Here is a 72089-nt window from a genome sequence, read left to right as displayed (position 1 = left end):
ACTTTGAAACACAACAGGATTCCGATCGTCTGAGTCCGATGGAATGCCAAACGAGGACCTGAGTTTACCTGGAAACGAGAGGATCAAATGATGCAGAAGTATCCTCACCTTTTCCCAACTCCTCCATCTACCTTAGCTTAAAATTTCGGGACGAAATTTTCTTTAACAGGTGGGTAATGTAACGACCCTGGATTTTCCAACTTATTATTATTAATATTTATTATTAATACTTGCGCTTTAATAAATGTATTTTTATACATTTACTTGTTATCGTAATTGACTTTACATGTCCTGACTTGTCTTTGTGACAGACGTACTTTACACGAATAACATTTTCGAATATTATTTACATTCATGATTAATTATTATTAATCATTTTTAATTAACTAATGTTACTAGCTAATTACTTGGGCTTTTATTTGATTTGTTGCTTACTTGGACTTGGGCTTATATTCATGGACTTGGAAGCCCACCCTACTTTCTTAATGGACTAAGTAAGCCCACTTTTAAGCTAGTGTTTAATTAATGATAAGCAAGGATTAATTAGCTTAGTTAGAAGACAAAATGTGCAAGCATGCTAGAACTCTTCCCCATACATCTAACTTTAATACCATTCTAAGCTTACACCCTTCCCCCATGCATGAAAGTTGAAGCTTGACTTGCCTCTTTTGCCCTTGAAACCGTCGGCCATAGGTGGTCTTGGAGGGAGTTCAAATTTCATTTTTTGGTTACTTATTTGCAAGCATCCTTTCATTTTACACACACTCCATATTTACACTTTCATTTCTCTCACTTTTTCTCTCAAACCTTGTAAGTAACAAGACTTTATTTCCTTTCTTTTTCTTCCTTAAAACCGAAATCTTCATCATCATTCTTACTAGTTTCATTAGTTTGTTGTTTGTTGTTATTAAAGATCAAGTTTTCTAACTTGTATCTTCATGTAATCTTGGTTACTTCCATCTTTTGTTTGATGAAGAACCAAGAACAAGAATCTAAACTTGCTAGTCTATGGTTTTACACTTAAATGTTATAAGATTTAAACTTCATAAACTTTATAATCATACTTGTGTTCATGATTTGTAGACTTAAATTCTTAAGATCCAAGCTTGACTTGAATCTTCTTAAGTATGAAACAAACATGAACATAATACTTGTAACTTTAGTTTATTTCTTTCTTTTGTAAGTACTTTAAAGTTGTGATGTTGTTAATTTGGTCAAGTATTACTAGTTAAACTTGATCTCATATTTCTTGACACTAAAGTTAACTTTATAAGTTCAAGAACATGGAAGTATAACTTTCTAGTTATAACTTCACACACTTATGTTGGATCTAAGTTTCTATAGCTTATGGTCTTCTAATTTTTTTGTAAATAAGAGCTTATAAGCTTACATACATTTTACAAGTTGAAAATCTAAGTTTCATAACTTATGGTTTCATTAAAGTGAAGATCCAAGTTCTATAACTTAGGATCTAACTTAAGAACACTAGATCTAGACTTTCTAGTCTAGGATCTTTAAGATCTAGCTAATATCTAAGTTCTACAACTTAAGATCTTGTTTATTTAGTTTACTTTCAAGTTTGTAGCTTAATGTTACTATTAGAACTCATGTATGTGTCGGATCTAAGATCTTGATGTAACTTTGGTTCATCAAACTACTTACAACCCTTAATTGAGTTGTGCTACATATCTTAGACTTACACTAGTGTTATGATGGTCAAAACTTGGTTAAGATGATGCAAACACATCAACGAGTTGTACACTTGAAGCTATACGCATCAAGGATGAGAACCGTGATCAGCATCAAGCACCAAGAACCCTCCAGAACACCTTAGTTACTATTTTTTGGAACTGATCAATAACCTGAGCTACTGGAAAAGCTTATTTCCAGCAAGTTCGGTTTGAGTAGATGATTTTCTGTTTAGACCTCATCTTAATCTGAGCTACGGTTTAGGATTTATGGCCATCCGAAAGTCACTACACCCTTTTAACGTTGTGCTAAAATTTCTGACCTATTCGCACTTAAACCATCACCATGGTTAAACGAAGATGAGCTTGGTTCTGGAAATTGGTCAGCCTCTAGGGGACTCATATACGGAGCCATGGCCACTAGTCTCACGTCATTTCAATTTGTATAGAGGTCGTAGCGACTGAACGAAGTCAGCCTTTATTTCAAACTCTATTCTTGATTGAAACTTACTTTACACTTTTTGATTAATGATGAATGATGATGATACTTAAGACCTAATTTACATACTTTTAAACCTTTGGGAACGATTTACTGACTTAATAACTTTTGACTTAGGTTGAGGACCTTTCGGACCAACCACTTGCTTACTATTCCCGAGTATCGACTTTTACTACTTTCCACTGTGAGTTATAGCATCCCTTTTTACTTTAACTATTCTGGGAACTGAGAATACATGCGCATTTTAAATTTTACATACTAGGTACGAGTACTTAAACTTTATATATGTTTGGGTTATACAACGGCATAAACTTTCCCCTTAGCTCGGTAACGTTTAGTCATTGGTCTTTGAACCGGTGAACGCGAATCTTAGATATGGATCCATAGGGTTTGACATCCCCACTCGGGCTAGTAGCGCTAGCATTTAATGGGTGTTTAATACTTCGTAAACTTACGCACTCACCAAGTGTACTTTTAGGGGGTGTTATTTACGTTAAGTTAGTTACCAAGTGCCCACGGTTATACATATACTTTTCATACTGTTTTGAAATATCGAAATCTCGTGGCCTACCTTACATTACTATTATACTTAAACTATAGCTCACCAACCTTTGTGTTGACGTTTTTAAGCATGTTTTTCTTAGGTGCTTAAGGTTTGGTTGCTTCCTCTGTAGTTGTCATGCTTTGTAGACTCTCGTTGCGCTTATTAGAGATGTCTTCGCATGAAACATTTAATTTACATTCAAACTATGTTACTTTTGAACAATGAATTTTTAACGACATATGGGTCACGTACTATTATTATCGCCTTCTATTCGTAGAGGTACATTATCGTATGTTAAACATTTGACGTTGGTTATGACGTCACCTTTTCTTATGAATGCAAACTTATTTTAAAACAACATATAGTGTTTGACCTTGTAATGATCCTGTTGTTGATGATCCGTATACGATGGTTTTGTACGGGGCGTCACACAAGAAATCCCGATTAGCATAATCGGGGAGTGAATTAAGGTGAATTAGTTAACATCCACCCGAACCACTATAAATCATTGTGTCTATGTTCTTTACATTACTCTACTTATCATTTTGAACATAAACACCACACACATCAAGTTTGAGTTGAATTGGTTGATCATAAATCAAATTTAGTGATCAATCGAAAAAGTGTTAAAACGTATTAAGTAACTATTCACCCCTCTAGTTACTTACAATTAGTATTAGAGCGGTTGCTCAAATCATTGCTCTATAAACGTTTTTGGTAGTGTCAAAATTCGTTTTGTACAAAACTTGAGTCAGCGTTTCTCTCGGATCAACTTAAACTATGGGATACTTAGAATAATTGGTGAAAGAAGCTCCAATATTTGATAAAGAGAATATTGATGTGTGGAAATTAAGATTTGAAGAATATCTCAAATCTAAGGATTACTACTTGTGGAGGAAAATTAAAGTAGGAGACTTTGTTCCACAAGCTAGTCAAGACTAGTGAAGTCAACATTTCAAAACAATGAAGTTCTGAAACAATTTGATGCTATTTCACTACTTCATGAAGTTCTTCCTAATGAAGAAAGAATGAAGATAATTTAATGTGAAAATGCAAAGGAATGTTGGGATTCACTATGCACTCAAGGAGAAGAAGAAAACTCTAGGAGTTTAAAGGGTAAAAGGGTAAGAGAGGAATTGAAGAAGCTTGGGGGACTTGATAGAGATTGGGAAGATGCTCAAGAAAAGGGTTTGGATGGAGATAAAGAGTTTTGCCCCATGGGTTCTTGGAATCATTGCAATCAAGATGATCAAAGTGAAGAAGATGTTGAATCTCCCTACAAAGAAAATGATGTCTCAAGCATGAAATGCAATGAGGTACATGTATTTTATCCATCTAAATATGCAGAATTGCTAGATGATTACAAAACTATTAAATTTGTATATGATAGTAGTCGTGACAAAGTAAAACTTTTAGAAAAAGAATTACACAAAGTTAAGCAACTTAACAAAGTTTTAATTGATGAAAACAACTCTTTGAAAAGAAAACTTGAAGAGCTATTTATAATTCATCAAAAGACAAATTTGAAATGAATTTGTGTCACAACTCTAGCAAATACAAATCGTGTAATCAAAGTCCATTGTCTATTATTAGGAGAATAGAGAACATGGGGAAAATGGGCCAAACTAGCAAATCAATGGAAGGGATAAGTTAAGGATTGGGTAACCTTAAAATCAATCAAAACCAATGATCAAAATGCTAATTAAAATAACCTTTTCAAAAGACGTTAAAATAATAAAAGGTTTTCCATACAAATGCAAAATTGTTTTTGAAAATGGTTTTAAAAGGAATGTTGAAGGAAGTCTACTTGTATTAGGATTGTATGCTTAAATGAAACTATATATTGCATGCTAAATACAAGTTAATGTGTTTTGTGTATACTATATGTGTAATTGAATATATATATATATATATATATATATATATATATATATATATATATATATATATATATATATATATACGCGTCATTGATGATGAAACATCGGGAGGATGTGATCATTCAATGTTAGGAAAAGAAAACTTATCCTCAAGTATTCTATAGAATCTAAGAATCGTCAAAACACGCTCAATAGAAGAAGAAGTGAAGAAATTCTTCATCAGGAGATCCACGGCTGAAGCACGGCTGATCGCAGACTTGACCGTAGAGTCCTGTTCCAATCGTCTGGAAGTTTTTCATGCACCGCCAATGCCACGGTCGACCGTGCGCTACCTGACACTGTTTTAAATTGAATAAAGCCTTCACTTTTAATTTCATTCAAACTCAATTCAAAACAAATACTCTCTGCACGGATGAGGAGATCTGAAATGTCCCGTTCATATCGATTATAAACGTTCCATATTAATTGATTTCTTTGTGAGGTTTTGACCTCTATATGAGACGTTTTTCAAAGACTGCATTCATTTTTAAAACAAACCATAACCTTTATTTTATCGACAAGGTTAAAAAGACACCACCTAGATTATCCAGAAATGATAATCTAAAAATATCACACTTACACACTACCAATACATATTGATTTACAATATTAATATGTTACAACAAAATAAATCTTGAATGCAGTTTTAAACAATATTATACAAGCATGCTGACACCAAATCTTGTCCATATATTAGCATGCAACAGCGGAAGCTCTTAATAATCACCTGAGAATAACCATGCTTTAAACGTCAACAAAAATTTTGGTGAGTTATAGGTTTAACCTATATATTTATCAAATTGTAATAATAGACCACAAGATTTCATATTTCAATATACATCCCATACATAGAGATAAAAATCATTCATATGGTGAACACCTGGTAACCGACATTAACAAGATGCATATAAGAATATCCCCTATCATTCCGGGAAATCCATTGGACATGATAAAACAACATCGAAGTACTAAAGCATCTGAAACCATGGATGGGGTTCGTTAGGCCCAATAGATCTATCTTTAGGATTCGCGTCAATTAGTAGATCGGTTTACTAATTCTTAGGTTACCAAGCAAAAAGGGGCATATTCGGCTTCGATCATTCACCCATATAATGTAGTTTCATTTACTTGTGTCTATTTCATAAAACATTTATAAAACTACATGTATTCTCATCCCAAAATATTAGATTTTAAAAGTGGGACTATAACTCACTTTCACAGATTTTTACTTCGTCGGAAAGTAAGACTTGGCCACTGGTCGATTCACGAACCTATAACAAATATGTACATATATATCAAAGTATGTTCAAAATATATTTACAACATTTTTAATATGTTTTACTGTTTTAAGTTTATTAAGTCAGCTGTCCTCGTTAGTAACCTACAACTAGTTATCCACAGTTAGATGTACAGAAATAAATCGATATATATTATCTTGAATCAATCCACGACCCAGTGTATACATGTCTCAGGCTAGATCACAACTCAAAGTATATATATTTTTAGAATCAACCTCAACCTTGTATAGCTAACTCCAACATTACTGCATATAGAGTGTCTATGGTTGTTCCAAATAATATATATACATGGGTCGATATGATATGTCAAAACATTCGCATACGTGTCTATGGTATCCCAAGATTACATAATATATTAGAATACATGTATAATACAATATGAGTTAGCTAGGATATGATTAATATAGATTTGTTACCAATTTTCACGTAGTTACAACAAACAAAAATATCCAATCTTTTTTTACCCATAACTTCTTCGTTTTAAATGCATTTTGAGTGATTAAAGTTGCTATGGTTTCATATTGAACTTAAGTTTATGAATCTAAATAGAAAAAGTATAAGTTTATAGTCGAAAATACAGGTTACAAGTCGTTTTTGTAAAGGTAGTCATTTCAGTCGAAAGAACGACGTCTAGATGACAATTTTGGCAAACATACTTCCACTTTGAGTTTAACCATGATTTTTGGATATAGTTTTATGTTCATAAGAAAAATAATTTTCCAAGAAGAATAACTTTTAAATCAAAGTTTATCATATTTTTTAATTAACTAACCCAAAACAGCCCGCAGTGTTACTACGACGGCGTATATCCGGTTTTACGTTGTTTTTCGTGTTTTCAGGTTTTAAATCATCAACTTAGCATATAATATAGATATAGAACATGTGTTTAGTTGATTTTAAAAGTCAAGTTAGAAGGATTAACTTTTGTTTGCGAACAAGTTTAGAATTAACTAAACTATGTTCTAGTGATTACAAGTTTAAACCTTCGAATAAGGTAGTTTTTTATATATGAATCGAATGATGTTATGAACATCAGTACTACCTCAAGTTTAGTAGGTAAACCTACTGGAAATGATAAAATAAATAACTTGAACTTCAAAGGATCTTTGATGGCTTTGAAGTTCTTGAAATAGAATCATGACACAAAAACAAGTTCAAGTAAGATTATTACTTGAATTCAGATAGTTATAGTTATAGAAATTGAATCAAAGCTTGAATATGAATATTACCTCGATTTAGAAAGATAACCTACTGTAAATAACAAAGCTTTCTTGATCTTAGATGATTGCTTGGAATGGATTAGGAAACTTGGAAGTGTTCTTGATGTGTTCTTGAGTAATTGTTTTTATGATGATTATAGGTAATAACCAAAGCTTGTATTTGATGATTTTTGCTGGAAAAATAGTAACTTAGACGTTCATGGAAGAGTGTGTGTGTTTTAAGAGAGAATTGGGAAGAAAATTGGAAGTGAAATGGAGTAGGTGGTGAGTGGTGAAAGTGAGTGGGGTTAAAAGGAGTTCTTGTTTTTGTTTCCTTGCTCATAAGTCATGCTAGTTGTCTAATTGTTGGTTCCACATGTTTGTTGACTATCTAGGGCTGCTAAGAGCTGAATTATTATGTATATATACCAATAGTATATACGTCTAGGAGCTGGGTATTGTACGAGTACGAATACGGTTGCATACGAGTAGAATTGTTGATGAAAATGAATGAGAATGCAATTGTAAGTATTTTTGTTAAGTAGAAGTACTTTGATATGTGTCTTGAAGTCTTTAAAAAGTGTACTAATACATCTAAATACACTACATGTATATACATTTTAACTGAGTCGTTAAGTCATCGTTAGTCGATACATGTAAGTGTTGTTTTGAAACCTTTAAGTTAACGATCTCATTTAATGTTGTTAACCCATTGTTTATTATATCTAATGAGATTTTAAATTATTACATTATCAAGATATTATGATGTATGAATATATCTTAATATGATCTATACATTAAAATGTCGTTACAACGATAATCGTTACATATATGCCTCGTTTCAAAATTCTTAAGTTAGTAGTCTTGTTTTACATATGTAGTTCATTGTTAACATACTTAATGATATATATAATTATCATTTTATCATGTTAAATAATAGTGTAACAATATCTTAATATGATACATATGTATTAAGTAAGACGTTTTAATAACGATAATCGTTATATATATCGTTTCGAGTTTCTTAACTTAGTAGTCTCACTTTTATGTATATAACTCATTGTTAATATACTTATGGAGATACTTACTTATCATAATCCCATGTTAACTATATGTATATCCATATATATCGTCATGTCTTTTTTACAAGTTTTAACGTTCGTGAATCGCCGGTCAACTTGGGTGGTCAATTGTCTACATGAAACTCATTTCAAATAATCAAGTCTTAACAAATTTGATTGCTTAACATGTTGGAAACATTTAATCATGCAAATATAGTTTTCAATTAATATATAATCATGGAAAAGTTTGAGTCACTACAGTACCTACCCGTTAAATACATTTCGTCCCGAAATTTTAAGCTGTTGAAGGTGTTGACGCATTTTCTGGAAATAGGTGAGGGTATTTCAGCTTCATCTAATCTTCAAACTCCCAGGTGAATTCGGGTCCTCTACGAGCATTCCATCGAACCTTAACAATTGGTATCTTGTTTTGCTTAAGTCTTTTAACCTCACTATCCATTATTTCGATGGGTTCTTCAATGAATTGTAGTTTTTCGTTAATTGTAATCTCGTCTAATGGAATGGTGAGATCTTCTTTAGCAAAACATTTCTTCAAATTCGAGACATGAAAATTATTATGTACCCCGGCGAGTTGTTGCGGTAAGTCAAGTCGGTAAGCTACTGGTCCGACACGATCTATAATCTTGAATGGTCCAATGTACCTTGGATTTAGTTTCTCCCATTTACCAAATTGAACAACGCCTTTCCAAGGTGAAACCTTAAGCATGACCATCTCTCCAATCTCAAATTCTATATCTTTTCTTTTAATGTCCGCATAGCTCTTTTGTCGACTTTGGGCAGTTTTCAATCGTTGTTGAATTTGGATGATCTTCTTGGTAGTTTCTTGAATTATCTCCGGACCCGTAATCTGTCTATCCCCCACTTCACTCCAACAAATTGGAGACCTGCACTTTCTACCATAAAGTGCTTCAAACGGCGCCATCTCAATACTCGAATGATAACTGTTGTTGTAGGAAAATTCTGCTAACGGTAGGTGTCGATCCCAACTGTTTCCGAAATTGATAACACATTCTTGTAGCATGTCTTCAAGGGTCTGTATCATCCTTTCACTTTGCCCATCAGTTTGTGGATGATAAGCAGTACTCATGTCTAGACGAGTCCTCAATGCTTGTTGCAATGTCTGCCAAAATCTTGAAACAAATCTGCCATCCCTATCTGAGATAATAGAGACTGGTATTCCATGTCTGGAGACAACTTCCTTCAAGTATAATCGCACCAACTTCTCCATTTTATCATCTTCTCTCATTGGCAGAAAGTGTGCTGACTTGGTAAGACGATCGACTATTACCCAAATTGTATCATAACCACTTGCAGTCCTTGGCAATTTAGTAATGAAATCCATGGTAATGTTTTCCCATTTCCATTCTGGAATTTCAGGTTGTTGAAGTAGACCTGATGGTTTCTGATGTTCAGCTTTGACCTTAGAACACGTCAAACATTCTCCTACGTATTTAGCAATATCGGCTTTCATACCCGGCCACCAAAAGTGTTTCTTAAGATCTTTGTACATTATGTATTGAATATCTGGTTTTATGTGCTTCTTTAAGTACCTTTTCTCTCACATCTCCAAACATTGGTACCCAAATTCTTTCAGCCCTATACCGGGTTCCGTCTTCCCTAATATTAAGATGTTTCTCCGATCCTTTGGGTATTTCATTCTTCAACTTTCCTTCTTTTACAACTCCCTGCTGCGCCTCCTTTATTTGAGTAGTAAGGTTAGTATGAATAATTATATTCATAGCTTTTACCCGTATAGGTTCTCTGTCCTTTCTACTCAAAGCGTCGGTTACCACATTCGCCTTCCCCGGGTGGTAATGAATCTCAAAGTCGTAATCATTCAACAATTCAATCCACCTACGCTGCCTCATGTTCAGTTGTTTCTGATTAAATATGTGTTGGAGACTTTTGTGGTCGGTCTGTATAATACTTTTGACCCCATATAAGTAGTGTAGTGACCCGAACTTTTCCTTGTTTATATATATTAATTGAGATTGATATTTACATGATTAAATGTTTCCAACATATTAAGCAATCAAACTTGTTAAGACTTGATTAATTGAAATAGGTTTCATATAGACAATTGACTACCCAAGTTGACCGGTGATTCACGAACGTTAAAACTTGTAAAAACTATATGATGACATATATATGGTTATATATATAGTTAACATGATATTATGATAAGTAAACATATCATTAAGTATATTAACAATGAACTACATATGTAAAAACAAGACTACTAACTTAATGATTTTGAAACGAGACATATATGTAACGATTATCGTTGTAACGACATTTAATATATATATATATCATATTAAGAGATATTTGTACATCATAATATCATGATAATATAATAATTTAAAATCTCTTTTGATATTATAAACATTGGGTTAACAACATTTAACAAGATCGTTAACCTAAAGGTTTCAAAACAACATTTACATGTAACGACTAACGATGACTTAACGACTCAGTTAAAATGTATATACATGTAGTATTTTAATATGTATTCATACACTTTTGAAAGACTTCAAGACACTTATCAAAATACTTCTACTTAACAAAAATGCTTACAATTACATCCTCGTTCAGTTTCATCAACAATTCTACTCGTATGCACCCGTATTCGTACTCGTACAATACACAGCTTTTAGATGTATGTACTATTGGTATATACACTCCAATGATCAGCTCTTAGCAGCCCATGTGAGTCACCTAACACATGTGGGAACCATCATTTGGCAACTAGCATGAAATATCTCATATAATTACAAAAATATGAGTAATCATTCATGACTTATTTACATGAAAACAAAATTACATATCCTTTATATCTAATCCATACACCAACGACCAAAAACACCTACAAACACTTTCATTCTTCAATTTTCTTCATCTAATTGATCTCTCTCAAGTTCTATCTTCAAGTTCTAAGTGTTCTTCATAAATTCCAAAAGTTCTAGTTTCATAAAATCAAGAATACTTTCAAGTTTGCTAGCTCACTTCCAATCTTGTAAGGTGATCATCCAACCTCAAGAAATCTTTGTTTCTTACAGTAGGTTATCATTCTAATACAAGGTAATAATCATATTCAAACTTTGGTTCAATTTCTATAACTATAACAATCTTATTTCAAGTGATGATCTTACTTGAACTTGTTTTCGTGTCATGATTCTGCTTCAAGAACTTCGAGCCATCCAAGGATCCGTTGAAGCTAGATCCATTTTTCTCTTTTCCAGTAGGTTTATCCAAGGAACTTAAGGTAGTAATGATGTTCATAACATCATTCGATTCATACATATAAAGCTATCTTATTCGAAAGTTTAAACTTGTAATCACTAGAACATAGTTTAGTTAATTCTAAACTTGTTCGCAAACAAAAGTTAATCCTTCTAACTTGACTTTTAAAATCAACTAAACACATGTTCTATATCTATATGATATGCTAACTTAATGATTTAAAACCCGAAAACACGAAAAACACCGTAAAACCGGATTTACGCCGTCGTAGTAACACCGCGGGCTGTTTTGGGTTAATTAATTAAAAACTATGATAAACTTTGATTTAAAAGTTGTTATTCTGAGAAAATTATTTTTATTATGAACATGAAACTATATCCAAAAATTATGGTTAAACTCAAAGTGGAAGTATGTTTTCTAAAATGGTCATCTAGACGTCGTTCTTTCGACTGAAATGACTACCTTTACAAAAAAGACTTGTAACTTATTTCTCCGACTATAAACCTATACTTTTCTGTCTAGATTCATAAAATAGAGTTCAATATGAAACCATAGCAATTTGATTCACTCAAAACGGATTTAAAATGAAGAAGTTATGGGTAAAACAAGATTGGATAATTTTTCTCATTTTAGCCACGTGAAAATTGGTAACAAATCTATTCCAACCATAACTTAATCAACTTGTATTGTATATTATGTAATCTTGAGATACCATAGACACGTATACAATGTTTCGACCTATCATGTCGACACATCTATATATATTTCGGAACAACCATAGACACTCTATATGTGAATGTTGGAGTTAGCTATACAGGGTTGAGGTTGATTCCAAAATATATATAGTTTGAGTTGTGATCAATACTGAGATACGTATACACTGGGTCGTGGATTGATTCAAGATAATATTTATCGATTTATTTCTGTACATCTAACTGTGGACAACTAGTTGTAGGTTACTAACGAGGACAGCTGACTTAATAAACTTAAAACATCAAAATATATTAAAAGTGTTGTAAATATATTTTAAACATACTTTGATATATATGTATATATTGTTATAGGTTCGTGAATCAACCGGTGGTCAAGTCTTACTTCCCGATAAAAATCTGTGAAAGTGAGTTATAGTCCCACTTTTAAAATCTAATATTTTTGGGATGAGAATACATGCAGGTTTTATAAATGATTTACAAAGTAGACACAAGTACGTGAAACTACATTCTATGGTTGAATTATCGAAATCGAATATGCCCCTTTTTATTAAGTCTGGTAATCTAAGAATTAGGGAACAGACACCCTAATTGACGCGAATCCTAAAGATAGATCTATTGGGCCTAACAAACCCCATCCAAAGAACCGGATGCTTTAGTACTTCGAAATTTATATCATATCCGAAGGGTGTCCCGGAATGATGGGGATATTCTTATATATGCATCTTGTTAATGTCGGTTACCAGGTGTTCACCATATGAATGATTTTTATCTCTATGTATGGGATGTGTATTGAAATATGAAATCTTGTGGTCTATTATTATGATTTGATATATATAGGTTAAACCTATAACTCACCAACATTTTTGTTGACGTTTTAAGCATGTTTATTCTCAGGTGATTATTAAGAGCTTCCGCTGTCGCATACTTAAATAAGGACGAGATTTGGAGTCCATGCTTGTATGATATTGTGTAAAAACTGCATTCAAGAAACTTATTTTGTTGTAACATATTTGTATTGTAAACCATTATGTAATGGTCGTGTGTAAACAGGATATTTTAGATTATCATTATTTGATAATCTACGTAAAGCTTTTTAAACCTTTATTGATGAAATAAAGGTTATGGTTTGTTTTAAAATGAATGCAGTCTTTGAAAAACGTCTCATATAGAGGTCAAAACCTCGCAACGAAATCAATTAATATGGAACGTTTTTAATCAATAAGAACGGGACATTTCAGTTGGTATCCGAGCGTTGGTCTTAGAGAACCAGAAAATTTGCATTAGTGTGTCTTATCGAGTTTGTTAGGATGCATTAGTGATTCTAGACTTCGACCGTGTTTTTTTTAAAAATGATTGCTTAACATTTTTGTTGGAAACTATATATTTTTAACATATGAATATTATGTGATATATTAATCTCTTAACGTGTTTGATATTATGTGATAGATGTCTACCTCTAGAACAAGTCCCATTGACTCACCTAATAATAATGAAGAGTCAAATGTAAATTGGAATGATTCGTGGACTGATTCACAAGTTCCCGAAGAGGAACCGGAAGAAGAGTCGGAACCGGAAGAAGAATCGGAACCGGAAGAAGAATCGGAACCGGTGGGGGAAATAATAAAACGGTTAAGTAAAAGAGAATCCTCAACCAACCGACCAAGGTTAATTATGGTCAATGGTGTTTCCGCCAAGGAAGCAAAATATTGGGAGGATTACCAATTCTCCGATGAATCGGATTCCGACGAGAATTCCAATGATGTTATAGAAATTACCCCAACTGAATTTAAAAAGGCAAAAGAAAATAATAAGGGAAAGGGCATAAAAATAGAGAAATCTAATTCCAACCCTGATGAACTTTATATGTATCGTCAACCCCCGAAGTCCTTAAGTTGTAACAATGACCCGGGAACCTCTAAACCACCAGGTTTTTCTAAACCAATGTGGACAACGACGGCTCGTATTAGGGGAACATCATATATCCCTAGAAACTTGGCAAAACGAACCAAAACCGAAGAAGAAGAAACGAGCGAGTCGGAATAAGATAGTTGTATTCGTGTGGTGTAATATATGTAATATAGTGTTCTTATGCTTTATGATATATGTAAAAATTGCTTGTATTAATAAGTATTTTTTTATGAATCTAACTCTTGTCTATTTTACAGTTTAAAAACACAAAATGGATAGACAACCCAATATTTTAAGAGACCTACCCGGAGACATGATTGATGAAATCTTGTCTAGAGTCGGCCAGAATTCCTCGGCACAACTATTTAAGGCGAGATCAGTTTGTAAGACATTCGAAGAACGTTCCAAGAATGTCTTGGTTTATAAGAGACTTTCGTTTGAAAGATGGGGGATAGCACATTGGGAAACCCATAAGTTACGATGTGTTTACTTTGACGCATATATTGCGGGGAACCCAAATGCTATTTTACGCAACGGGTTAAGAAATTATTTTGACTCAATATATCCGAATATTGGACTTCGTGATTTAGAAAAAGCGGCTAACATGCAACATAAAGAAGCATGTTATGCTTACGGATTAGTAATGTTTGCTTCTCACCAAAGTGAGAACAAGAACATCCGGCTACAACTATTAAACAAAACGTTTCCACAAGTGACGGAGTCAGTAATTGGGGTAAGAAATGAGGTTTTTAGATTGTTACGGGACTGTTGGACATTACGTAACCCTCGTCCTTTTGACGATGTTACAACACACTGTCTTATCAACGGCCATAACGGTTATGTTCCACAAGACCAAGGATGGGAAGTAATCCTAGTAAAACCAGAATGCATGACTTGTTTCTGGACGTATGAATTACGTGTCTTTATTGTCTTTGCTGAACGACTTGTGTACTAGCTAGAATTATCTTCACAACTATCTTGTATCAAAGTTATTGTGTGCTATATTTCATGCTTTATGTAAAATAAGCGGTATTGTAAGTTTGTAAAATATTGTATAAAAGTTTGAACGCGAAATATTATTATAATCAGTTTTTCATATAGAATTATAGTAGTTGAATTGTATATTAGCTACTAAGTATGAACTTAACGGGTAGGTACTACCCGAATTTAAACTTATAAAACGCTAATATGAAGAAAAAGCTTTTATAAATGAGTTCATATTATGCTACGAAATACTATTAACTACTCTTAATATTCTGTATGATTAACTTGTTCCATTTGACTATTTTGAAGGAAATGGCACCGACTACTAGACACACCGTGAATATGAATGAAGAGGAATTCCGTACTTTTCTAGCTTCAAACATAGCCGCAGTACAGGCTGCGCTACATACCAACAATAACCTTGGATCTAGCAGTACAGGAAATCGTGTAGGATGCACCTACAAAGAATTCACTGCCTGCAAACCTTTGGAATTTGATGGAACCGAAGGACCGATCGGATTGAAACGGTGGACCAAGAAGGTCGAATCGGTGTTGCCATAAGTAAGTGTACTGAAGAGGACAAAGTGAAGTACGCTACGCATACCTTCACAGGTTCTGCGTTAACATGGTGGAATACCTATCTAGAGCAAGTGGGACAAGATTATGCGTACGCACTACCGTGGTCAGCATTCAAGCACTTGATGAACGAGAAGTACCGTCCCAGAACCGAGGTCAATAAGCTCAAGACAGAACTTAGAGGGTTACGAACCCAAGGATTTGATATTACCACGTACGAAAGACGATTCACAGAATTGTGCCTATTGTGTCCGGGAGCATTCGAAGATGAGGAAGAGAAGATCGACGCATTTGTGAAAGGATTACCGGAAAGAATCCAAGAAGATATAAGTTCACACGAGCCCGCCTCCATACAACAGGCATGTAGAATGGCTCACAAATTAGTGAACCAGATTGAAGAAAGAATTAAAGAACAGACTGCTGAAGAGGCCAATGTGAAGCAAGTCAAAAGAAAGTGGGAGGAAAACGGTGATAAGAATCACCAATACAACAACAACAGCAATTACAACAATAATCGCAACAATTATCCCAACAATCGCAACATCAATCGCAACTACAACAAACGGCCCAACAACAACAACAACAACAACAACAACAACAACAACAACAACAACAACAACAACAACAACAACAACAACAACAACAACAACAACAACAACTACAACAATCATCCCAACAACAATAATAACCGCAACAACAACAACAATCAGAAGCAGCTATGCCAAAGGTGTGAAAAGTATCACTCGGGGTTCTGCACCAAATTTTGCAACAAGTGTAAAAGAAATGGTCATAGCGCGGCGAAGTGTGAGGTCTACGAACCAGGGGTTAATAGAACGAAAGGAACAAATGGTGTCGGAACGAGTAATGGCGGAGCAAGTAGTGTCGGAGCAAGTTATGCCAATGTAGTTTGTTATAAATGTGGAAAACCGGGCCACATTATTAGAAATTGCCCGAACCAGGAGAACACGAATGGACAAGGCCGCGGAAGAGTTTTCAATATTAATACGGCAGAGGCACAGGAAGACCCGGAGCTTGTTACGGGTACGTTTCTTATTGACAATAAATCTGCTTACATTTTATTTGATTCGGGTGCGGATAGAAGCTATATGAGTAGAGATTTTTGTGCTAAATTAAGTTGTCCATTGACGCCTTTGGATAGTAAATTTTTACTCGAATTAGCAAATGGTAAATTAATTTCAGCAGATAATATATGTCGGAATCGAGAAATTAAACTGGTTAGCGAAACATTTAAGATTGATTTGATACCGGTAGAGTTAGGGAGTTTTGATGTGATAATCGGTATGAACTGGTTGAAAGAAGTGAAAGCAGAGATCGTCTGTTACAAAAATGCAATTCGCATTATACGAGAAAAAGGAAAACCCTTAATGGTGTACGGAGAAAAGGGCAACACGAAGCTACATCTTATTAGTAATTTGAAGGCACAAAAACTAATAAGAAAAGGTTGCTATGTTGTTCTAGCACACGTCGAGAAAGTACAAACTGAAGAAAAGAGCATCAATGATGTTCCCATTGCAAAAGAATTTCCCGATGTATTTCCGAAAGAATTACCGGGATTACCCCCACATCGATCCGTTGAATTTCAAATAGATCTTGTACCAGGAGCTGCACCAATAGCTCGTGCTCCTTACAGACTTGCACCCAGCGAGATGAAAGAACTGCAAAGCCAATTACAAGAACTTTTAGAGCGTGGTTTCATTCGACCAAGCACATCACCGTGGGGAGCTCCTGTTTTGTTTGTCAAGAAGAAAGATGGTACATTCAGGTTGTGTATCGACTACCGAGAGTTGAACAAACTTACCATCAAGAACCGCTACCCACTACCGAGAATCGACGACTTATTTGATCAACTACAAGGCTCGTCTGTTTATTCAAAGATTGACTTACGTTCCGGGTATCATCAAATGCGGGTGAAAGAAGATGATATTCTAAAGACTGCTTTCAGAACACGTTACGGTCATTACGAGTTTATGGTCATGCCGTTTGGTTTAACTAATGCACCAGCTGTGTTCATGGACCTTATGAACCGAGTGTGTGGACCATACCTTGACAAGTTTGTCATTGTTTTCATTGATGACATACTTATTTACTCAAAGAATGACCAAGAACACGGTGAACATTTGAGAAAGGTGTTAGAAGTATTGAGGAAGGAAGAATTGTACGCTAAGTTTTCAAAGTGTGCATTTTGGTTGGAAGAAGTTCAATTCCTCGGTCACATAGTGAACAAAGAAGGTATTAAGGTGGATCCAGCAAAGATAGAAACTGTTAAAAAGTGGGAAACCCCGAAAACTCCGAAACACGTACGCCAGTTTTTAGGACTAGCTGGTTACTACAGAAGGTTCATCCAAGACTTTTCCAGAATAGAAAAACCCTTGACTGCATTAACGCATAAAGGGAAGAAATTTGAATGGAATGATGAACAAGAGAAAGCGTTTCAGTTATTGAAGAAAAAGCTAACTACGGCACCTATATTGTCATTGCCTGAAGGGAATGATGATTTTGTGATTTATTGTGACGCATCAAAGCAAGGTCTCGGTTGTGTATTAATGCAACGAACGAAGGTGATTGCTTATGCGTCTAGACAATTGAAGATTCATGAACAAAATTATACGACGCATGATTTGGAATTAGGCGCGGTTGTTTTTGCATTAAAGACTTGGAGGCACTACTTATATGGGGTCAAAAGTATTATATATACCGACCACAAAAGTCTTCAACACATATTTAATCAGAAACAACTGAATATGAGGCAGCGTAGGTGGATTGAATTATTGAATGATTACGACTTTGAGATTCGTTACCACCCTGGGAAGGCAAATGTGGTAGCCGATGCCTTGAGCAGGAAGGACAGAGAACCCATTCGAGTAAAATCTATGAATATAATGATTCATAATAACCTTACTACTCAAATAAAGGAGGCGCAACAAGGAGTTTTAAAAGAGGGAAATTTAAAGGATGAAATACCCAAAGGATCGGAGAAGCATCTTAATATTCGGGAAGACGGAACCCGGTATAGGGCTGAAAGGATTTGGGTACCAAAATTTGGAGATATGAGAGAAATGGTACTTAGAGAAGCTCATAAAACCAGATACTCAATACATCCTGGAACGGGAAAGATGTACAAGGATCTCAAGAAACATTTTTGGTGGCCGGGTATGAAAGCCGATGTTGCTAAATACGTAGGAGAATGTTTGACGTGTTCTAAGGTCAAAGCTGAGCATCAGAAACCATCAGGTCTACTTCAACAACCCGAAATCCCGGAATGGAAATGGGAAAACATTACCATGGATTTCCTCACTAAATTGCTAAGGACTGCAAGTGGTTTAGATACTATTTGGGTAATAGTTAATCGTCTCACCAAATCAGCACACTTCCTACCAATAAGAGAAGATGACAAGATGGAGAAGTTAGCACGACTGTATTTGAAGGAAGTCGTCTCCAGACATGGAATACCAATCTCTATTATCTCTGATAGGGATGGCAGATTTATTTCAAGATTCTGGCAGACATTACAGCAAGCATTAGGAACTCGTCTAGATATGAGTACTGCCTATCATCCACAAACCGATGGGCAGAGCGAAAGGACGATACAAACGCTTGAAGACATGCTACGAGCATGTGTTATTGATTTCGGAAACAGTTGGGATCGACATCTACCGTTAGCAGAATTTTCCTACAACAACAGCTACCATTCAAGCATTGAGATGGCGCCATTTGAAGCACTTTATGGTAGAAAGTGCAGGTCTCTGATTTGTTGGAGTGAAGTGGGGGATAGACAGATTACGGGTCCGGAGATTATACAAGAAACTACCGAGAAGATCATCCAAATTCAACAACGGTTGAAAACCTCCCAAAGTCGACAAAAGAGCTACGCTGACATTAAAAGAAAAGATATAGAATTTAAAATTGGAGATATGGTCATGCTTAAAGTTGCACCTTTGAAAGGCGTTGTTCGATTTGGTAAACGAGGGAAATTAAATCCAAGGTATATTGGACCATTCAAGATTATTGATCGTGTCGGACCAGTAGCTTACCGACTTGAGTTACCTCAACAACTCGCGGCTGTACATAACACTTTCCACGTCTCGAATTTGAAGAAATGTTTTCCTAAAGAAGATCTCACTATTCCATTAGATGAAATCCAAATCAACGAAAAACTTCAATTCATCGAAGAACCCGTCGAAATAATGGATCGTGAGGTTAAAAGACTTAAGCAAAACAAGATACAAATTGTTAAGGTTCGATGGATTGCTCGTAGAGGACCCGAGTTCACCTGGGAGCGTGAAGATTAGATGAAGAAGAAATACCCGCATCTATTTCCAGAAGATTCGTCAACACCTTCAATAGCTTAAAATTTCGGGACGAAATTTATTTAACGGGTAGGTACTGTAGTGACCCGAACTTTTCCTTGTTTATATATATTAATTGAGATTGATATTTACATGATTAAATGTTTCCAACATATTAAGCAATCAAACTTGTTAAGACTTGATTAATTGAAATAGGTTTCATATAGACAATTGACTACCCAAGTTGACCGGTGATTCACGAACGTTAAAACTTGTAAAAACTATATGATGACATATATATGGTTATATATATAGTTAACATGATATTATGATAAGTAAACATATCATTAAGTATATTAACAATGAACTACATATGTAAAAATAAGACTACTAACTTAATGATTTTGAAACGAGACATATATGTAACGATTATCGTTGTAACGACATTTAATGTATATATATCATATTAAGAGATATTTGTACATCATAATATCATGATAATATAATAATTTAAAATCTCTTTTGATATTATAAACATTGGGTTAACAACATTTAACAAGATCGTTAACCTAAAGGTTTCAAAACAACATTTACATGTAACGACTAACGATGACTTAACGACTCAGTTAAAATGTATATACATGTAGTATTTTAATAAGTATTCATACACTTTTGAAAGACTTCAAAACACTTATCAAAATACTTCTACTTAACAAAAATGCTTACAATTACATCCTCGTTCAGTTTCATCAACAATTCTACTCGTATGCACCCGTATTCGTATTCGTACAATACACAGCTTTTAGATGTATGTACTATTGGTATATACACTCCAATGATCAGCTCTTAGCAGCCCATGTGAGTCACCTAACACATGTGGGAACCATTATTTGGCAACTAGCATGAAATATCTCATAAAATTACAAAAATATGAGTAATCATTCATGACTTATTTACATGAAAACAAAATTACATATCCTTTATATCTAATCCATACACCAACGACCAAAAACACCTACAAACACTTTCATTCTTCAATTTTCTTCATCTAATTGATCTCTCTCAAGTTCTATCTTCAAGTTCTAAGTGTTCTTCATAAATTCCAAAAGTTCTAGTTTCATAAAATCAAGAATACTTTCAAGTTTGCTAGCTCACTTCCAATCTTGTAAGGTGATCATCCAACCTCAAGAAATCTTTGTTTCTTACAGTAGGTTATCATTCTAATACAAGGTAATAATCATATTCAAACTTTGGTTCAATTTCTATAACTATAACAATCTTATTTCAAGTGATGATCTTACTTGAACTTGTTTTCGTGTCATGATTCTGCTTCAAGAACTTCGAGCCATCCAAGGATCCGTTGAAGCTAGATCCATTTTTCTCTTTTCCAGTAGGTTTATCCAAGGAACTTAAGGTAGTAATGATGTTCATAACATCATTCGATTCATACATATAAAGCTATCTTATTCGAAGGTTTAAACTTGTAATCACTAGAACATAGTTTAGTTAATTCTAAACTTGTTCGCAAACAAAAGTTAATCCTTCTAACTTGACTTTTAAAATCAACTAAACACATGTTCTATATCTATATGATATGCTAACTTAATGATTTAAAACCCGAAAACACGAAAAACACCGTAAAACCGGATTTACGCCGTCGTAGTAACACCGCGGGCTGTTTTGGGTTAATTAATTAAAAACTATGATAAACTTTGATTTAAAAGTTGTTATTCTGAGAAAATTATTTTTATTATGAACATGAAACTATATCCAAAAATTATGGTTAAACTCAAAGTGGAAGTATGTTTTCTAAAATGGTCATCTAGACGTCGTTCTTTCGACTGAAATGACTACCTTTACAAAAAAGACTTGTAACTTATTTCTCCGACTATAAACCTATAATTTTCTGTCTAGATTCATAAAATAGAGTTCAATATGAAACCATAGCAATTTGATTCACTCAAAACGGATTTAAAATGAAGAAGTTATGGGTAAAACAAGATTGGATAATTTTTCTCATTTTAGCCACGTGAAAATTGGTAACAAATCTATTCCAACCATAACTTAATCAACTTGTATTGTATATTATGTAATCTTGAGATACCATAGACACGTATACAATGTTTCGACCTATCATGTCGACACATCTATATATATTTCGGAACAACCATAGACACTCTATATGTGAATGTTGGAGTTAGCTATACAGGGTTGAGGTTGATTCCAAAATATATATAGTTTGAGTTGTGATCAATACTAAGATACGTATACACTGGGTCGTGGATTGATTCAAGATAATATTTATCGATTTATTTCTGTACATCTAACTGTGGACAACTAGTTGTAGGTTACTAACGAGGACAGCTGACTTAATAAACTTAAAACATCAAAATATATTAAAAGTGTTGTAAATATATTTTAAACATACTTTGATATATATGTATATATTGTTATAGGTTCGTGAATCAACCGGTGGTCAAGTCTTACTTCCCGACGAAGTAAAAATCTGTGAAAGTGAGTTATAGTCCCACTTTTAAAATCTAATATTTTTGGGATGAGAATACATGCAGGTTTTATAAATGATTTACAAAGTAGACACAAGTACGTGAAACTACATTCTATGGTTGAATTATCGAAATCGAATATGCCCCTTTTTATTAAGTCTGGTAATCTAAGAATTAGGGAACAGACACCCTAATTGACGCGAATCCTAAAGATAGATCTATTGGGCCTAACAAACCCCATCCAAAGAACCGGATGCTTTAGTACTTCGAAATTTATATCATATCCGAAGGGTGTCCCGGAATGATGGGGATATTCTTATATATGCATCTTGTTAATGTCGGTTACCAGGTGTTCACCATATGAATGATTTTTATCTCTATGTATGGGATGTGTATTGAAATATGAAATCTTGTGGTCTATTATTATGATTTGATATATATAGGTTAAACCTATAACTCACCAACATTTTTGTTGACGTTTTAAGCATGTTTATTCTCAGGTGATTATTAAGAGCTTCCGCTGTCGCATACTTAAATAAGGACGAGATTTGGAGTCCATGCTTGTATGATATTGTGTAAAAACTGCATTCAAGAAACTTATTTTGTTGTAACATATTTGTATTGTAAACCATTATGTAATGGTCGTGTGTAAACAGGATATTTTAGATTATCATTATTTGATAATCTACGTAAAGCTTTTTAAACCTTTATTGATGAAATAAAGGTTATGGTTTGTTTTAAAATGAATGCAGTCTTTGAAAAACGTCTCATATAGAGGTCAAAACCTCGCAACGAAATCAATTAATATGGAACGTTTTTAATCAATAAGAACGGGACATTTCAAGTAGTGCCTCCAAGTCTTTAATGCAAAAACAACGGCGCCCAATTCCAAATCGTGAGTCGTATAATTTTGCTCGTGAATCTTCAATTGTCTGGACGCATAAGCAATTACCTTCATTCGTTGCATTAATACACAACCGAGGCCTTGCTTTGAGGCATCACAATATATCACAATATCATCATTCCCTTCAGGCAATGACAATATAGGTGCCGTAGTTAACTTTTTCTTCAACAATTGAAACGCTTTCTCCTGCTCATCCTTCCATTCAAATTTCTTCCCTTTATGCGTTAATGCAGTCAAGGGTTTTGCTATTTTGGAAAAATCTTGGATGAACCTTCTGTAGTAACCAGCCAGTCCTAAAAATTAGCGTATATACTTCAGAGTTTTCGGGGTTTCCCACTTTTCAACGGTTTTAATCTTTGCTTGATCCACTTGAATACCTTCTTTGTTCACTATGTGACCGAGGAATTGAACTTCTTCCAACCAAAATGCACACTTTGAAAACTTAGCGTACAGTTTTTCTTTCCTCAAAAACTCTAGCACTTTTCTCAAATGTTCTTCGTGCTCTTGATCATTCTTTGAGTAAATAAGTATTTCATCGATGAAAACAATGACAAACTTGTCAAGGTATGGTCTACACACCCGGTTCATGCGGTCCATGAACATAGCTGGTGCGTTAGTCAACCCAAACAGCATAACCATAAACTCGTAATGACCGTAACGCGTCCTGAAAGCAGTCTTCGGAATATCATCCTCCTTCACCCGCATTTGATGATACCCGGAACGTAAATCGATCTTCGAATAAACCGACGAGCCTTGTAGTTGATCAAATAAGTCGTCGATTCTCGGTAGTGGGTAACGATTCTTGATGGTAAGTTTGTTCAACTCTCGGTAGTCGATACACAACCTGAATGTACTATCCTTCTTTTTGACAAACAAAACAGGAGCTCCCCATGGTGATGTACTTGGTCATATAAAACCACGCTTTAAAAGTTCTTGTAATTGGCTTTGGAGTTCCTTCATTTCGCTGGGTGCAGGTCTGTATGGAGCACGAGCTATTGGTGCAGCTCCTGGTACGAGATCTATTTGAAATTCAACAGATCGGTGTGGAGGCAGTCCCAGTAATTCTTTCAAAAATAAATCGGGAAATTATTTTGCGACGGGAACATCATTGATGGTCTTTTCTTCGGTTTGTACTTTCTCGACATGTGCTAGAACAGCATAGCAACCTTTTCTTATTAGTTTTTGGGCCTTTAAATTACTAATAAGATTTAGCTTCGCATTGCTCTTTTCATCGTACACCATTAAGGGATTTCCTTTTTCTCGTACAATGCGAATTGCATTTTTGTAACATACAATTTCTGCTCTCTCCTTTTTCAACCAATCCATGCCGATTATCACATCAAAACTCCCTAACCATACTGGTATCAAATCAATCTTAAATGTTTCGCTAACCAAATTAATTTCTCGATTCCGACATATATTATCGGCTGTTTAATTTACCGTTTGCTAATTCGAGTAAAAATTTGTTATCCAAAGGCGTCAGTGGACAACTTAGTTTAGCACAAAAATCTCTACTCATATAGCTTCTATCCGCACCCGAATCAAATAAAACATAAGCAGATTTATTGTCAATAAGAAACGTACCAGTAACAAGCTCCGGGTCTTCCTGCGCTTCTACCGTATTAATATTGAAAACTCTTTCGCGGCCTTGCCCACTAGTATTCCCCTGATTCGAGCAATTTCTACTAATGTGGCCCGATTTTCCACATGCAAAGCAAACTATGGCGGCATTATCTGTTCTGACATTATTTGTTCTTTTAATTCTGTTAAACTTTGGTCCGTAGGCCTCACACTTTACCTCACTATGACCATTTCTTCTACACCTAGTGCAAAATGTCGTGCAGAACCCCTGGTGATTCTCTTCACACCTTTGGCATGACTGTTTTTGGTTTTTGTTGCCATTGTTGTTATTGAGATTGTTGTTGGGATTGTCATTGTTGCTATTGTTGTGGTTGTTATTGTTGTTGGGATAGTTATTGTAGTTGTTGTTAGGACGTTTGTTGAAGTTTTTGTTGCGATTGATGTTGCGGTTATTGGGATAGTTATTGCGATTGTGGTTGTGATTATTGTTGTTGTATTGGTGACTCTTGTCATTGGTTTCTTCCTATTTTCTCTTGACTTGTTTCATGTTAGCCTCTTCAGTCATCTGCTCTTTAATCCTTCCTTCAATCTAGTTCACTAATTTGTAAGCCATTCGACTTGCCTTTTGTATGGAGGCGGGCTCGTGTGAACTCACATCTTCTTGAATCCTTTCTGGTAACCCTTTTACAAATGCGTCGATCTTCTCTTCTTCGTCTTCGAATGTTTTGGGACACAATAGGCACAATTCGGTGAATCTTCGTTCGTACGTGGTGATATCGAAACCTTGCGTTCGTAATCCTCTAAGCTCTACCTTGAGCTTGTTGACCTCGTTTCTGGGACAATACTGTTCGTTCATCAATTGCTTGAATGCTGACCACGGTAGTATGTAAGCAGTATCTTGTCCTACCTGCTCGAGATAGGTATTCCACCATGTTAGCGCCGTACCTATGAAGGTATGCGTAGCGTACTTTACTTTGTCTTCTTCAGTACATTTACTTATGGCAAACATCGATTCAACCTTCTCGGTCCACTGTTTCAATCCAATTGGACCCTCAATTCCATCAAATTCCAAAGGTTTGCAGGCAGTGAATTCTTTGTAGGAGCATCCTACACGATTTCTTGTGAAATTAGCTCCACTGCTAGATCCAGAGTTATTGTTATTTTGCATCATAGCCTGTACTGTGGCTATGTTTACTGCAAGGAAAACAAGGAAGTCTTCCTCGCTCATGTTCAAATTCTGACTAGTCGCCGGTGCCATTTCCTTCAAAAATAGCCCAAAAGAATTAAGTTAATCATATAAAATTTTAAGAGTAGTCAATAGTATTTCGTAGCATAGTATGAACTTATTTATAAAAGCTTTTTCTTCATATTAGCATTTTATAGTTTTTAATTCGGGTAGTACCTACCAGTTAAGTTCATACTTAGTAGCTAATATACAATTCAACTACTACAATTCTATATGAAAAAACTGATTATAATAAAATTTCACTTTCAAATTTTATACAATATTTTACAAACTTACAATACCGCTATTATACATATAGGATGAAATATAGGACATAATAACTTTGCTACTCGGCAGCTATAAAGGCAATTCTAGTTAATACGCATGTTGTTCAGCAAAAGAAATAAAGACACGTAATTCATAAGTCCAGAAACAAGTCATGCATTCTGGTTTTACTAAGACGACTTCCCATCCTTGGTCTTGTGGAAAGTAACCGTTATGACCATTGAAAAGGTAGCATGTTGTAATGTCGTCAAAAGGACGAGGGTTTCGTAATGTCCAACAGCCCCATAATAATCTAAAAACCTTGTTTCTCACCCCAACTACTGAATCTGTCACCTATGGGATTGTTTCATTTAATAGTTGTAATCCGATGTTCTTTTTCTCACTTTGGTGAGAAGCGAACATCACTAACCCCTAAGTATAACATGCTTCTTTATTTTGCATGTTAGAAGCTCTTTCTAACTCATGAAATCCTATGTTGGGATATGTTGAGTCAAAACAGGTTCTTAACCCGTAGCGTAAAATTGCATTTGGGTTCCCCGCATTTAACGCTTTAAAGAAAACACGGCGTAACTTACGGTCTCCCCAATGTGATATACCCCACCTATTAAAGGAAATCCTTTTATAAACTAAGGCATTTCTGGAAAGTCTTTCTAATGTTTGACAAGTTAATTTCGCCATAACTAATTGTGTTGATGATTTATGACCGACTCTAGACAAGATTTCCTCAATCATATCCTCTGGTAGGTCTTCTAAAATATTCGGTTGTCTACCCTTAACGTCCATTTTGTTTTTATACTTTAAAATAGACAAGGATAAGATTTATAAAAGATAATTAACAAACAATACAAGCAATTTTTACATAGAACATAAAAGTACAAGCACACTACAATACATAAAATACACAACATGATTACAACTCCCTAATCTGAATCACTGGTTTCTTCTTCTTCGGACTTGGTTTGTTTTCCTAATTTTCTAGGGATATACGGTGTTCCTCTAATATGAGCCGTAATTTTCCACAATGGTTTAGAAAAACCTAGTGGTTTAGAGGTTCCCGGATTATTGTTACAATTTAGGAAATACGGAGGATGCCGATACATATAAAGCTCATCGGGGTTGGAATCAGGTTTCTCTATTTTCATACCTTTTCCCTTATTATTTTCTTTTGCTTTATTAAATTGGGTCGAGGTAATTTCTATAATATCATCGAAATCCTCATCGGGATCCGATTCATCGGAAAATTGGTAATCTTCCCAATATTTTGCTTCCACGGCGGAAACACCATTGACCATTTTTAACTTTGGTCCGTTGGTTGAGGATTTTCTTTTATTTAATCGATTTACTGTAGGTATCAATATTTCTTCCTCCGGAACTTCTTCTTCTTCCGGTTCCTCCTCTTCCGGTTCCTCCTCTTCTGGTTCCTCTTCTTTCGGTTCCTCCTCTTCCGGTTCCTCCTTTTCCGGTTCCTCTTCTGGAATTTCTGAATCCTTCCAAAGTATATTCGACTCTTCATTATTATTAGGTGAGTTGATGGGATTTGTACTAGAGGTAGACATCTATCACACAATATCAAACACGTTAAGAGATTAATATATTTACATGTTAATAATATATAGTTTCCAACAAAAAATGTTAAGCAATCATTTTTGAAGAAAAACACGGTCGAAGTCCAGACTCACTAATGCATCCTAACAAACTCGGTAAGACATACTAATGCAAAAATTCTGGTTCTCTAAGACCAACGCTCTTATACCAACTGAAATGTCCCGCTCATATCGATTATAAACGTTCCATATTAATTGATTTCGTTGCGAGGTTTTGACCTCTATATGAGACGTTTTTCAAAGACTGCATTCGTTTTTAAAACAAACCATAACCTTTATTTTATCAACAAGGTTAAAAAGACACCACCTAGATTATCCAGAAATGATAATCAAAAAATATCACACTTACACACTACCAATACATATTGGTTTACAATATTAATATGTTACAACAAAATAAATCTCGAATGCAGTTTTAAACAATATTATACAAGCATGCTGACAACAAATCTTGTCCATATATTAGCATGCAACAGCGGAAGCTCTTAATAATCACCTGAGAATAACCATGCTTTAAACGTCAACAAAAATGTTGGTGAGTTATAGGTTTAACCTATATATTTATCAAATTGTAATAATAGACCACAAGATTTCATATTTCAATATACATCCCATACATAGAGATAAAAATCATTCATATGGTGAACACCTGGTAACCGATATTAACAAGATGCATATAAGAATATCCCCTATCATTCCGGAAAATCCATCGGACATGATAAAACAACATCGAAGTACTAAAGCATCCGCAACCATGGATGGGGTTCGTTAGGCCCAATAGATCTATCTTTAAGATTCGCGTCAATTAGTAGATCGATTTACTAATTCTTAGGTTACCAAGCAAAAAGGGGCATATTCGGCTTCGATCATTCACCCATATAATGTAGTTTCATTTACTTGTGTCTATTTCGTAAAACATTTATAAAACTGCATGTATTCTCATCCCAAAATATTAGATTTTAAAAGTGGGACTATAACTCACTTTCACAGATTTTTACTTCGTCGGGAAGTAAGACTTGGCCACTGGTCGATTCACGAACCTATAAAAAATATGTACATATATATCAAAGTATGTTCAAAATATATTTAAAACATTTTTAATACGTTTTACTGTTTTAAGTTTATTAAGTCAGCTGTCCTCGTTAGTAACCTACAACTAGTTGTCCACAGTTAGATGTACAGAAATAAATCGATATATATTATCTTGAATCAATCCACGACCCAGTGTATACACGTCTCAGGCTAGATCACAACTCAAAGTATATATATTTTTGAAATCAACCTCAACCCTGTATAGCTAACTCCAACATTACTGCATATAGAGTGTCTATGGTTGTTCCAAATAATATATATACATGGGTCGATATGATATGTCAAAACATTTGCATACATTTCTATGGTATCCCAAGATTACATAATATATTAGAATACATGTATAATACAATATGAGTTAGCTAGGATATGATTAATATAGATTTGTTACCAATTTTCATGTAGTTACAACAAGCAAAAATATCCAATCTTGTTTTACCCATAACTTCTTCGTTTTAAATCCGTTTTGATTGATTCAAGTTTCTATGGTTTCATATTGAACTTAAGTTTATGAATATAAACAGAAAAAGTATAATTTTATAGTCGGAAATACAGGTTACAAGTCATTTTTGTAAAGGTAGTCATTTTAGTCGAAAGAACGACGTCTAGATGACCATTTTGGAAAACATACTTTCACTTTGAGTTTAACCATGATTTTTGGATATAGTTTCATGTTCATAAGAAAAATCATTTTACCAGAAGAACAACTTTTAAATCAAAGTTTATCATAGTTTTTAATTAATTAACCCAAAACAGCCCGCGGTGTTACTACGACGGCGTATATCCGATTTTTTGGTGTTTTTCGTGTTTTCAGGTTTTAAATCATTAAGTTAGCATATCATATAGATATAGAACATTTGTTTAGTTGATTTTAAAAGTCAATTTAGAAGGATTAACTTTTGTTTACGAACAAGTTTAGAATTAACTAAACTATGTTCTAGTGATTACAAGTTTAAACCTTCGAATAAGGTAGTTTTATATATATGAATCGAATGATGTTATGAGCATAATTACTACCTCAAGTTTAGTAGGTAAACCTACTGGAAATGATAAAAAATAACTTGAGCTTTAAAGGATCTTTGATGGCTTGGAAGTTCTTGAAATAGAATCATGACACAAAAACAAGTTCAAGTAAGATTATTACTCGAATTAAGATAGTTATAGTTATAGAAATTGAATCAAAGCTTGAATATGAATATTAACTTGATTTAGAAAGATAACCTACTGTAAATAACAAAAGTTTCTTGATCTTAGATGATTGCTTGGAATGGATTAGGAAACTTGGAAGTAAACTTGTAAACTTGGAAGTGTTCTTGATGTGTTCTTGAGTAATTGTTTTTATGATGATTATAGGTAATAACCAAAGCTTGTATTTGATGATTTTTTCTGGAAAAATAATAACTTAGACGTTCATGGAAGAGTGTGTGTATTTTGAGAGAGAATTGGGAAGAAAATTGAAAGTGAAATGGAGTAGGTGGTGAGTGGTGAAGGTGAGTGGGGTTAAAAGGAGTTCTAGTTTTTGTTTCCTTGCTCATAAGTCATGCTAGTTGTCTAATTGTTGGTTCCACATGTTTGTTGACTATCTAGGGCTACTAATAGCTGAATTATTATGTGTATATTCTAATAGTATATACGTTTAGGAGCTGGGTATTGTACGAGTACGAATACGGTTGCATACGAGTAGAATTGTTGATGAAAATGAATGAGAATGCAATTGTAAGCATTTTTGTTAAGTGGAAGTACTTTGATATATGTCTTTAAGTCTTTCAAAAGTGTACTAATACATCTAAATACACTACATGTATATACATTTTAACTGAGTCGTTAAGTCATCGTTAGTCGATACATGTAAGTGTTGTTTTGAAACCTTTAAGTTAACGATCTCATTTAATGTTGTTAACCCATTGTTTATTATATCTAATGAGATGTTAAATTATTACATTATCAAGATATTATGATGTATGAATATATCTTAATATGATCTATACATTAAAATGTCGTTACAACGATAATCGTTACATATATGCCTCGTTTCAAAATTCTTAAGTTAGTAGTCTTGTTCTACATATGTAGTTAATTGTTAATATACTTAATGATATATATAATTATCATTTTATCATGTTAAATAATAGTGTAACAATATATTAATATGATACATATGTATTTAGTAAGACGTTGTAATAACGATAATCGTTATATATATCGTTTCGAGTTTCATAACTTAGTAGTCTCATTTTTATGTATATAACTCATTGTTAATATACTTATGAAGATACTTACTTATCATAATCTCATGTTAACTATATGTATATCCATATATATATCGTCATGTCATTTTTACAAGTTTTAACGTTCGTGAATCGCCGGTCAACTTGGGTGGTCAATTGTCTACATGAAACTCATTTCAAATAATCAAGTCTTAACAAGTTTGATTTCTTAACATGTTGGAAACATTTAATCATTCAAATATAGTTTTCAATTAATATATAATCATGGAAAAGTTCGGGTCACTACAAGATCGACCGCACATCGAAAGAACACGCATTCCTTCCACCTCAATTCCTACTTTCGGTATGATTAATCCTTGATTTCCTAACATTCAATTGTGTTGGTATGATGAATTCTTCACTAATTTTGTGAGGAAACCCTAACTAGAATGTCTCTAAACCTAACTTGATGCAAACAATCAAAATTGTTCTTGAAAGCAACTTAGAAACGATTGTAGTGATGCCTATCTATGCATTGATTTAACGTTGGAAAATTCTAGTGTTCATCATACATCTAGGTTAGATTTTGAAAGAATCATTGTTCATATGATATAAACTACATTGTTGCACATTGAGTGTGATAATGTTAGATATCAAAACGTGTGTTAATGATCATCTTAAGAATCTAAGACACATATGAACTTTGTGAAATCATAATCTAGTTGCAAACTCATTGACACTAATTAAGAGTGAAAATGTGAAGAACATTAACATCAAAACACTTAAGTGTTGATGATAATTAAAGTTTACAAAACCTGTTGCCTATAGTTGAATTGTACATACACTTTGAATTAATTTGAAGTATCATTGTATAGAAAAAGGTAAGAGGAAAAGGAAAGAATACGGAAACAAGAAGAAAGGATTCATACTATCCACCAACAGATCCAACAGAAAGAATTAACTACAACATTGAGCTTCTTTCTGACCGATAAATTACTGAAAGGAGAAGAGTTGCCTACAATCAAATGCCTGAACTTGTGAGACAATTCGAAATACTTAAATGGGGAGAATTTCTCACTCTTGATGGTCCTATTTACCCATCTCTTATTCGAGAATTCTATGCAAACTTCAACTTTGTGAATAATGAAGTTTACTTCAATCTTCAAGGCACAAACTATCGCTACTCTCTCGAGGACTTTAGCCGCATTCTTCAAGTTCCAACAGATGGTGAAAAATTCTTTAGTACACGTCATGAACTGACGTATCTTTCGAGCTTTATCTTTAAGAAAATGTCTTTGATCGATACACTGTGCAAGGAGGATGCTCCTCGAGCTGAAATCTAAAGATCTGGGGTACTGTAAAGACACCTATCCTATGAGTATGATGTTTGGAGTAAAGTAATTAACTATAATATCTACTGCAAATTAGGAAATCACTCCAACTTCCATGCCACTCCATTTGCTCTAATGTGGTGCTTGGAACATGGTATCAAGGTGAATATAGCTTATCTAATGACAACCAGAATGAACGGAACTATCACTGAAACAACTCGAGGATTACCATATGGAATGCATCTCAACAAATTGTTCAGGCAACTCAATATCTCAAGCAGTGACTCTCTTCCACTTTCTCACAAACTTTTCTTACCATCAAAGATAGCATGAGGATCAACTTCCAAACAAAGAAGAACTACCAATGAGGAAGGAACTAGCAGAGGAGCTATTGAGATCTCCGACAGTGAAGATGAAGAAGGGGATGAATCGGTGAGAGACCTTGTGGTAAACGCTAAAATTGATAAAATCTATCTAACTCAAATTAAAAGCTTGAAGAAAGAATCTAAGGTGAAGAAGTTGCTAAAAGGAGTGATCTGAAGCTTGACCTGTAGGTCAGGAAACGTGGAAGACGATGATTTGAGTGATGCATTTTCATAAGTTCTTATGGAATTGTTCTACTATTTTATGGTTGAATGTTTAAGACAATAGTATGTATGCTTAATACATATTCGTCTGTGTTTACTACATGCATTCAATTGATCATATGAAAAGTTCAAACAAAACTGCTAAAGTCACGCACGGCTGAATCCACGATCGACCGCAGGGTAAGCCGTAGATAGACTGATAAACTGCTTTATCCTATTCTACTCAATAACATCAAAAACTCAATAAAGTCTCAAATGAGAATTGACATGTCAATCAAAAGGCATTATTCATCTAACCTACCCCACCTATGATTATTCAATGAAGTTAAGTTGTACCTAGTAAACCTTTATAAAAACTAGTGCACTCAACTAAGCTCATACCCATCATCACAAACCTTCAAAATTCATCACTCTCAATCAAACCATGAGACCTATTGCAGAAGGAAGAGAAGTGTCAACACACCAACTTTCAACCTATTCGCTTGCCAACTTCTCTAGTGTGAATTGAAATGCCTTTCTCAATCTAAAAGGACCACTTTATCCTCTTCACATCAAAGAATTCTATAAAAACCTTCAATTTCCACTAAATAATGAAAAAATTTATTTTCTCTTTATGGAAAGAATTATTCTTTAACTCTTGAAGAATTTGGAAATATCATGGATATTCCGAATGAAGGACGAACATTATTCCTAAACTAAAATTCTTTTGATGAATTCCCTGAATGGGTAAAGAGAGATAGTGTTCTTGACATATTATGCAATGGAACACTTCAACCCTAGTTCATCAACAAAGATGGATTTCTTCGCCGTCATCTTGCTTCAACGTATGATCTTTGGCAACAGAGCATCACTGCAAATGTTTATCGAAAGGGTGAACTACTTGAACGACTTGATGTGAATGAGATTACGCTTCTATGGTGTCTCTTAAACTCATCAAAAGTAAATGTTGCATATTTCATGGCATCTAGAATGCAACATGCAACTCAAAACTCTCATATGTCTCTTCCGTATGGTCTCCACTTGACGAAACTTTTTGCATATGTTGGGATGACATCTCCTTTTCACCATTCCACTCAAGTCTCTTTATACCCAATCTACAGAGCATCGACCAAATAGGTCCATGAACCTTCTCTTGAAAACCCACCCAATTTTTGTTCCCTCTCCACATAGGGACAAAATAGCGTGATTCATGGAAACATCCTAAAAATTGGTCGAAGGTTGTCCCGTCTTGAAGACAAGGATAAGGATCACTCCTTTCATCATGATGACTGAACTTAATTTACATTCATGAAAAAATCTCACTTGAGAAATGTAATACATGAATTATCTATGGTTATTATTTCTTGAATAAAAGGTTGTTATGTGTGCTTATCATGTTTTTAATTATTATTTTCCACCGTGTACAATTTAAGGGGGCTTTGCTCTAAGGGCGAGCATAGTTCTAGGGGGAGCTAACCTTTTTGATTCGACAAAAGGGGGAGAAATATGGATACAAGTGATGTTAACACTTGCGTAATTATAGCAAAATGTCGCTCATCACTTGTATGTTTGTCATCATCAAAAAGGGGGAGAATGTTGGTTGGATGCTGGTTAATGGACTAACCGACAAAGTTAAGTATGATACTTAACCAAATAATATGTTTTGATGATGACACATACATATGCACAAGTGATCGACATCTTAACATAAAACACGCAAGTTCACTAATCCATACTTGATCTTGCAAATGACCAAATCAAACAAAACTTAGAATGGAAATAAACATCTTAAGATTACACAGTCAAAGTACGGTCGACCGTATACCCAATCGTAGAAGCCCAGACTGAATCTGCAACACAGTTAACAAGTTGCACGATCGCCACCACGGTCAACCGCAGTGCGACCGCAGAATTCACTGTCACCATTTTTGATCAAATTCAGTTTCACCACTTCCCGACATCTATAATTCATGAAACCTTTCTCAACATGGTTAGAATAGATGCCTCCTCCATACTCAATTGAGTTTTGGTCATAAAACACTAATCTTGGTTAATTACGCTTAATTACATCTTAATGACAATTTAACCATGATTAGTCATAACACATAAGTGTTAATCAATAATTTGTGATCTTAAAACTTGTCTAGATCACTAAGTACCAACACACATAAGCTAATGTCACTAGAACACTAATTACAATTAAAGATTACTTAGAGATAAATTAAGGCTAAATGAAGAACAACATTTTAAGTGTAACTAGTAAAGACTTATAATCCTAAATACACTTAGATACATGTAGGATGGTCACCAAGTCCCAACTAGAGATTGCTCTTCCCTTGTACATGTAACATCCCGCCTTTTCCGTTTACTTTTCGTTTAATTATTTAAATTCCGTTATATGATTATAACATCTTCCGTTAATACGCATTTTAAATTATCTCGTTTAGGTAATTCACGCACCCGATTCAAACTTGAGGGACTAAACTTGCCAAGATGCCAAAGTGGTGACTAGGTCAAAGTGGTCAAACCTCCTCTCACCCATTCATTTCATCTTCTTCTTTCTCATACTTCCACTTTTATTCTCTCAAACATTCAAACAAAGAATCATCATCTATTTCCGATCTAGCAAGTGTTTCACGAAACAAATTACATATTTGGAATCCTTGCATCTTCCTCTTCGATTCCATACCGATTTCATCAAGTTTGGGTAACTTTCTAAAATCACTAAATTCCTTGTTCTTGATGTTTTTAACTTATAAAAGTGTTAATTAGTGTCTATGGCTCAAGTCTAACATGATTATGTGATTTATATGCTCGATCTCGTTATTTTAGTGTAACTAGCATGAACTTGAAAAGTGTGTGTTTGATTTTGAGTTTTGGATGATTAAATGTTGTTGATATGCTAAAGTGCAAGTATTAATTGTGTTACTAGCATCACTAGCTTCATTTTGATGTGTAGGTTGATTAAGAAAACTTCAATAACATGATTTATGAGTTTATGATTTTTGGTTAGGGTTTGGTTGGTCTTCAATGTGAATTTTGATGCCTTAAATGCTTAACAATGATGCTTGTAAGTGTGTAGTTGCAATGTATGTTTAATTACCTTCGAAACGGCATATCATTTATGCAAAATGGATCACCGGATCATGAAATGAGATTTATGAACTTGGATGCAATTAATGATGAGCATTAAATGCAGGTTTGGTTGTTGTAATTAGTAGATTGATTGATGAAATATGTTTAGTTGTTTTCCTCGTAAAATTACCTTCCCAACGGTATAAGATACATGTTTTGATTGTTTGCGGATCATAAATTGTGTTTGTTTGGGTTTTGGTTCGTGCACTTGTGAAAAATCAGCAATCAGACCTGAGCACTGATCTGGACGCCGTCCAGATTCCTGGACACCATCCAGGCCTTCACATCTGGACACCGTCCAACAAATCTGGACGACGTCCAGATGAACTGTCAGGTTCTGATTTGGTTGGTCATTTTTCATTTAATTCTAAGTATGCTACGCTCCTCCGATTCACATGTAACTTATTCTAACATGCTTATATATGATTTAAAACCTCAGAAAAATAGTTCGGGACCCGACCCGAATGTGTTGACTTTTTCATTGACTTTGACCCGACCAAAGTTGACTTTTGATCAAACTTAACCAAATACTTATGCAATCGTTCTAACGTGCTTTCATACTTGTATCTTGCATGAAACTTGACAACGTGACTCACATGCTATATCATCGAGTCGTAACGATCCATAAGGCTAATTGAACACTTTGACCAATCGTGTTTATCGTTATTGATACGACCTACTTGTTTAGGTCAAGACTTGCATTCGTTCTTGCACACGTTTACTTTTGACGCTTGCACTCAAGGTGAGATCATAGTCCCACTTTTACTCTTTTGGACTCACATTTGGGATGAGAAAACATAAACGTTTCTTTTTACTAAGTGAACACAAGTACAGGAAAACAAACATTCTACATACGAGTTTGAACAAAAATCCTCAATTCGATTATCATTAGTTACACTTGCCGGGTGTAAGCGAGAACTTATGTTATATGGCCATATGGGTTTGACAAACCCTCATTCGGACGGTTCGCTACCGTTATTCGGATGAAATATATTTTCGAGAAACAGTGTATGTTCTAACACTATTGTAATGGGGTTCTATGGATGGAAAGTTAAGCCTTGATAATTGGGTGCTCGTGATAACAATTTTAGAATGGTTTACTATTATCTCAATGATATAAATCTTGTGGTTCATTTGTACTTACTTACTTAAACCTATGATTTCACCAACGTTTTCGTTGAAAAATTTCTATGTTTTTCTCAGGTCCTTAAACGTTTTGTGATACATGCTTCCGCTCATTACTTTTGATACTTGTTTGGATGTCGAGTATACATGCATACGTGGAGCGTCTTTTAACTTAACTTAATTTATGTCGCATAGGTTTCAATTGTACTTATAACATTGTAACATGTTTGGTCGTCGAACCTACTTTGTAAACCTTAAAACATCTTTATAATTGAAATGAATGCGACATATTTTTGGTCAAACGTTGTTTTAAATACTTATGACCACGTGACGGGACCTAAGTAGACGGTGCCGTCAATGACAATTTTTTCGGGTTGCTACAGATGGTATCAGAACGTTGGTTGTAGGGATTTAGAGTTCATTGGTGTCAACCCCGAGTCGTAGGGTACATTAGTGAGTCTAGACTACAACCGGCATATATACTTGAAGTAGGAATTACTTGACTACTTGTGCATTTATACTCGAACTCTTCTATTCATATCTAACTTTTATCCTATCTTAATCTCAAATTGTTTAATTTGATTGACCCGCCACCTTGACTTAGTGAAATAATGTCGAATGCACATATGAATTAGGGTAATATAATTTCCGGGATTATATTACGGTGACTCATATGGATGTTCCGACATTATGACATGAAGAATTTAAGGCGAGTCAAGGAAAATTTTTCTCCTTATCCTCATTCCATATCACGGTTAGTATTATTGAAAAATACTAATCAACGATATTCTTGTGTTTTGAAGGAACACTGCCTCCTCTCCGTGTACCATGCCATGAAACACCAGAACAAGCTCTACAATGAATGATAGCCACCACCGTGGATGCGGCCATGGCCAGTCACTCTTCCAACAACAACAACAATAACAACAACCACAAAAACAACAACAATGGAGTCGGTAATTCAAACGACGGATGCTCCCATAAAGCTTTCATGGGGTGCACACCTCACACTTTTGATGGAATCGGAGGACCGGTTGTGCTCACTCGATAGTTTGAGCAAACGGAAGCCGTCTTTAGCATAACTGGTTGTTGGGACCAAGACAAGGTCAAGTACTCCACTCACACTTTCGCCGGTGTCGCTCTCACTTGGTGGAACACCTATGTGCAATCAGTGAGTACCGATGAAGCCCACGCCCTCTCTTGGGCCTATTTAAGGGAAAAGATGATCATCGAATACTTCCCTTATGAAGAAATCCGAAGGCTCGAACAAGAGCTAAGAACTTTAAAGGCGGTCGGAAACGATCTCAAGGCCTACAATCAACGATTTTCCGAACTAGCCTTGATCTGCCCAAACCTTGTAAACCCCGAATCTTTAAGGGTTGAACTTTACATGGACGGTCTTCCAAAGAGCATCAAACACGTAGTAATGTCATCCAAACCCACTAATCAACAAGAAGCTTTGAACATGGCCCGCAAATTAATAGAAACGGTGGACGAAATTGTAGTGCCGGCACCTAAAGCCGAGGATAAGTCGGGTAACAACAAAAGAAAATGGGAAGCCCCCCAATCAAGCAACAACAACTTTTCCAAGAAGCCTTTCACCTCCGACGGCAAGAAGGGTTATGCCGAAAACCTACCTCTTTGCAACAAATGCAACAAGCATCACTTTGGTGAATGTGGCAAGCTAATTTGCCATCGGTGCCAAGGAATTGGTCATAAGGCCAACGAATGTAAAAGTGTCACCCCCGTCGCTCGAAAGGGGCCCAATGCACCCAAGACGGTCACTTGTTACGAATGTGGCCAAATGGGTCATTATAGAAATGTATGCCCAAAGAAGAAAGATAACCCCAATTTGCGCGGCCGAGCTTTCAACATTAACACCGAGGAAGCCCGAGATGACAATGAACTAGTCATGGGTACGTTTCTTCTCAACAATTCTTATGTTTCTTGTTTATTTGATTCGTGTGCCGATAAGAGTTTTGTATCCAAGACTTTGACTCATTCTTTTAGCACTCCACCACTTACACTAGATACCACTTATACCATTGAAGTAGCCAACATGTAACTATTGAGTGCCGACAAATATTATCGGGGGTGTACGTTAAATTTATTGGGTAAGGAATTTGAAATTGACTTGATACCTATGGAACTAGGGAGCTTCGATGTAATAATTGGTATAAATTGGTTAGCAAAAATAAAATCTCACATCCTTTGTGATCTTAACGCAATCCGAATTCCTATCGAGAATGGTGAACCTTTGATTATTTATGGCGATAAGAGTTGTACCGGACTCAACCTCGTCTCGTGCCTTAAAGTTAGAAAACTACTCAGTAAGGGTTGTTTTGTGATCCTTGCCCACGTTAAGAAAGTCGAGTCCGATGAGAAGCATATCAATGATGTGCCAATTATTCGTGACTTTTCCGATGTATTTCCCGACGAATTTCTGGGTCTTCCACCTCATCGACCGGTAGAATTCCAAATCGATCTTATTCCGGGAGCCGCACCCATAGCACGTGCACCGTATAGACTTGCTCTCTTCGAAATGCAAGAATTGCAAAGTCAAATCCAAGAACTACTTTACCGTGGTTTTATCCAACCTAGCCATTCACCATGGGGCGCTCCGATTTTGTTCGTTAAGAAGAAAGATGGATCCCTACGAATGTGCATTGATTATCGTGAACTAAACAAATTGATGGTTAAGAACCGATATCCTCTTCCACGCATCGATGACCTCTTTGATTAATTACAAGGATCTCGTGTATATTCAAAAATCGATCTCCGCTCGGGTTATCATCAATTAAGGGTTAAGGGGGAAGATGTTTCCAAAACCGCTTTCCGGACTCGTTATGGTAGTTATGAATTTCGTGTTATGCCATTTGGTCTCACTAATGCACCGACGGTGTTCATGGACCTTATGAACCGCGTGTGCAAACCGTATCTCTATAAATTCGTTATTGTGTTCATCGATGACATCTTGGTCTATTCTAAAAGTGAAGAAGAGCACGAACAACATCTCCGACTTGTGCTTGAACTCTTGAGACAAGAACAACTCTATGCCAAATTCTCCAAATGTGAATTTTGGTTGAAGGAAGTTCAATTTCTTGGTCACGTTGTAAGTGATCCAAGGTATTAAAGTCGATCCCACAAAAATCGAAGCCATTAGTAAATGGGAGACTCCTACTACTCCTACTCACATTCGTCAATTCTTGGGTCTCGCCGGATACTATCGTAGGTTCATCAAAGATTTCTCTTTGGTTGCTCGTCCTCTAACCGCGTTAACTCACAAGGGAAAGAAATTCATTTGGGCAACCAAACAAGAATCCGCATTTCAAATCTTGAAAACAAAGCTAACCACTGCTCCTATCTTGTCACTTCCCGAAGGCAATGATGATTTTGTTGTATATTGCGATGCCTCGAAATATGGTTTTGGGTATGTATTGATGCAACGAAAGAAAGTCATTGCTTATGCCTCTCGACAATTGAAAATTCATGAACAGAACTACACGACACATGACCTTGAACTCGGAGCCGTTGTCTTAGCACTTAAAATGTGGAGACAGTATCTTTATGGAACCAAAAGTACCATCTTCACCAATCACAAAAGCCTCCAACACATCTTCGATCAAAAACAACTAAACATGAGACAACGATGGTGGATTGAAACTTTAAACGATTATGATTGTGAGCTTCGTTACCATCCAGGGAAGGCAAACATAGTAGCCGATGCCTTAAGTCGAAAAGAAAGAATGGTGCCTCTTCGTGTCCGAGCTTTAAACATCACCATCCACACCAATCTCAATAGTCAAATTCGTGTAGCCTAAGACGAGGCTCTCAAGGATGAAAACATCTCTCTCGAACACTTGAACGTCCTCACCTCTCGATTCGAAGTTAAAAAAACCGGACTTCGATATTTTGCCGAAAGAATTTGGGTACCTAGTTATGGGGACCTACGAAGCCTTATTTTAGATGAAGCCCATAAGTCAAGGTATTCGATTCACCCCGGTGCCAATAAGATGTATCATGACCTCAAAGAACAATATTGGTGGCCGAACATTAAAAGGGATGTTGCTACTTATCTTGGAAAGTGCCTAACTTGCTCAAAAGTCAAAGCCGAATATCAAAGACCGTCCAGACTACTTCAACAACCCGAAATCCCGCAATGGAAGTGGGAAAGGATAACGGTGGATTTTATCACCAAACTACCAAAGACGGTGGGCGGTTATGATACTATTTGGGTCATTGTTGACCGACTCACCAAATCCGCACACTTCCTAGCTATGAAGGAAACCGACAACATGGAAAAACTTGCACAACTTTACATTAAGGAGATCGTAGCCCGTCACGGTGTGCCTTTATCGATTATTTCCGACCGAGATGGCCGTTTTGTTTCTAGATTTTGGCGTACTTTACAATAAGCGTTGGGAACGCGTTTAGACATGAGCACCGCATATCATCCACAAACCGATGGACAAAGCGAACGCACAATTCAAACTTTGGAAGACATGCTACGAACTTGTGTTATCGACTTTGGAAAAGCTTAGGATAAGCACTTGCCTCTCTCCGAATTCTCCTACAACAATAGTTATCACGCGAGTATTGACGCCGCACCATTCGAAGCATTATATGGCTGAAAATGTCGTTCACCTCTTTGTTGGGCCGAAGTAGGCAACACACAAATCACCGGACCCGAACTCATTCATGAAACAACTGAGAAGATCGTTCAAATCCGAGATAGGCTTAGGATGGCCCGTAGTCGTCAAAAGAGCTATACCGACAAAAGATGCAATGACCTCGAATTTCAAGTCGGTGACCGCGTAATGTTAAAAGTCGCGCCTTAAAAAGGTGTAATCCGTTTCGTGAAACGTGGGAGTTAAATCCGCGATATATTGGTCCTTTCGAAATCTTGGTGCGTGTTGGAACTGTTGCTTATCGTTTAGATCTTCCGCCTCAATTGAGCTCCGTTCATCCTACTTTCCTTGTATCCAACTTGAAAAAGTGCCTTACCGAACCTGAACTCGTCATTCCTCTCGAGGAGCTTACTATTGATGACAAACTTCATTTTGTGGAGGAACCGGTTGAAATTGTGGACCACTCCGTCAAAACGCTAAAACAAAGCCGAATTCCAATTGTCAAGGTTCGTTGGAACGCCAAAAGGGGACTCGAGTTTACTTGGGAAAGACAAGATCAAATGCAAAGGAAGTATCCTCATTTATTCGTGGATTCGGAAACGCAAGATCTCGAGGAAGAAACAATGACTACTACGCCTACTTAAATTTCGGGACGAAATTTATTTTAAGGAGTAGGTAATGTAACATCTCGCCTTTTTCCGTTTACTTTTCGTTTAATTATTTAAAGTCCGTTATATGATTATAACATCTTCCGTTAATACGCATTTTAAATTATCTCATTTAGGTAATTCACGCACCCGATTCAAACTTGAGGGACTAAACTTGCCAAGATGCCAAAGTGGTGACTAGGTCAAAGTGGTCAAACCTCCTCTCACGCATTCATTTCATCTTCTTCTTTCTCATACTTCCACTTTTATTCTCTCAAACATTCAAACAAAGAATCATCATCTATTTCCGATCTAGCAAGTGTTTCACGAAACAAATTACATATTTGGAATCCTTGCATCTTCCTCTTCGATTCCATACCGATTTCATCAAGTTTGAGTAACTTTCTAAAATACTAAATTCCTTGTTCTTAATGTTTTTAACTTATAAAAGTGTTAATTAGTGTCTATGGCTCAAGTCTAACATGATTATGTGATTTATATGCTCGATCTCATTATTTTAGTTTAACTAGCATGAACTTGAAAAGCGTATGTTTGATTTTGAGTTTTGGATGGTTAAATGTTGTTGATATGCTAAAGTGCAAGTATTAATTGTGTTACTAGCATCACTAGCTTCATTTTGATGTGTAGGTTGATTAAGAAAACTTCAATAACATGATTTATGTGTTTATGATTTTTGGTTAGGGTTTGGTTGGTCTTCAATGTGAATTTTGATGCCTTAAATGCTTAACAATGATGCTTGTAAGTGTGTAGTTGAAATGTAAGTTTAATTACCTTTGAAACGGCATATCATTTATGCAAAATGGATCACCGGATCATGAAATGAGATTTATGAACTTGGATGCAATTAATGATGAGCATTAAATGCAGGTTTGGTTGTTGTAATTGGTAGATTGATTGATGAAATATGTTTAGTTGTTTTCCTCGTCAAATTACCTTCCCAACGGTATAAGATACATGTTTTGATTGTTTGCGGATCATAAATTGTGTTTGTTTGGGTTTTGGTTCGTGCACTTGTGAAAAATCAGCAATCAGACCTGAGCACTGATCTGGACGCCGTCCAGATTCCTGGACACCATCCAGGCCTTCACATCTGGACACCGTCCAACAAATCTGGACGACGTCCAGATGAACTGTCAGGTTCTGATTTGGTTGGTCATTTTTCATTTAATTCTAAGTATGCTACGCTCCTCCGATTCACATGTAACTTATTCTAACATGCTTATATATGATTTAAAACCTCAGAAAAATAGTTCGGGACCCGACCCGAACGTGTTGACTTTTTCATTGACTTTGACCCGACCAAAGTTGACTTTTGATCAAACTTAACCAAATACTTATGCAATCGTTCTAACGTGCTTTCATACTTGTATCTTGCATGAAACTTGACAACGTGACTCACATGCTATATCATCGAGTCGTAACGATCCATAGGACTAATTGAACACTTTGACCAATCGTGTTTACCATTATTGATACGACCTACTTGTTTAGGTCAAGACTAGCATTCATTCTTGCACACGTTTACTTGTGAAGTACTTTTATACGCTTGCACTCAAGGTGAGATCATAATCCCACTTTTACTCTTTTGGACTCACATTTGGGATGAGAAAACATAAACGTTTCTTTTTACTAAGTGAACACAAGTACAGGAAAACAAACATTCTACATACGAGTGATGTGTGCAGGGTAGTGTACGAAATAGTTATATATTTATTATGAAAAACTATTAAATACGATACAACTTTACACAAGTTATTTATTTATAGAGTGGATATACCTAAACCTTGCTACAACATTTATAGGCAGTGTACCTAATCGTACAGTAGTGTAGTTTTTAGTAAGTCCGGTTCATCCACATTGAACTAACCAAGTTTAACGCTATATTTTTAAAACTATATTTGTATATAACTATATATATATATATATATATATATATATATATATATATATATATATATATATATATATATATATATATATATATATATATATATATATGTATGTATATAAGTAGTATTATTATTATTATAAAAGGGGGGTTTTATCGTTTAATGACCGGTTTGTCGATTTTAAAACTTTAGTCGCAGTTAAAACCTAATGTAAAATATTAAAAATAAATATAACTTAATTTAAAACGTAAAGTAAATGACAATAATTAAAGTGCGATAAATAAAATTGCGATAATTAAAAAGTACGATAATTAAAAGTGCAATAAATAAAATGACAGTAAATAAAAGTGTGATAAAATATGAAATAAAGGAATTATGCTTATTTAAACTTTCGTAATCATGATGTTTGACGTGTTGATTTTAGTTTATTACCATGGGTTAATTGTCCTTTGTCCTGGATTATTCGATATGTCTATACGGTTTTGTCCATAATAGTCCATCAGTCATAAATATAAAATGCGAGAGTCTTCGTCAAATTATCCTTATACCCGAAGTCAAATATTCCAACTAATTGGGGATTCGAACTGTAACAAGGTCTTAATACTTTGTTTAATGAATACACCAGGTTATCGACTGCGTGTAATCCAAGGTTTTATTACTTTGTTAACAATTACACCAATTACCCTTGTATGTAATTCACCCATGTTTCAACAAGTCTATTGATTATTAATCCATCCCCGTGTCCGGTCAAATGAACGATAACTCGTATTTATAGATATCCCGCCCACCGTACCCGATTAAGCGTATGTGGTTATAAATAGATACGTCAAATTGTAATCTTTATATTAAATTAACGAGGTATCGTTTAGTTAATATAAAGCCCATTAATAGCCCATAGTCTAATTTCCACAAGTGTCGTTCTTTTGTCCAAACCCCAATTATGGTACAAAGCCTAATTACCCCATCTTTAATATTTAGCCCAACATCACGATTACTTCGATCTAAATAAGTATAATAATAACTTAGCTACGAGACATTAATTTAAAAAGGTTGAACATAACTTACAATGATTAATAATAGCGTAGCGTTACACTGACAGAATTTTGACTTACACACTTACAACATTCGCTAACATACTCTTATTATTATTAATCTTAAATTAAAATTAAAATTATAAATTATATATATATATATATATATATATATATATATCGTGAGAGAGAGATTGTAAAATTGTGTAAAAATTCGGCCAAAACACGCGAACTTTATAGGACCTGAGCTGATACAGTATGCCATGCAACCGCATGGCTTTTACACTGCATGGCCATGCGATTGCATGGCCGCCTTTTCCTGGTGACATATGCTTCCAAAAACGTGAGCTGCTCGAGTTTTATAAATATATATAATATAATATATATAATTTTATATAATTAATTATATATTATATTATATTCTTGTACTCCGTTAACTTGTAACTTTAGCTCCGTTGCATCGCGCGTTGAGAGTTGACTCTGGTCCCGGTTCCGGATTTTCGAACGTCCTTGCGTACAATTTAATATCTTGTACTTTGCGTTTTGCGGCTCGTACTCTTGTAAGTTTTAGACGTTTCTCATCAATAATTTGAACCTCGTGATTTGTACTTTGTAATTTTAGCTTTTTGGTCGTTTGCGTCTTCAAATCATCGAATCTGTCTTTTGTCTTCACCTTTTAATATTTAAACGAATATCACTTGTAAATAGAACAATTGCAACTAAAAGCTTGTCTTTCTTGAGGGATAATGCTATGAAATATATGTTCATTTTTAGCATTATTAAATATTCCCACACTTGAGTGTTGCTTGTCCTCAAGCAATATAGTCTTGAAATAAAAATACTCGAATCACTTCTTTATTCATCACACTTTGTACATCAGTGATTTCTATTTGGCGGTATGAACAATGATAGTAACGTTGTGGTTTATAGTCCCACATGACTATGAAAATTTAGATCCTTTAGGAAATTGGATCTTTATGAAAACATTTGATCTTTTGAAAATTCAATCTAGGTTTTACCCTAGATAAGTTTTTCGGAATAACCCTTCACCGGTGTTTGCAAAATATTTTTGTGGGTTTTGTGGGTTTCAGATTTGAAAATTTTAGCTCAAAACTTATGGTTTTGTGTCACCCACTTTCTAACCTTGTATTAGGAAAGTAACATGTCCAGTATACTTGCTCCATATATTACATTTCGGTAAACTACCGTCCGGTTGTAAAGGAAAGCGTTGAACAAGCAACTGTTAAGGCAATGTCCAGTGACATGCTTTTGATTATGGTCTATAACGTGTCGGATGCAATTACTATCCTTTGTAGGAGCAATAGTAAAGATCACCCTATAATTTTTCGGTCTGGCACAAGGTCCTGTCTTTGACCATGCTATGCAACCACCGTTCTTACGGTTGACACCCGATTTGGTTCAGGTGACCTAATGAATTCCAGGTGAATTCCTAGGATTTTACATTCAATGGTAATGAACGCATTGAAAATAGGGTTTCAGAAAACAAATCGGTTTGTAATTTTGATCAAAATATTTTCTCGTTCAAGCTCGAGTTTAGATATCATTGAATTTCATGAGTTTGAATTCTCAATCTTTAAGGTCAATCTCAAGGATTGAGTAATATCAGTCTTAAAGCTGATTTTTGATCTTTAATGAGATTATTCTTTCTGGGGATCTGATTCATTAGTCTTATAAGCTAATTTGCATGGTGCCCCCCCATTGTACGAGACAGATCCTCTCATGGTTAGGATAAGTCTGACCACTTGGCGACCCTGTTTGATGCTGAGGTCCGTGGATTTCCAGCTGATTTTCGAGAAAACTTTTCAAGGTTTTTCGTACACTCTACAACTGGTCTGGACGACAACTTCCTGACCTAAATCAAGAAGCGCGTGTATTTTTCTCTCGGAAGACTTTACTTCCTTTTAAATCAAGTGGCACATTTCTTTCAAATATATTATAAGAAATCGGGTAAAACTGATAAAATTGTCCAAAACAAAAGTATCTTCAATTATTTGTACAAAAATATATGACATATGTTGTAAATAACTTGGTAAATTTTTCCCACACTTAGTTTTTATTTTCCTTTCTTTGCCTTTTTATTTTCCTCTATTCCATTTTAAATGAATTCTAATATTTTGGGTTGTTTCTCAATTTATGTCCTTTTCGAGGTAACAATAATTTCGGTGTTAACACCTAGTTTTATCGTTCATAAATATGTATAAACATGATTTTGAATTCATTTATTTGAAAATTTTGAAATATTTTACTAGAATTGGGTAGTCAGTATATAAGACTAGGGCTGTTCTTTATTATCAGAGTGCACTAGATTCTAATACAACTACTGCGTTACTAGTATTTTTAATGGTAACCAAGTGTTTAAATTTAAAATTTTAAAAATCTGAAAGAATTTAACCTCATCCCACACTTTAAGATATTGCAATGCCCTCATTTGCAAGAAATCAGTAATAATTTAAATTATTGAGGGTGATTAGCGTAGAAAAATGATTAAATTTTACCAAAGTTTTCAAACATATTGGCGTTTGTTTGTTGAATGATAAATGGTGCACATCATTTGTTCATTCCATCTTGTTGTTACATCACATTTGTTTTTCGTTTTGTTGTCAAAATTAGTAGCTTTTGCTGAACTTGAAGCCAGTCTTTGAAAATGCGCTGTTTTACCCTGTTGTGTACAATTGACAATATACATACATACAAATAATAACATGCATGGTAATTTGAAATGGGACTTAACATCCTACTTTCAAATCAAATATGAAATATTAGTACAACATAATAAAAATGTTAAAACTTACATAAAAGTATCACAATATTATATGTTTAAATATAAATAAATAAAAATAATAAAAGATAAAAATCACCAACGGGAACTATATTAATCTGGATAGGGGTTCCAGTTCATGTCTTCGCTCGGGTTCCACGGGTGGTTATAGGTGTACTGATAGGCCTGGTTAGGGTCGTAGAGAGTAAATGGTGGTCGCATATCGGGCTGGTGTGGAGGATAGTAAGCAGGTCAGGTCGGTACGTAGTTATTTGGTACCTGAGATGATAGTTGGCTCATGATCTGATGCTGATGATAGTGCCATCTATCATGCTGTCATTGTCTGGAATGCTCGTACACATTCTCGGTGTGCCACTGCTCGAACTGACTATATCTAGCCTTGTTTGTCATTTCAACCTCATCTATACACTGATAAACGTCAGTAATAGCCTCCCTAATGACATCCCTAATGTCATCCGGTTCCTCCATTTCCTCATCTGAACCTCTCTCTACCTGTGGATGACGACCATCATATGGTACTGCCTGATTACGTCTGCTCTTTAATACCTTTGCACCCTGATAGACCTTTAATCCTAAAGTATCAACCTGTTCCCTACACACTATCAGTGGACCCCCTTGATCCCTATCTACACCCTGATAGACTTTTCGTTCTAAACAACCTTATTATAACCTTGATATATATGTGTGCTCTTTTATTGCTACCGGGGAACCTTTTATATTCCATCTGATTACCAGCAGAAGTACCAGCAACCTCGTTGCTCTTTGGCTCAAATCTCTACGACAAAACAATATATTTATCTATTGAAGTCTTATCATGAACTCATCGGTATCTTGTAACGATAATTACCATACCAAGTACCGGAAGGCATCAATCGATAATCTCAAAATTCTCAGAGATTCTACGACAACAATTTATATATATATATATATATATATATATATATATATATATATAACTTCTATCTCCTGTATTTACGAATTTCAATTCTGAAATTCTGAAAAGCGCTTTAGCTTATGAATCAGTTTCCTGAGTTTTGAAAAAGCTGATGAAGTAGTGAAAACTGAAGACTGCCTTAACAGTCAAAAGTTTGATGATAAAGAATGGAGTGTTGGAAAAGCTCAAAGATTTTGATACTGAAAAATGAATTGAGCAAATCATGAAAGAGAATCTGAACAAGGACTAAACTTGTACATAAAAGAATCATGATGATTGTGTTATGATGAAATCTTTAACGAATACCTTACTTCTTAATCGCTCTAAATCATCGTGAATGAATTTTTTCATCACAATTTGATTCAGAAATTCCAAGATATCATCGTATCTTTCATTATAAATATCCTCCATATTTCTGAAGATATTTTCATAACTATTCTTATCTGAAAATCATTAATCTCTTCGTGCTATCAGTGTTACATCATATAGAAACTGTTAGTTTCTATATTCTGTAAACTTTCGAGCTTAAAATATGAATGTTATTGAAGTAATGTTGGGAACTGATGCATGAGTTAGTATAATATAATGACACTTGATCAACGTGGTTATATTACAGTAAGTCATGTTGAGTTCCTAATGCAACGTGATGATTCACAGATCATAACGTCATCATGTGCCATGTTACATAACTCTTTCATTTTACTTAACTTCTTAACATATCAAGAAAGTATATTCTTAATAGTTCTATCCTTAGGAATTCTGGTAATTTGACAAATCAAATCGTGCTATTACGTTCTTTCTTGTTTACAACATTAAGTTCATTCGAAACACCATACCTACTAATTCTGGACCATTATTGGCTTATCTCAGAGTCGAGAAGAGAATAAAAATTCAAAGAGCTCTGAAATATTAGGGAGAATACAAGGCCCGATAACAACACATAAATTACAAACCGTGTATATCAATGTTTATCGCAACATAAAGACACGGGAGAATTAAAAACACTATAACCCCAAATGAGAAGTAGTAGAAAACAGATTTCTCCAGTGGAAGTTGGAAAAGGAGAATGATTGTTGCAATAGTAAGAATAAGGACAAGGATTAGAACTGAATTAAGCATATTCACAATCTTTTGAAATTGGAAATTGAGTATAGGAGTGATAAAAGTAATGAGACGGAATAAGTTAATTTATAGTGAAATATCTGATAAAGAAATCGAGGCAGATCATCGTATTTAATTATAGAGATCTTAATTTCCTTATTCGCCGAAGAATCAAATCTTTTAGATTTCGAAGATTTCCTTTAATTCCTTGAATTTCGGAATTCAACCCTGATTCCGTCAAAAGTTAAGACAAATCTTTACTTTTCCTATTTTAACCTTTTGTGATAGCTTCATTCGTGCTCTTCAAATAATCGAATTGTTTTATCCATATTATTCAATGATAATAAAACTCTATTTATCAACTCATACTCGTCATGAAAACATTTTTATGGTTAGCCATGACCACCTCACTCAAATTTCGGCACGAAATTTCTTTAACGGGTAGGTACTGTGATGACCCGGGAAATTCTGACCAAATTTAAACTTTATCTTTAAATAATTTCGACACGATAAGCAAAGTCTGTAATATTAAAGTCTCAAAAACTTTGAACTGTGTTCATGTATACATTTGACCCTGACCAATCCCGACGATTCACGAACAACTTGTCTGTAATAAAATATGCAATTACATATATATATATATATATATATATATATATATATATATATATATATATATATATATATATATATATATATATATATATATATATATATATAAAAGATAAATTATAAAATGTTTATGTTGTAATAAATTTATATATAAATAGTTTTAATTTCTATGTATAATTATTATTAAATGTATGTGGTATATATATATATATATATATATATATATATATATATATATATATATATATATATATATATATATATATATATATATTTATATAAAAGATATAAATATTAAGTATTAAAATTTATAATATCTATTTCTATTATGAAATTATGAAATAATATTATATTGTAAATAGATATATAATAGTTATATATATAAAACATTATTAAATTATTCCTAATTACATACAAACATAATTATATATATATACATATATAAAGTGTGTAAATATTAAATATTTAGTATATATATAACATGTTATAATAAATAATATTAAGATACTAAATTTAGTTATAAATTTAAAATATAGCTACTATAGTAATATTACTATCACTCTCAATATTAATATCAACATTAATATTTTTTAATATCATTATCTTAATTATATAAATACAGATATAAAAAAATTTAATAAATATTATTAATAATATTATCATTATTAATACTAATATAATTAGTATTATTATTATTGTTATTATCATTAATAATATTATCATTATTTTCATTTGAATAATATTATGATCATTGTGACCTATTACTATTATTATTATTATTATTATTATTATTATTATTATTATTATTATTATTATTATTATTATTATTATTATTATTATTATTATTATTATTATTATTAATTATTAATATTAATTACATAATCTATAAAAATCAAAATATGGAGTATGACTCATTTCACCATCACAGTACATATAATTTGTTTTCTTGTTTACTAAGTCCACTTGATCGATTGTTTAATCACATATAAACAAATATTGTTAGGATAGATTGGAGTTTTCTAATTTTTCTTTTGATTTGTTTAATTCGGTCGTACCAATTAGGCTAGCAAACAAACGATAATTGATTTACATTAACTGTAAGTGTATCTGTTAACATCTATATTATATCCTACTTGAGCAATTCGAATTAAAACCGCAAAAACAGAATTCAAATTGAAAAACCCAGTACACTGTCCCTGTTCTTCATTTTTTTGCCAAAATTTCGAATTAGAGTTTTAATTAAAAATCTATAAATGCAGTGTTGTTAGAAATAATGTGTTTAAACTACCTGCAAGGTTTCAAGTTCCAAATTTTAAAATCGAGTTCGAATTTGAGAAGTCAAATCTTTATTTCAAAAAGTCAAATGATATGTTCATCGCGAAATTCTTAATCGGTTTGATGTTTCTTTATCAATTGATGATTCCATTAGTTTCTATAAAAAATTTACAAACTAATTCGTGTTATAACCTTTGTCTAAATCGTAGCCTTTTTGCAAAATCAAAATTTTTTTTTCTTTTTCTAACAGCGACGAGCAGCGGCACTCTTTATTTATTTTTTTATTTTATTTTTTTTCTTTTTCTAATCCAATTAATTACAATTAAATGTTTATGTTACGATTTTAAAACCTAAATATAACTGATAACTTAATTGTTGGTTATGATATTGTTTTTGATCGTATGAGATTTTGAAAGAAGAAGGAGGATATAGAACAAAACAAGCTAATGGGTTAAATAAAATGGGATAGAGTATAATTTAGAAAAACTGTGATGGAGGGATGGTTATGTGGGTGTTCGGGTATTCGGGAGATCACGAGTTCGAGTCCTGCCAGGGTCACTATATTTTCTAAACCTACCGATTTTTATGAGGTAGTTATCTTAATATTAATATTATTATTATTTCTATTATTATTATTTTCATTATTATTGTTATTCTAATTGTTATTACTAGTATTGTTACTTAATGTTATTATTATCATTATTATTAACTTTGTTATTATTAAAAGGATGAGTATTATTATTATTATTATTATTATTATTATTATTATTATTATTATTATTATTATTATTATTATTATTATGATTAAAATTATTGTTATTATTAATGTATTATCATTAATATTGTTATTATTGTTATCCTTATCAATATCATTAAAAGTATTATTATGGAAATTTTAGACTTTATCATTGTTATTAATATAGGTATTAATATTATGACAATGATTATACCTATTAATATTGTTAATATTATTAGGAAAATGATAAAAATCATTATTAATTTCACTAATATGAGTATTATTATTATTATTATTATTATTATTATTATTATTATTATTATTATTATTATTATTATTATTATTATTAAAATAAGTATCATTATTAATAATATCATTATTTTTATTAGTATTATCATTATTATTAATAAAGTTAGTATTATCATTATTAGTAAAGCATTACTATCAAAAACTATTATTTTTAAAACAAATAAATATTTTGTACATAAAATATACTTGTTACATATACTATAATTATATTAAAATTTCACATAATTATATGTATAAAACTTATTATTATTATTTATATAAATACATACAAATAACAAACTCTCGATTTTAAATATAAAATTAGTCAATTATGTATGTAAATATGGATATATTAATATAACTATATAAATATTAACCATTATAAATATATACACAAATTAAACATACATAATATATAAATTAAAGATGTAATAAATAATTTTGTTCAGCTACGATTATATGTTTTAATATATATATATATATATATATATATATATATATATATATATATATATATATATATATATATATATATATATATATATATATATGTATATATATATATACATGTATATATATATATATGTATATACATATATATATATGTATATATATATATATATATACAAATGATATAGGTTCGTGAATCCGAGGCCAACCCTGCATTATTCAATGACGTCATATGTATTTTTACTACAAAATACAGTATTGTGAGTTTCATTTGCCTTTTTACCCTCTATATTTTTGGGCTGAGAATACATGCGCAATTTTTATAAATGTTTTACGAAATAGACATAAGTAATCGAAACTACTTTATATGGTTGAATGATCGAAGCCGAATATGCCCCTTTTTGCTTGGTAACCTAAGAATTAGGGAACATCACTAATTTTGAGAATTAGTGCACGCCTAATTGACGCGATTCCTAAAGATAGATCTATTGGGCCTAACGAACCCCATCCAAAGTACCGGATGCTTTAGTACTTCGATGTTGTTTATCATGTCCGATGGATTTCCCGGAATGATAGGGGATATTCTTATATGCATCTTGTTAATGTCGGTTACCAGGTGCTCAATCCATATGAATGATTTTTGTCTCTATGCATGGGACGTATATTTATGAGAACTGGAAATGAAATTCTTGTGGTCTATTAAAATGATGGAATTGATTATTTATGTTAAACTAATGAACTCACCAACCTTTTGGTTGACACTTTAAAGCATGTTTATTCTCAGGTATGAAAGAAGTCTTCCGCTGTGCAATTGCTCATTTTAAAGATATTACCTGGAGTCATTCATGACATATTTCAAAAGACGTTGCATTCGAGTTATTGAGTTCATCAAGATTATTATTAAGTCAATTATAGTTAGATATATTATAAAATGGTATGCATGCCATCAACTTTCGATGTAATGAAAGATTGTCTTTTCAAAAACGAATGCAATGTTTGTAAAATGTATCATATAGAGGTCAAGTACCTTGCGATGTAATCAACTTTTGTGAATCGTTTATAATCGATATAAACTTCGTTCGAATGGATTAGGACGAGTCTCTACATTCACCATGATAAATCAAATTTGTACAATCAGGTAGTAGTAATTCACCAGGAGTGTAAATCTGTAAAGCTCTGGCCATGTCCAGCATGGACATCCTGTACATCCTACGGCCAAGTAAAAATCTAAGAAAACTTCAATCATCTAACCTAACTACATCTGTATCTAACGCTATAGTACTCATAATCTCAACACACCATTCTTTATATACATGCCTACGAATGGTGAATAAACGTTCCCAATCGGGAAAAGAAGAGTTCCCATACCTTTGGATCAGATGCTGCCTAACTGAGTTAGCTAGTTGGACCCTTTCCAAAGGTTTCCAATCGATTACCCTTGGTACTTCTACATTTTTCGTTACCAGTTTAAATTTGTTACTTTGATACGTCGGGTAATCTCTCCAACTTCGATCAAATCTCAAATTGGGATGCAACTGTTCTTCATGAATCGTTGGATGTTCTATTATCGGATGAATCGGAAATTTTACGTAGGCATTAACATATTCTTGTTGTGGATCATAATATGGTATGTGTTGATCATTATGATATTGTTGTTCCTGTTGTTGCTCCTGTTCAGGTTCTGGTTCATATTGTGGCTCATATTCCATTTCTGGCTGTGGTTCCAGAGCAGGTTGCCTAGATGATGATGATGCACCATCAATATCGGTATTTCTCTGCAAAATACATTAAACACAAAATTGGTGCATCCAAATATGCATTAGTGTTAGCAAAATAACAAATTAAATCAATTACAATAATATGTTTAATTCATATTAAACTTATACTCATTTTCATATTTTTATCAAATATACACTTTTTCAAATAAGCATATATGAAAATGTTTACAAAGTTCATAAGCATTCTACTCAAATAACATGTTAAAATAATCATTACTAGCAATTAAACAAGTTTCAAATGACATTTACATCAATTTAATCAAGTTCATGAATTTTAGACTTAAAAAGTCCACTTTAATTCTCAAAAATCATGTTTAGGATTAAAGTTTAGATTATTTAGCTACCTAAACATGTTACACTACTTAATTTAGCAATAATTCATGACAAAAATTGGCCATAACCTGTTTATATCAAAAAGGCCCAAATTGCTCAAGAACACAAACCCTAGATTTCTAAAAATTTTGAAGTTTTTGGCTTCAAATCATGTTAAATAGCATCAATCTAGGTTATACATGCATAATATACTAACAATTTAACTCTAATTACACTAGAAATTAACAAAATTAAATTAGGTAAAATTTAGCTCAAGAACACTAAAATTGAAAATTTAAAGAGTTTAGGGGTGAAATTTTTACCTTCCTTGAAAAACTTCTGAAGAAAGACATGATTGTAGCGGATTATTGTGAGAAATTTGGTTGATATTGGTTAAAAATTGATGATTTTTTGTGATTATATGTGTGTATGCTCGTGTATATGTGTGTTGTTTGTGAAAACAGAGAACCAGCGAGCTGCCTTTTGTTTATGGCCAGATTTTAGGCCTCATGCGATCGCATGGTTTGACAGTTCAAACCCCATGCGATCGCATGGGGTTCAGATTTTTATTTTTTTTTTAAAAAACCTTTGACTAATAAAACAAATAATTAAATTAATTTTAAAATTTTGTTTCTTTTAAGAATGAGGGCGTTTTGGATCGTTGTCCTAGTCCGTCTCTCGACAAAATTTTAAAATTTGTCACTTTTTAAGTGTCGTTTTAAAAGCAAAGATTTTTGGGTTTTTTAATATTTTTGGCATACTTTAATTCAATAAGATTAAAAATAATAATAATAAAATTTCTCGTCCCGCCCTCGGGTAAAGCAATTTCGGTTCAACGACCTATTTTTCAACTCACGACGAATTTTAGGTATCAAATTTTTAACTTAATGAAATAAAGTACATTTTGTTTTTAAATTCACACCAAACTTATATTTAAAATGCATAAAATTAAAAATTCATATTATTAATATTTTTATACATACAAACTTATATTAAAAATATTAATTTTTCAAATATTTTCAAACTTAAATATATTGATTTTAAAAAGTTTACAATATTAATTTAATATTTATATATTAATTTTAAAAACAAGGTAAAAATTAAAATTAAAAAGCTTTTTGATCTTTTTATCCCACTTTAATCAATCAAATATTATCAAAAATATACGCCCCTCTTTTCGGTAAAGTAATTTCGGTTCCATAACCTAGTTTTACTCCTGACGAATTTTTGAAATATTTTGGGTTGATTGATTAAAGATATTTATACCTTAAGAATAAACGGTAAATTTCGCAGTGATGTAATAAATTTTTGTGTAAGATATCAATAATTTCGGTTACGCATACCTAATTTTATTGAATATCAATTTAATACTTTATAGCGAACGATTTAGCGTTTATTATCAAAAGGTTAAAAGCAATAAAATAAAATTAAAACTGTACATACTTACCTATGAGAAAGAATTCTCAGAGACCTGCTTTAGCCGACTCATAGGAGAGTCGTGTGATTTGGTTCTCCATAGCTACATAAGCGTAACCTCAATTCTTCAATATCTTTTCTTCTAAACATATGAACGGTCCTTCTCTGCATAGAGTAACAAATTCGGTATTTGAATATGTTTGATTGTTTGAACATTTACCTTCATGTGACCATTTTCCGCATTTATGACATCTTTCAAGGTGTCGTGCTCTTCTTTTTGTTGCGGACATTGATTTGCCTTTACCAAAATGTATATTATGATGATCTTTCCTGAGTTCTTTTCTTACTCCGTCCATTTTGCCTCTTATGAATGATACCAATTCACTCAGAAGGGTGTCATTATTACGTTTAGTAATCATAGCATGTAGCATTAGACCATGGTTTAGTTCAAAGGAATTCTTCATCTCGTAAAACCTAAAAAAAAATAAAAATTCAGAATGGAGGGAGAAGACTAGTTCTTTAGGGTCTGCTAGGGAAAGACCATTCGGATTCCATTCTCAGAAACTACACGAAAACAGAATATCTAACTCTAACAGAAATACATATTATCCTAAAAAGATTTGATTCTCCCCACATTTAGTTAGCTGTGGTGTCAAAATTGTGATTAACTTCATTTTTAATTGGACTATCAACAACTTGTATATCTCTGACTTTTACTTCAAGCCAATTGTTGATTTCCTCTGTAACTTTCACAAATTCAACTAACATTGCCTTTTCTTTAGACGACAAATTGGATACTAATCGGTTACATAACTTAAAGTTCCCCTTAATCCTGGCATCCTGAATCCGTTTATAAAGTTTCTTCGTTGAACTGTTAAAAATGAGTTCATCTAATTTTGTATCAACAACGGGGTTCTTTGTTATCAGGTCATCATTGGTTGTTGCTTCATCTTCCTCACACTTAGGCATTTTTATTGGTTCAACAGTTTTGGTTGGTGGAGATCTAAACTTTTGGTTCACAAAGGTAACCGATTTGTCACCATCACTAAGTGTCATTCTACCTTCTCTTACATCAATGAATGCCTCGGTGGTTGCTAAAAATGGGCGACCTAAAATTAGAGGAATATCAAGGTCTTCCTCCATATTAATAACTATGAAATTTGCAACAAAGGTCAAACTTTCCACTTTAACAAGTAAATTATTTGCTATTCCAACCGGGTGTTTAATGGTTTGATTAAATAATTGAACACCTATTCTGGTTGGTCTTAATTTACCCACACCTAATCTTTTGTATAAGGAAAGAGGCATAACATTTGCACTTGCTCCTAAATCTGCGAGTCCATTATACATAGCACCATCGTTAAGCAAGAAAGAAATGATAAATTCACCTGGGTCTCCTACTTTAGTAAGTAGAGTTGGTTTGTTAACCTTTTCCAAGTGATCTTTTCTTGATTCTTTCACTTCTACTTGAACTTCTTGTTCACATTTTTCTTCGTTTCTTGGAATGGGAGGTTTGTATAGGAATTCTTCTTCATCACTCCAATTTGAAGCTTCCCCGTCTTCCAATTTTGATTTTTCATATGTTGTTGATAACATATTTATGTTTTCATTCTGAGGGTTTTCTTGGGTGGTGAAATTATGATTGACTTCATTGTCAACTTCCATCGGACCATGTATGTAATGTTTAACTCTGTGACCATTAACTTTAAATTCAATCCCATTTGAATTTATTAACTCTATTATTCCATATGGGAAAACTCTTTTGACTATGAATGGTCCAGACCATCTTGATTTCAATTTTCCAGGAAATAGCTTGAATCGTGAATTGAAAAGAAGAACTCTTTCTCCTTCCTTAAATTCTTTTGAACTTCTGATTCTTTTATCATGCCATTTCTTCGCTCTTTCTTTATAGATTAACGAATTTTTGTATGCTTCATGTCTTAATTCTTCTAATTCGTTTAATTGACTTAACCATAGACGTCCGGCTTCATGTAAATCAAGATTACATGTCTTCAAAGCCCAAAATGCTTTGTGCTCAATTTCTACTGGAAGGTGACATGCTTTTCCGTAAACGAGTCTAAAAGGTGTGGTGCCAATTGGAGCTTTGTAGGCTGTTCTAAAAGCCCAGAGTGCATCCTCCAATTTCATGGACCATTCCTTCGGATTTGATCCTACAGTTTTCTCTAGAATACGTTTTAATGCTCGGTTGGTATTTTCAACTTGTCCACTTGTTTGTGGATGATAAGCGGTTGAGATTTTATGAGTTACTCCATATCTTTTAAGAACTTTCTCAAGTTGATTATTACAAAAATGAGTACCCCGATCACTTATTAAAGCTTTCGTTGTTCCGAACCTTGCAAAAAGACGTTTTAAAAAGTTGACTACAACTAGTGCATCGTTAGTTGGGAGAGCTTGTACTTCCACCCATTTAGATACATAATCAATGGCAACGAGAATATAGAGATTATTATGAGATTTTGGAAATGGACCCATAAAATCAATACCCCAAACGTCAAATACTTCACATACTTGAATGACATTTTGTGGCATTTCATCACGTTGACTTATTTTTCCGGCCCTTTGACAAGCATCGCAGGATTTACAAAGAAGGTGTGCGTCTTTGAAAATTGTAGGCCAATAGAATCCAGCGTCGTAGACTTTTCTTGCTGTGAGTTGAGGCCCATAATTCCCTCCTGTTGGTCCTGTGTGACAATGGTTTAAGATTTGACTAGCTTCATCTTTGAATACGCATCGGCGTATATTCCATCGGGACAACTTTTAAACAAATGTTGATCTTCCCAGAAATAGTGTTTTATATCACTAAAGAATTTCTTTCGTTTTTGGTACGACAACCCTTTTTCATGGAATCCACATACTAAATAGTTTGCATAGTCTGCAAACCATGGAATTTCATTATAATCTATCTTCAATATATATTCATCAGGAAAGTTATCTTGTATGGCCGATTCATTTAGAACTTCTAATTCAGGATTTTCAAGACGAGAAAGATGATCAGCGGCGAGATTTTCTGCTCCCTTTTTGTCTCGGATTTCAATATCGAACTCTTGTAAGAGTAAGATCCAACGGATTAATCGTGGTTTGGCATCTTGTTTTGAAAATTGGTATCTAAGAGTAGAATGGTCGGTATAGACCACCGTTTTACCTAGAACGAGATATGAACGAAATTTGTCAAAAGCAAAGACAATAGCAAGGAGTTCTTTTTCAGTAGTTGTGTAATTTGTTTGTGCTCCTTGTAACGTCTTACTAGCGTAATAAATAGGTTGAAATCATTTTTCAATTCTTGTCTTAAAACGGCTCCCATTGCAAAATCACTTGCATCGCACATGAGTTCAAATGGTAGATTCCAATTTGGAGTTATCATGATCGGTGCATTAGTGAGTTTTTCTTTAAGAATATTAAAAGATTTGATGCATTCATCCGAAAAGATGAATGGAGCATCCTTTTCTAGGAGTTTATTCATAGGAGTGGCAATTTTAGAAAAATCTTTTATGAAACGTCGGTAAAAACTGGCATGCCCTAGAAAACTCCTAACTCCTCTAACATTGGTGGGATGTGGAAGTTTAGCAATTACATCTACTTTAGCTCTATCTACTTCAATTCCTTCCTTTGAAATTTTATGACCAAGAACGATGTCTTCTCTAACCATGAAATGGCATTTCTCCCAATTAAGAGCTAGATTTGATTGCTCGTATCTAATAAGCATTCATTCAAGATTAACTAGACATGTTATAAAAGTACCACCGAAAACTGAAAAGTCATCCATGAAAACTTCCATGCATTCTTCTATCATGTCATGAAAAATTGCCATTATACACCTTTGAAAGGTTGCAGGGGCGTTGCAAAGTCCAAATGGCATGCGTTTGTAAGCAAAAGTACCATATGGGCACGTGAACGTGGTTTTCTATTGGTCCTCGGGTGCTATTGGGATTTGAAAATATCCGGAAAAACCGTCAAGAAAACAATAGTAACTATTTTCAGCTAATCTTTCCAACATTTGATCAATGAAAGGTAAGGGAAAGTGATCTTTTCTGGTGGCGTCATTTAATTTTCTATAATCAATACAAACACGCCATCCTGTTACAGTCCTAGTAGGAATAAGCTCATTTTTTTCATTTGTGATGACAGTCATGCCACCCTTCTTAGGTACGCATTGAACTGGGCTTACCTATGGACTATCGGAGATTGGATAAATTAAACCTGCATCTAGCAGTTTAATAATTTCTTTCTTAACAACATCTTGCATATTAGGATTTAGTCTTCGTTGGCGTTGCACATACGTTTTATGACCTTCTTCCATAAGGATTTTATGTGTGCAATACGAAGGACTTATGCCTTTAATATCATGAATCTTCCATGCAATAACTGGTTTATGAGCTTTTAGCACAGAAATGAGTTGAGGTTTTTCATTTTCCGTAAGAGAAGACGATATTATTATAGGTAATTCAGATTCATCATGTAAATAAGCGTATTTCAAATGGTTTGAAAGTGGTTTTAACTCTAATGTCGGTGGTTCTTCTATCGATAATTTATATCGATATCTGTCTTCCTCTTTTAGCATTTGAAGTTATTCTGTTGTTGGTTCGTTATCATTAGCCATAAGTGTAGCTAACATTTCAGCTTCATCAATTGGTTCAGTTCCTTCTCCTACAGAACATTCTCCTGTTTCTTGTAATTCTGGAAATTCTTCTAACAATTTTGCATGTGAATCTATAGTTTGAATATAATAACATGTATCATCTGCAGATTATGGTTGTTGCATGGCTCTATCAACAGAAAAGGTAACACTCTCGTCCTCTATACTTAGGGTCAGTTTCTTACCAAACACGTCTATTATTGCTTTAGCCGTGTTTAAGAATGGTCTTCCTAATATGAGAGGAACTCGAGAATCTTCTTCCATGTCCAGAATAACAAAATCTACTGGAAATACTAAAGTACCAACTTTAACTAGCATGTTCTCCATTATCCCTCTAGGATATTTTACTGATCGATCGGCTAATTGTATGCTTATTCGTGTTGGTCTCAATTCTCCAAGGTCTAGTTTAGCGTATAATGAATACGGCATTAGATTTATACTAGCACCTAAGTCTGCCAATGCTTCTATTGAACTAAGACTACCCAGAAAACATGGAATTGTGAAACTTCCTGGATCTGATAATTTTTCTGGTATCTTATTCAATAGCACTGCAGAACAATTAGCATTCATTGTAACAGCCGAGAGTTCTTCCATTTTCTTTCTATTTGTGATTAGATCTTTCAAGAATTTGGCATACCTAGGCATTCCTGAAATCACATCAATGAAAGGAAGATTGACATTTATTTGTTTAAACATATCCAAGAATTTGGATTGCTCGGCTTCAAGTCTTTCTTTTCTCATTTTACTCGGGTAAGGAAGTGGTGGTTGGTATGGTTTAACATAAGGTTTAGCCTTAACTGTGTTATCTTCATTAACCTTTTCAACTACCGGTTCTTTTTCCTTATCTTGCTCAGGTTGTTGTTCTTGTGGAGTAGGAATAGAGTCATTAGAAATTACAGGTATTTCAGGTGGTTTAAGTGTAATACCACTTCTCGTGGTAATGGCTTTAGCTGTTTCATTCCGGGGGTTAGCATTTGTATCGCTAGGTAAACTTCCCGATTTTCTTTCACCTATTAACCTTGCTAGGTTACTCACTTCTTGTTCCAGATTTTGAATAGAAGCTTGTTGATTTCTAAATGCTTGAGCATTTTGTTCATTCGTTTGTTTCTGAGATGTGAAAAACTGTGTTTGAGATTCAACTAGCTTCGACATCATATCTTCTAAATTTGGCTTTTTATCATCGGTTTGTGGTGGTTTGTTTTGAAAAATAGGTCTTTGCTGATTGTAAGTATTGTTGGATACTTGTTGATTGCTAGGACCTTGTTGGTTGTTGTATGGAAAATTTCGATTATAATTCTGATTTTGATTGTAGATTGGTCTTGGCGGTTGATAATTATTTTGATAATTATTTCCAGGCCTTTGGTTTATATATGAAACATTATCTCTTTGTTCCATTGTTTGTTCAATACTGAGACAATCTTTTGTCAAATGTGGTCCTCCACACTGCTCACAACTAATTCGTATTGAGTGAATATCTTTAGTCATCTTTTCCATTCGTCTCTTGACAGCATCTATCTTTGCATAAATGGAATCAAAGTCATGGCTAGAATCGGCTCTAGCTTCTTTAGATGATCTAACGATATCTTTTTCTTGGTGCCACTCATGTGAGTGAGAAGCAGTTTATCAATAATTTTGTAAGCTTCAGTTGCGGTTTTCTTCATAATGGAACCACCAGCTGCTATATCGATGTCTTTTCGTGTAGTGATGTCGCATCCTTGGTAGAATATTTGTACTATTTGATAAGTGTTTAAACCATGTTGCGGACATCCTCTCAATAACTTTCCAAATCTTGTCCACGCCTCATATAGAGTTTCATTTGGCTTTTGCGTGAACGTAACTATTTCTCCTTGAAGTCTCACGGCTTTAGATGCCGGAAAGAATTGTTTAAGAAATTTTTCAACTAAGACATCCCATGTATCAATCGCCCCATCAGGTAACGATTCTAACCAATCTTTGGCTTCTCCCTTTAAAGTCCAGGGAAATAACATGAGATAGATCTGTTCATCCTCAACTTCTTTTATTTTAAATAAAGTACAGATCCTATTAAAGGTTCGAAGATGTTTGTTTGGATATTCCTTCAGCGCACCACTAAATTGGCATTGATTAGTTACCATGTGTAGGATTTGTCCTTTGATTTCATAATCTGGCGCATTAATGTCTGGTTGAGTAATTGCGTGACCTTGGCCAGTGCGTTTAGCTCTCATTCGGTCTTCCATACTTAAAGGTTCCAGATTCTCCATGATTGAATTGGTTGAATCTGAATCACTAGAGGATTCTGATTTAATAGTTTCTTCCTCGACAATTTCTGGATGAGTGATTTGTGGTTCAGGAAGAATGATTAGTGGTTCAGGATCTCTGAATTGTCCCTGAATATCCTCCGGATTCTCAATTGTGAGGTCGGGTTCAAAAAATGGATTATCGGAAATTTGAATTGGAGTACTTGGTCGACTGGATGACGATTCTAAAGAAAAATCAACGGCGACAATATTGGCTAGATGTCTTGATCTAGTTACAGGTGGTGAACATATAAAAGGTGGTGAACGTTTTGCTCGGTGCATTCACTGAATATCCTATTAGTTTTAAAAGATAAAAATTACGTAGTATATCAGTTATCAAATTAATAGACTTTTTTGATTTTGCCCACGTTTCGAATAGCCAATAGATGCAGCAGGTAGCCAGGACCCTTTAAATCGGAAGCCCACAACTCGCCACTAACAAATTCAACTATTACTACGAACCAGAAAATTTTGGATGTCTATCAATTTAACCGCTTAAAATAATTTTTCGTCGAAGTTTAAAGAAATTTTAGAGAAGAAATAGAAAATTCTATGTCCTAAAAACTAGAGCTTCGAGAAATAAGAAAGAAAAAGAGCGCGTCGAAAAACGTCGAAAAATAAAAGGTCGAAAAATAATAAAAAGAACGTAGCGCGTCGAAACTTAAAAGTCTAAAAACTAAGAATTAAAAGTTACGTCTAAAGGTATTAAAGCTTAAAAAGAATTATATATCCAAAACGGCAATAACTTAAAAAGTACTAAAATTTTAAAACGGCGTCGCACAATTCTAAAGCACATAAATCTTAGTCTAAATAAAAAGCACTTAAGGGATTTTACGGCAAATTCTAAAAATCTAGAAATATAAAATAACTACGGCAAAATACTAAGTTACGAACTAATTACGAATGAAAAATTATAAAATTACGCTTTAACGATTAAAAATATACAAAATATAAAAATAGGCTTAAAGTTATAAAAATACAATTTTTTTATAAAAGTATTAATTTTATATTATTATTTTATAAAAGTATTAATTTATATATTTAATAAAACTAATTATAACATAAATTACAAATTAAAACTAAAAACTAAACTAATTAATATTATAATTAAACCCTAATTAATATTAATAATTTAATTAAAACCCTACGCGTAATTAATGCTGGGGTCAGACCTGTCAGCAACTCTCATGCGGTCGCATGAGTTTTATGCATACGGGGCATGCGAACGCATGACTTCTGGATCCAGCTCTGATCTTGGGCTGCTACAGTACGACCCGTTTATAGTTTTATTTATATATATATATATATATATATATATATATATATATATATATATATATATATATATATATATATATATTATATATTATATATTATATAAAGTATGTATATAAAATAAATAAAAACTTATATTTTAAAAAAAAAATAATTATTAGTTTTAATTTTTAACAAAAGAAAAACAAAAATATAAACTTTTTAATTTAAATAGAAATATATTTTTCTTTTATATTTTTGTATTTTAAAACTTATATAAAATTATATTTTTACAAAAATAGCTTAAAAACTAATATTTTTTTTTAATAGCGTTTCGCTTTCGGCGTTGATGAATTCCCCGGCAGTGGCGCCAAAAATACTTGATGTGTGCAGGGTAGTGTACGAAATAGTTATATATTTATTATGAAAAACTATTAAATACGATACAATTTTACACAAGTTATTTATTTATAGAGTGGAAATTAGGTGAAACCTTGCTACAACACTTATAGGCAGTGTACCTAATCGTACAGTAGTGTAGTTTTTAGTAAGTTCGGTTCGTCCACAGGGAACTAGCCAAGTTTAACGCTATATTTTTAAAACTATATTTGTATATAACTATATATATATTTATATAAGTAGTATTATTATTATAAAAGGGGGGTTTTACCGTTTAATGACCGGTTTGTCGATTTTAAAACTTTAGTCGCAGTTAAAACCTAATGTAAAATATTAAAAATAAATATAACTTAATTAAAAGCGTAAAGTAAATGACAATAATTAAAGTGCTATAAATAAAATTGCGATAATTAAAAAGTACGATAATTAAAAGTGCAATAAATAAAATGACAGTAAATAAAAGTGTGATAAAATATGAAATAAAGGAATTATGCTTATTTAAACTTTCGTAATCATGATGTTTGACGTGTTGATTTTAGTTTATTACCATGGATTAATTGTCCTTTGTCCTGGATTATTCAATATGTCCATATGGTTTTGTCTATAATAGTCCATCAGTCATAAATATAAAATGCGAGAGTCTTCGTCAAATTATCCTTATACCCGAAGTCAAATATTCCAACTAATTGGGGATTCGAACTGTAACAAGGTCTTAATACTTTGTTTAATGAATACACCAGGTTATCGACTGCGTGTAATCCAAGGTTTTATTACTTTGTTAACAATTACACCAATTACCCTTGTATGTAATTCACCCCTGTTTCAACAAGTCTATTGATTATTAATCCATCCCCGTGTCCGGTCAAATGAACGATAATTCGTATTTATAGATATCCCGCCCACCGTACCCGATTAAGCATATGTGGTTATAAATAGATACGTCAAATTGTAATCTTTATATTAAATTAAGGAGGTATCGTTTAGTTAATATAAAGCTCATTAATAGCCCATAGTCTAATTTCCACAAGTGTCGTTCTTTTGTCCAAACCCCAATTATGGTACAAAGCCTAATTTGTAACAACCCGACTCCGTTTTACCAAAAACACGCCCTAAAAAAAATTTCTGGGACAGTGCATCTGGACGGCGTCCAGCTCTGAAGGACTGGACGGCGTCCAAGCCCTTGGGACGGCGTCCAAATGAACTAAAAGTTCCTGATCAGTTTTTCAAATTCACACGAGCAGAAAACCCGCTTCCCGACACTTATAGACGAAACAACTTTCACAACACATCATATCAAGTAAAACTAAGAGATTTCCATAATGAAAATAAGTTTTACAACACCGGGCCCACAATGACCCGTTTTACAAATAATGTAGCGACTTCGACCCATTTATCTCTTTAGACAGATTACGACTCTACAACCCAACCCGATACCAAGAGTACAATCCCGGGGACTACTAAATCCCCAATCCACGTTTAATATCCAAAAGCTACCCCATCGAGCCCAAACGCTACTATGCATCTAGTTTAACAAACTAGCTAGCTTCAAACCACAATACTTGTAAAAAAAAGGTAAACAACGAGAGGGGTAAGGCTAGGCTTAGTGAATGCAATAATTATACATATACATATATAATATACCTACTTGCAAACACTTACACAAATACCTCATACACGCTAGCAATTTATATAGCATACCATCGCAAAGTATAACGCTACAATCTTCAAGACCACAAGCTAACACAACAATAGCATATATATCTCGAATAATATAATACGCCACACAACAACACATAACCATGGTTAACCAATAGTACGGGGGAATGGTACTACGAATTTCCCATCGGTGTTCCCAACAACCGTTAGTGTACAATGGAGTATAACACTAACCCCTGAGTGGTATCGTACACGTGAACTTTAACCCACCCGTCACGTGAAATGTGGTATCGAACACGCGAACCTTAAACCCACACTTCACGCCCACACACATGATTATATGGTATCGAACACGCGAACTTTAACCCATACATCATGCCCTCACACACACACACACATATGGTATGGCATCGAACATGCGAACTTTAACCCATACCACATGCTAATACGATGCGGTATCGAACACGCGAACTTTAAACCCACATCATACCCTACACAAATAAATACATTATATACACACATGTATAATCATTCCACTCACCTCGAAATGCCCGTAAGTCATGTATGTTAATCGCCTCCAAACGCAACCGAGCAAACCTTTTACCTATATTGCGCATATAGATATACAAACAATCAACATACATTCTCTACAAGAGAATTCGACGCCAAAGCCCTTAACCAAGGGTTTATACCTACCTCCACAAATCCGCCCATTTAGACACCTAAAGTGGACTTCACTAATTACCACTACGGCTGGTAATTCCGACCCATTCAAAAACGTCATTTAATACTTAACAAAAACGTTTAACATCCATTTAATCCAAACTAGTGTCATCATCAATTTTGACCCAATTCGAAGTCAACCCATTTTGACATAAGTCCAAAAACGCCCAAACTAACCAATAATCACTAACACAAGTGAAAATGGCCCTTATACACCAATTAAATCAATTCACAAGTGTTAAACACTTATCTTACCCAATTTTATACATAAACCCTAATTTTGACCCAATTCAAAACTAGTCTTCCAAACATGCCCAAATGGGTTCCAATACTTCCATAATCACTAAACTAAGTGATTACATTCAAGATCAAAGTCTAATCATGGCCAAAACGTCAACCAACCCAAAATCTGCCAAGTATAAAAAATAACAAGTCACAATAAATCCACTTCGTCATCTAAACGGGTTTCACAACTAAACAAGCTCAAACCCTAAATGTACACAAGAATCTTAACAATTAGACTCGGAGTTAGAGCTTACCAACACTACCAAAACGTAGCCGTGAACGAGGTGAACAACATAAACTCTTGCACCTTAACCCGAAATCAACATCCTTCTTCTCCAATGGAGCTTTCCCTCTCTAAAACTCTCCCTCTCTCTCTAGGGTTTGGAGTGTAAGTGAGGATGGATGTGAAAAATGATCCAAAAGTGGATCTAAAACTGATATTAAAGCCCCAAATCCGTCCACAAATGAAAAGACCAAAGTACCCCTTTTAATTTGAGTAAAATAGAGCTGCTGGCCCGTCAGGCCTCTTGGACGGCGTCCAAAAAGGTTGGACGGCGTCCCAATGAACTGAGTCTGAAACTGAAACTTGTTTTGGTCATAACTTTCAAACCGTAACTCCGTTTTCGACGAATCAAATATCGTTGGAAACGTAATGAGATTTACTATCCAATGGTAAGGTTTTAGAACCTCAACTCCAACTTTTTTTGGGATCCACATATACGCTTACATGCCTCGTATTTCGAATGAAGTTCGAAATAACGCGTAACTGAAAAACGGGTGTTACAACTCTCCCCCACTTAAATTGGATCACGTCCTCGTGATCCGCACCAACACTAGTAGTTAAGCACTTCTCCCTCGAACATTTTCGCTTCCACCGGGGAGTCACACACGTATTAATCACGCCTCCGAATTCTTACTTCGTGCTCCAATGCATCATATTACAACAATATCGGGCAATCAACCCTCGAGTCAAAACAACTGCAACCGTTTGCTCCTACGCCGAGTATTCAAACTCATACCATACACTTCACAATCATCTTAAAAGTAGAGTAATTCACCGGCAACCATCGTCATCGTTCCTTTCAATCCTGCGAAACACAACCAAGCCCGACATCCATAACATCTTCCGTGAATTCTAAGATCTCACCACACGCTAATAATCACTAGCGTGCACTACCGCAACAAGCAATATCTCATACACTCACGTCCAGAATTTCCATTTAGGAATATACGAAAAACAATACATATCCCTTCAAGTTCTCTCGGCTACAACTCGCCACAAGCTACATCCGTAACCATATCATTCAATCAATCGATCCGCACGCGACCATCTATCACTGGATTAATCCAGGACAACAATAATACACCATGTGCTGAGCAAAACATCAACACTCGATGCAGGGTTCCTCCTATGATCCCTACGACACAACCACACAAGACGGCTTCCTAGTACTAGCATGGAGACTAATCGTATACTAGAATCCCGTCAAGGGCGAATTATCATCACAAAATTTCCAAAATTCGCCACACGACTCACAGAATATTTACCCACACCGGGTGAACCTTCCCACCTAGACCCTCCGTTAAGGATGGCCTCGACATTTTAATGCAACCTACGGGTCACATCACTAGGGTACACACTCTCGCAAACAAACAACATCCGTGTGTCTCTACGTGAGACAATCGGAATCGACACTCTCCGCCTCACAATCGTCCGTAAAGTGGAATAATCCACTTGACAATTTCCACGATCACATTTCCCGACAGGGAAAAATGCAACAAACACCACAATAATTAACTTGTACCTACTCAATAGTACTATCCGGGTTTCACACCACACAATGGTACTACACGACCACCTTTCATAAGAAGAATTTCACTTCCTTCGATCCCATCATCAAAATTTTCACGCATAACATTCTGGAATTGTAACTCACAACCGTAATGAACGATCCCGAGTCGACATCAACAACCTGTCACTCTTCCTCGTTAGGAACTCCGAATACCTATTAAGGCTTATCACGGTACACTCCGACACTTCACTATATATAACACCACCGGAGCTTCCTCGGGCGGCAGTAAAACCTCCCCCACTTAGAAATGTGGCTCCACATTCTCACCGCCAAGATGATAACATCCTGGGGAATTAGCGTTCCATGAAACACATGACCATTCTCATCACTGGTCATCCACCCAAATCATCACGAATTCACTTCGGGCTCTCAGAGCCGACATACACATTCGCTTGAAGTGACGTACACGCGATAACATCGCACCTTCATACCATAATTACTATTAATAGTCCTTCAACGTTCGCAAAGCGAACTCCACCAAAGTGTCACATACGCCTCTATGACTAGGCACATGCCACTCCACTTAATCAGTCGTGCATCTCAGTCGAGATCACCTGACCTTCCACTCAACGAACCTTTATCAACAATGGCTCACTCTCATGATGAAGAGTGACCAATCCGACACTATAATTGCATCGACCGCAATATCAACAATTCATCGAAATCTTCGGCCTAACAGAAGATTAAGTACATCACCGGCTCACCGGTCATCTTTACCCATCCATCACTTAAGAGAAACAAGATTCACTCATCCGTCACTTCATAAGAAGTATTCATCATAATGCTCTTAAACTTCGACTTTTGCAACCGTCGAATTGCTATCACCCGTCGATCACTATTATAATCTCCGATGCTTCCAGGGGTATCTCACGGCACCCTAAGCACAAAGTGATCACACCACCACCGGAGTTGAACATTACACTAGCAGGTATTAAAAGGCACCTGACGCAGTGTCATGCAGACTCCCACCACAATCAATCAAATTTTAGAAAATCAATCCTTGAGTTCCATACACCTGATGTCACCCATCTCTCTATAATAATGACCCGAAGTCATACCTACCCGACATCCTTACGGTTTATTGTCTTATCGAAAGTTTTAAGAGATCACACGCTACCTACAATTTCCACAAGGCCAAACGATATAGCCTAATGAGGCCTTTCATCTAACACTAAGGAAATGCTCGGGAACACCAAGTCTTACACCCTTCTACATCTCGATAAAACCACTACAAGGGATATTCCATTAGGAATGTTACCCTATAATCCATAACACGCTAACACACTGACGCAATCATCGTCATACGGGTCCCACTCCCATGAGTTTAACGACCCGAAGACTCCTTGATTCGCCAATTCCAAGGCGACTCACAACTAGAATCCTAACACGATTCTCTAACCACACACTCTACCGAGTGTAACTCAAAACTACAATCATTAGACTTGTCGCATTCCATTACGGAATTCAAGTCCTTGTCGCACACACGCAAGCGTAAATCGGTCATCCTAGTTACGATGGGTAACTAAAACCAATAACAATCTCAACAGTGCAC

Source organism: Rutidosis leptorrhynchoides, chromosome 3, assembly GCF_046630445.1.
Source record: "Rutidosis leptorrhynchoides isolate AG116_Rl617_1_P2 chromosome 3, CSIRO_AGI_Rlap_v1, whole genome shotgun sequence".
NCBI classification, from domain to species: Eukaryota; Viridiplantae; Streptophyta; class Magnoliopsida; order Asterales; family Asteraceae; genus Rutidosis; species Rutidosis leptorrhynchoides.
The sequence above is the reverse complement of the archived record's forward strand: the minus strand, read 5'-3'. Positions refer to the sequence as shown.